Genomic DNA, 71,584 nt, shown 5'->3' on the forward strand with positions numbered 1-71,584 from the left:
GGCTAACGCGTTTAGCAATAAAGTAAAGTAATTTACATGGCGTTCTTCAATGACACGCAGGTCATACAAAAAATAAAGACAACTCCTATGGCTCCTGCCGGTTGTCATACTCATCGACATGCAAGTCGTGATTCCTATTACAAGAACATGATCTCATACATCACAATATATCATTCATCATTCATCACAACTTCTGGCCATATCACATCACATGACAATTGCTGCAAAAACAAGTTAGACGTCCTCTAATTGTTGTTGCATCTTTTACGTGGCTGCAATTGGGTTCTAGCAAGAACGTTTTCTTACCTACGAATAACCACAACATGATTTTGTCAACTTCTATTTACCCTTCATAAGGACCCTTTTCATCGAATCCGCTCCAACTAAAGTAGGAGAGACAGACACCCGCTAGCCACCTTATGCAACTAGTGCATGTCAGTCGGTGGAACCAGTCTCACGTAAGCGTACGTGTAAGGTCGGTCCGGGCCGCTTCATCCCAACAATACCGCTGAAGCAAGAAAAGACTAGTAGTGGCAAGCAAGTTGACAAGATCCACGCCCACAACAGATTTGTGTTCTACTCGTGCAATAGAGAACTACGCATAGACCTAGCTCATGATGCCACTGTTGGGGAACGTTGCAGAAAATAAAAAATTTCCTACGGTTTCACCAAGATCCATCTATGAGTTCATCTAAGCAACGAGTGAAAGGAGAGATGCATCTACATACCACTTTGTAGATCGTAAGCGGAAGCGTTCAAAAGAACGGGGTTGAGGTAGTCGTTCTCGTCGTGATCCTATCACCGGAGATCCTAGCGCCGAACGGACGGCACCTCCGCATTCAACACACGTACGGTCAGTGTGACGTCTCCTCCGTCTTGATCCAGCAAGGGGGAAGGAGAGGTTGATGATGATCCAGCAGCACGACGGCGTGGTGGTGGATGCAGCAGAACTCCGGCAGGGCTTCGCCAAGCAACTGTGGGAGGAGGAAGAGGTGTAGCAGGGGGAGGAAGGCGCCAAGACTCAGGGTACGGCTGCCCTCCCTCTCCCCCTCCTTTATATAGGCCCCCAGGGGGGCACCAGCCCTGGAGATCCAATCTCCCAAGGGGGGCGGCGGCCAGGGGGGTTGGAGTGCCCCCCAAGGCAAGTGGTGCGCCTCCCCCCTAGGGTTTTCAACCCTAGGCGCAAGGCAGGCCCAAGGGGGGCGCACCAGCCCACTAGGGGCTGGTTCCCCTCCCACTTCAGCCCACAGGGCCCTCCGGGATAGGTGGCCCCACCCGGTGGACCCCCGGGACCCTTCCGGTGGTCCCGGTACAATACCGGGTGACCCCGAAACTTTCCCGATGGCCGAAACAGCACTTCCTATATATAATTCTTTACCTCCGGACCATTCCGGAACTCCTCGTGACGTCCGGGATCTCATCCGGGACCCCGAACAACATTCGGTTTGCTGCACACTCATATTCATACAACCCTAGCGTCACCGAACCTTAAGTGTGTAGACCCTACGGGTTCGGGAGACATGCAGACATGACCGAGACGGCTCTCCGGTCAATAACCAACAGGGGGATCTGGATACCCATGTTGGCTCCCACATACTCCTCGATGATCTCATTGGATGAACCACGATGTCGAGGATTCAATCAACCCCGTATACAATTCCCTTTGTTAGACGGTATGTTACTTGCCCGAGATTCGATCGTCGGTATCCCAATACCTCGTTCAATCTCGTTGCCGGCAAGTCACTTTACTCGTACCGTAATGCATGATCCCGTGACCAGACACTTGGTCACATTGAGCTCATTATGATGATGCACTACCGAGTGGGCCCAATGATACCTCTCTTTAATACGGAGTGACAAATCCCAGTCTCGATCCGTGTCAACCCAACAGACACTTTCGGAGATACCTGTAGTGCACCTTTATAGTCACCCAGTTACGTTGTGACGTTTGGTACACCCAAAGCACTCTTGCGGTATCCGGGAGTTACACGATCTCATGGTCTAAGGAAAAGATACTTGACATTTGAAAAACTCTAGCGAAACGAACTACACGATCTTGTGCTATGCTTAGGATTGGGTCTTGTCCATCACATCATTCTCCTAATGATGTGATCCCGTTATCAACGACATCTAATGTCCATAGTCAGGAAACCATGACTATCTGTTGATCAACGAGCTAGTCAACTAGAGGCTTACTAGGGACATATTATGGTCTATGTATTCACACGTGTATTACGATTTCCGGATAATACAATTATAGCATGAATAAAGACAATTATCATGAACAAGGAAATATAATAATAATCCTTTTATTATTGCCTCTAGGGCATATTTCCAACAGTATTTGTATTGTTGCTACTAAGGGTAAAACCATGGGGTTTAATCACATTGCTTGGTTTTATTCTGTCTATATTATGCCATCTTGCTTAAAGTGTTACTCCGTTTGTCGTGAACTTAGTACCATAGATGCATGTTGGATAACGGTCGATTGATGGAGTGATAGTAGTAGATGCAGGCAGAAGTCGGTCTACTTGTCACGGACATAATGCTTATATACATGATCATTGCCATGAATAACGTCATAATTATGTGTTTTTCTATCAATTGCCCAACAGTAATTTATCTACCCACCGTATGCTATTTTTATGAGAGAGAAGTCTCTAGTGAAAACTATGGCCCCCGGGTCTATTTTAATCATATTATAAAAAAGCAAAAATACCATGCTGTGATTTTATTTTTTATTTTACTTTGCAATTTATCTATCACCAATTACCAGATTTGATCCTTGCAGTTAACGAGTACAAGGGGATTGACAACCCTCTTGCCCGCGTTGGGTGCAAGTTTTGCTCTTGTGTGTGTAGGTATTGTTGACGGGTGTTTGCATGGTTCTCCTTTTGGTTCAATAATCTGGATTCTCTACTCAGGGAAATACTATCCGCTACTATATTGCTTCGCCCTTCCTTTTCGGGGGAAATCCAACGCAGCTCACAAAAAACACGGAGGCAGAAATAAATCAAAATTTATGAAGGAGAAAAACATGTATGTATAATGCAATCAGGTAATAATAACTCACTAGAAGAGTAGATATATATTACTTTGTGTTTAACAAGTACAAAAGAAATCCAAACTAATTGATTATTTTCACTAATACATCTCATTTCGGCCAACCACAACAGAATTTGCTTCAAAACTTGTTCAATTTCAATTCTAGACTAACTCTCCTTATTTACTTGCTCTCCTTCTTCTGCGTCATTTTGTGACAAGTCACCCTTGCGTCGTCACTTGGCCCAATTGAGTGTTTGCCAGCCGCCGCTCTCTACTCATCATTGGATGCTGCCGTTCGTGCCTTGCCAGATGTCGCCTTCGTGCATAATCGGAATTCACATGGATTTCCCCTAAAAAGAAAAAGGAATTCATCGTGACATACTTCTTGGCCTGGAATCCGTCAAGAAAGTGAATTTTCTAGGTGTCGTCTGCCTATCACGGGGAGTAGGAGAGTCTATTTGGTCACAAAATCCAGGAGAGTAATACTTCATCTACCCCTAGGGATACATGGGACTCGGTTTGGAGATTGCAATGCCTTGATAAGATTAAAATATTTATTTGGAGAGCTCTTCATAGTGCTATAACATGTTGTGCTATCTTGGGAGCGAAACATATGCAAGTTATACCCCATTGTCTGGCATGCATTCAAGGTCCCGATAATAACATGCATATGATATTCCAATGCACGAAGGTAGTGGAAGTTTGGAGACTACTGGGAATCTATGATGTTTTGGAGAAAGCATGCCAAGTTGACCGCTCAAGAGAAGTGGTTCCGAAGCATCTTCTTTGCCTTTGAGATCCGGATGTGCATATCCTTGGCCTACAAAATCTTAGAGAAACTATTGCTACTACTGCGTGGTACTTATGGTTTCAGCGAAGAAAGCTTACCCATGGAGATCAGACCCAAAATGATGCCTAAATTCAGTTAGCTATGAGGGGTCTTGCAGCAAACTTTGCGTTCACTTGTAAACCTAAGGCAAAGGTGCGATCTGCAACCTGGACAAGACCAAGAGCAGGCTACATGAAGCTTAACATGCATGTCGGCTTTGATTATGATCTCTTGGAAGGAATGGTTAGTGTTGTCCTCCGTGATCACAAGGGGAAATTTGTTGCGGCAGCAAATGAATAGTTAAACTTTTGTTATGATCCATTTTCAACTGAAGCAATTGTAGTCAGGTTTGGGTTGAATCTAACTAAGAGGAGTGCAGCAAAATAGAAGTGATGTCAGATAATGTGGAAGTGATTTCATCCTTGAAAGATTGTCCTCTAGCTCAGTTGTTGGTGCCATTTTTTATGACTATTATTATATGTCATTAGATTTTAATCACATTGTGTATGATCATTGTAATAGGGAGAGCAATCGGGTCGCTCATAAACTAGCTAAGGTAGCTAAGTACTCTTCCCCTAGTATCTGGGTGGATTCTCCTCCGGATGAGGTGGTTCCCTTCGTTGTAAATGATACTACTCTGCTAATTGAATAAAGGAGGACCTAGTTTTTCAAAAAAAGGAATTCGTCATGGATTTCCACATTGCAGGATTTTGTAACCGGCAAACGAATGAGATAGTCAACTAGATCGTAGATTCGTGTTTTGATTCAATATGTGGTGTGTAACGACTCACAAGCCCACTCGCTGATGCATCTGTTCACCAGCAAGTCAGCAATCACTCAGGCCCAACATACAGACTCATACTGATTCTAATTAGGATGTACACATACTAATACTAGTTAAACCTCTTACAAAATATGTACACTAGTTAACAAAAACTAGTAGGTCTATTTATTTTTAGGTATGGCAGCCGCCAAGGCTTGCTAGATAGCTAGCACCGCCCCTGGGCACATTCTTCTAGGAGCCGCTACCAACTATTGAGTTGGGTCGTGTCCATATGTATGTGAACCTATAGGTTCACTCACTTAAGGGGTAGGAACCAACCTGGATTGGATCTGAGTGGAAACAGGCATGGGGTCCTAATGGTCCTCAAGTGTTTAGCTCATCTAGGACGTGTATGTAAGTGGAGGGGCGAGACCCCGGAAAGGGTTTGATCAATTCCATGACCTAGCCGCATGCAAATGAATGTTAGATAGACTTAAAATAGAGTTATTCTCCCCTGGATCCAAACAATGGGCTTGATAAATCACAAGTTTAGGGGATCGCAATAGTTTTCGAAGGAAGTATTACAACCCAAATTATTGATTGGACACAAGAGGAGCGAACGAATATCTATAAGCTTTAGCAACTGAATTGTCAATTCAACCACACCTGAAACAAATGCTTGCTTTCAAGAATTATTAGTAACAATAGTAAAATGGTGAATGGAGTGGTGTATGTGGCAAAGTACTATCACAACAGCAAAAATACCCACAGTTGCTAAGTACAAGTGACTTTAAAGAGAGCGACAATAGTATTAAACATAGGTATAGGGATGGATATTAGGATGTTACGTGGGTGATTTCTAAACATAATAGACAATTCACATGGGTCACACTAGCTCATGTCTAGAATTATTGTAGGCGTGTATTCCATATATTGAGAGATGTGTTTAGAAAGAACTTGCATCTCATCTACAGTCCAACCCCCTTGCTTCAGAATCCATGAGAAAACTAAGGGTTTCTAAGGTGACCTTGTGGGTTAACCTGAACAATGCATTAGCACTCTATGAATACATGTTATCCTCAAATTACAATCATTCCCTTTGATACCCCAGTCTGTCACCCTCGGGGTCTTCGGATCAAAACTATATAACATGTGCATATGACTTGCATGTGCAATCATGAATAAATAGACATAAAATACATAATAGTTCAGATCTTAAATCATACTAATCGGGCCCTAGTAATAAGCATTGGGCATAGCAAAGTCATAAGAACATCAATTCTCGAACAATCATTACACTAGGGATCATTCCCCCGCCAATCCGAAGTCTATTACTACATAATAAATCCCATCCAATTCTCATCCATCCCATGTGCCTATAGTGGATTTCTCATACATGGTTGAGGAGAGCATGATGACAACGTTGAGGAAGGAGTTGACGGTGTCCATGGTGAAGAATCCAAAATCATTCTTCATGGATCTTGATGGAGATTTAAACCATCAAGGTTGATGTATGGGGATATTGAACAATTGGTCCCTAACCCAAAATCATCGCCATCGTAGTAGCAAAGACCACTAATAACAGCTAAATACTAGGGTGGCTCAATCAGATGGTGAAATTCTACAGAGCAGGAGCGAGCACATGAAGGAACAATTCAGAAAAATACATAAGGCACAAAGGGTACTCTCTAGTGGCCTGGGAAGCCATGTGGCCCTTAGATGCTAGGTGGACTTGCTTTTTCCAGTCTAAAGCTAATGAATTTGGCCCTACCTCACGCTATTGTCTGCTTCAAGGGGGTTGAACCGTGGAGGCCTTGGGATGAATTCAAGATCCATGTGCCACATTAATCCAGGGCAAATTTTGATGTTGTGTCTACATCAGCATTCCATGACGAAGAATCTACTCTATTCTAGTTGGGTTATGCAATGTTGTTCTAAGCAATATTTGCATGGCCGCCAGTCCAAGATTGATATTGGATGGTTGATGATCGGCTTAAATGACGATGGATTCAGCTATGCTGCCAAGGACCAAATACCATCTCCCATCTACTACTCGACGGCATGGCGAAACGTGTATGGAGTAAACTCTTGGAATAGGCAGGAATGGATTCCTCATCAAAATATAGAGATCAATTTTGGTGCCTTGATGTTGGTGGCCTTCTTTTCACGCCCCTGTCAACCAAAGGCGCGACCTAGTGATAGCGATAAACCTATCATTTGCACATAGTGCCATAGGAATGATGTGGTGTTCAACAACAAGCCTCCAGGTGTAAACACCATTTGTAATATGATTCATTCTGAAGGGAAACACTGCATAAGAGGAAGGATATGTATGGTTAGCCTAAACTTTCCCTAACAAATACTCCCTCCGTTCCTTTATGTAAGGTGTATTATTTTTGGCACGGTAACCAAGGCACATATTATAGACAAGTTAGGACGAAATTACCCTTGACAAATTTGTTCGTTAGTGGCAAGTAAATTGGTTAGTCCTGAAAAGTAAGAGATACATGCAATCAACACAAAGATAATGTCCTTCTTCTCCTACAAGAAAAGATACAGACAATCAGGAGGATATACTTTCCTTTTTTCTGTAGGGCTAACAAGGGAATTATGAGGAATTAGAAGAAATGCACGTTAAATTCTGAAATTTTATTAAAAAACAAATACACCTTATGTAATGGAACGGAGGGACAAATTGCTAGTCAAAATTGACTAACTATTTTCTTGCCCATTAGTTGGTCAGCATTGATAAAAAAACATAAACAATAATGACCATTCAGCCATTGGCATGCCAAAAAAATAGCAACCAACCAAAGATAGACCAATTTCGAGCATAATTGGTTTGGTGACAAAAATTGGCAATGCCAATGTTTGGCATTGTGCCAAATATTGGCTACTAATTGGTTGGTTACCTGGTTATCTTGCCTATCTCACATAAAGTTCTCAATATTTGGCAAGTATTGGTATTGCTAAAATTTGGCAATGCCAACATTTGGCTAGCTAAATATTGGTGGTAAACCAATCATGCTAGGTCACAAAGTTGGGAGGGTAAGTTTTGGCTAAATGCACCCCAAACATGTTTAGAGGCAGTTAGTCTTGGATTTTATCAGGTCGAATGGTTGCATGGATGAACACCAGCTAACTAAACTTGTAATAATCGAACTGCTAGGCTAGCGAGGGCGTTGTAGCTGATGTGCGGTCTTCTTCTTTTTATGTGATAATACATCAACCATGAGGTGTTCAACAAAAAACTATTAAAGACCAGATTAGTGTTGTTTATTGTTCAACAAATTAGGGTGTCTTCAGTGTGTGAAACATATAGGTCTTAAGCAATGAAATAACCTTAAGACCCTGTTGCAAATATTTCAGAGGAAGGTCTTAAACTTCAAAAAAATGGGTAATAGCACTAAAACCAAGCTACAAGGAATAGAAAATATTTTTCTTCTCCTCTCTCTCCATCCCCTAGAAAAGAAATAGAGTGTGAATATGAGTAAGTAACATGCACATGCGTCCGTCTAAAGACCCCAAACCGATCTTACACACTGTGAGATTTTAAGCTAGCTATAGCAAATGTGATAGTGCAACAATGTTCAGTTACATGAGGTTTCAGGGGTGCAGCACAAGCTGTGCTAGCTGATTTTAACCTTTTCTTTCTTTCTTCTAGGTAACAAAATCTAGTTCTTCTTCGCAAAAAAAAAAAAAAAAACTAGTTCTTTCATAACGGGAGAGAACTTAAGCCATGGAGCTTGAAAATTGATATGGTCTCTTGTTTTCGATGAGTAAAAGACGTGATTAATCTTTCTGATCAGACACAATTTTGAGAGAGAGACAGTGATTTTGGCCTACTAAATGCATCTCCAACACGGCTCATCAAATCTTCCCTATATGTAGGGACCAAATAGTCCGGACACTTTTAGGTCTCCAACGCTATTACTTAATTGTCCGAACTTCCGGAATCCCCCTAGATTATCCACAAATCAAGCACAGTGCACAGCTCTAGAGGGGTCTGGACTGTCCACGGACAGCGGTAACGCAGCCTCAAACCCTACTAGAAATCCTTTTTTTTTTGCCTCTATCTCTTCTCTCTTCATTGGATAAGGGGCGAATAAATATGAAATTTTGGATACAAAGTTGGACGGCCGGTGTCCGCTGTCCATGGACACATCCGGACATTTGAGCATGGCCGTTTGGTGAATACTGTTGGAGTACCTGTTACCTGTTCTTGGTTCAGCCCTGGCTGCAGGCTCGCACACAAGGAGCCAAAGAGATCGGGGTGTCGCTCTCGGTGCTCTCTCGGGGAAACCGCCCATCAGAAAGCTCCACCACGCGACCAAAATGCCCCCAGCTTTCGGTTCTCTGGAATCATCGCATGCCGAGTTTAAACATACATTTCCATTCCAACAAGCTCCAAGTTCAAACATACGTTTCCATTCCAACAAGCGCCCGGACAGCACGAATTCCGGAGCTTCTGAACATATCCACAAAGTATGCTACACTAGTGATCTTTATGTTCGACAGGAGATACATCTAAATAGGAAAAGGAAAGGAAAGGAAAGATTTCAAGCACGTTTTTTTTAATGAAAATGATATTTTTGTAACTCAGTTAACACAAATGCAAGTAATTGGCCTTGTAAAACCAACGAAATGTGACTCTTAGTGGTTTGTGGCGAATCCTAGATGAGCTACACAGCAATATCCAACCCCATAACCATCAATTTTCTTCCTTATTACTGAAACATTGTGCCAGGTAGTTAAGTAAAACCAATTGTATCAGGACACAGGGTTCATACGAAGGACAACGACTAAAAAATGTGGCCAGCGTTTGTCACATCTAGCGGATCTCTCCATTGTCATTACCCTTCCGCCGTCTCATGCCTGCACTTTTAAGCATAATCTACTCTTGATCCTCCATCAGTTCCTTCGTTTGATTGTGACATTGTCTCCTAGATATAATATACATACACGTCACAGAATTCACGTCGACAATGACAGGCTAGTAAGTTTATACCCTCCCAGAGTAAGGTGCCTGATGCGCTTGATCCTCTCTTGTCGGTATTTATAATGTGTACAGCTTCTAACCTGTAAAAAAGTGACATGAAAGTTAATATCTTCCTAATGTTAATATGACCCTCCAGATGTTCCAGTGGTCTCAAAAACTATTAGATCAATCAACGAGATAACAATAATATAAAATAATCGAGGAAACAAAATATATATTTGGCTGTTTAATGGCAAATAATGGTGAAGCTACAGTTACCGATGTTGACAGAAAAGAAATTGACCTCTCCTATTCCATTCCCTCATGCTTAAATCAGCGCTCTCCTCTCTTCGAGTACATTCCCAACACCAGAAACTGAGCTACCAAACAATGTCTCAGACATCTGAGGAAGAGTCTCTATTCAACTTCCAGCAGCAACAGAAGCTGGCACTCTGTGAAGCAGCACTGAGCAAAAGCGACCCCATCATCCATGCAGGGAAAAAGAGACGAGGTCATCCTGGCCAACCAGGTAAGGTAACAGTTGTAGCATATATTATTTCAGTGTTTATGAGTTCAACCCATGCTTTCAACTACCACAAAGGCAAAAACATGATGGCACGAAAGATGGATCCAGGCATAATCCAAGTATAAACTTTAACTCTGCCAACATGGAGTGGTTCTCATATAAAGATGATAGAATGCTGTCATAATATCAAGTTGATTAGAAACGTACGTATAAAGACAGATTATGATATTAGTGAGTCTGAACAATCACTTGTAAACAACCTATTTTCACTGCTGAACTATTGTTTTTACAGTCCAATCCTGTCATGATTCACCCCAGGGCTAATTAATTTATTTCACGGGTAATAAATAGCTCTAAGCCATGCAGCAATTAATCAAACACATAGCATTCAAACAGTTTGTTGTTGAGTGAAATGACGGATGAAAGTAGGATGCGGACGGGAGCAACAATCTGTTAACATCACCCATCTGTTCATCTTGTTCATTGTGCAGATCCAGATGCAGAAGTAGTTGCATTCTCACCCAAGACATTATTGGCAACAAACAGATATATATGTGAAGTCTGCCATAAGGGTTTCCAGAGAGACCAAAACCTTCAACTCCACAGGAGGTGTCACAACTTACCATGGAAGCTCAAGCAGACAAGTGGCACCGACGCTAAGAAGAAGGTGTATATTTGCCCTGAAGCCACCTGCCCTCACCATGATGCAACCCGTGCTTTGGGTGATCTAACAGGGATAAAGAAGCACTACTCACGGAAGCATGGCGAGAAGAAATGGAAGTGTGAAAGATGCTCTAAGAAATATGCAGTCCAATCGGACTGGAGAGCACACACGAAGATATGTGGCACCAAGGAGTACCGCTGTGATTGCGGAACAATATTCTCAAGGTATTTTTCTCATCAATCAAGAACTATAATGCACAACAGGCTCTTAAATCCTGGAGTTGTCTGGTATTTCAACAAATAGATATTTCAGCTGGATTAATTGTTGATTATGACAGCTCCAAATGTGATATTCAATACCCCTGAGGGCCTCTTTGGTTTGCAGTATTCAAAAAGCAAGGGAATAGGAAAATCATAGGAATAGGATGTCATGGCATTTCAAATCCTACAGAAATCAAAAGCACAGGGGATTTAGTATTAGGGTTATTTGGTTTCACCATTTGGAAAACACTAATTTTCTAGAGATTTGAGTGGATACCATAGTTGTCATAGACTCAAAGGAATTTTCCATGCAATCTAACCTCTTGCTAGGAATCCTATGGAAATGTAGTGTACAAAAGCAATCCATAGGAATTTGGGAGGATTCATTCCTTTCGATCAGATGAACCTAAAGGAAAATTTCATGTGGATTAGAATCCTATGAAATTCTTTCAAAAATCCTTTGACCTAAAAGAACCGTGTGTTCACAGGCTAGAAATTCAATTACAAAAACAAAACAAGCCAGCATCAATTTCCCACACTTGGTGCAACATAGGATTGAATCATATATAGTTTATTTTCTGCCATGCATGCTACCTAGCGTGCTTAGATCCACCATCCGTTTCACCTGAATATCCTTGCCACATTTTTTTAGTTTTGTCAAAGAATATCTTTGTTTCCAAGTGTTACATGATATTTTGCCAAGTTGTTCTTGTTTCAGAGTGAATTTCAAACACAATAACCTGGAAATCCTAGTAGAAAAACATTTCCCTGCCTTCTCCAGGCAATCTACACCACATGAGTGAACAATCACAAGTGTAACCATCTGAAATGCCGATATTTACAAACTAACATTTCTTTCCGTTACGATATTGTTACAGAAAGGACAGCTTCATCACACACCGAGCCTTCTGTGATGCACTAACTGAAGATAACTCCAGAATCAACCAAAGCCTTGCTGCCATGGTGGGAAGTTTGCATGGCCAACAGCAGAGCATCTTTCCGCACACGATACCTGGTGCAGACTCTTCCCCAACTGATGCAGCCGGAAACTTCTCTGGTAATGACCAGAGTTCAGACGACCATCTGGGGTCTTTATCACCTTATACTTTCATCCGAAGGTCCACTTCATTGTTCTCCAACCAGATGATATTACCACACGATTCTGGCACTCTAGCAGATGGGAGTGAACCAAGCTCTACTTACATGTCCATGAGCTCTCCATACATGTCAGCCACAGCCCTGCTACAGAAAGCAGCAGAGATGGGAGCAAAGACCAGTGAAGATCCTACCACGCCATTGCTTCTGAAAGGTTTCCCGAACTATTTCACCACCAAAGGTCACATTGGAATATCTTCTGGCATCCTAGGGACACCGATAGCCAATAGTGATAGAAAGAAGACTGCTGAAGACAACAGCTCCTACATGAACTCGCCATGGACTGGTAGCTGCATGAGACCTCCTAATGCAGTGCCTTGGATCGGGCTACCGCCATTTTCAATGGGGGCAGAAAATAGAAGCTCTAGCATGGTTGATGAGGATCATATGCAGCAAAATGCGCATGAGACCATTTTTGGGGTTAGAGATGTGGGACTAACGCAAGACTTTCTAGGTTTAGGAGGCCATGGTAATGCCGAGATGCACGATGACACCTACAATGGGGAAATGGCATTAAGCTATTCAAATGAGCAGCAGAAATCTGAGCAAGATATCTACTCCTACCATCAGTAGTCTCATGAATCTATAGACCCATTTGGGATTCATAAGCACAATAGTTTACTTACAACAAATAGTTTCAGCTTATGTTATCGACTGAAGTTCCTTCAATAACATGTACTACAATATAAACCTTTACTATTTAAGTCAAATTATGGCTAGAAGATGATTTCATGAAATTCTGAAAACTGAGCTGAAACAAAACTGACACGGCCAGTGTGGCTTTACAGAAATCTGGTATTGCATTCAATAAGAATAAAGTTCAGTGCAAAATTATAATTGTGGATGCTGGAATAGAGAGTGCACAACATGTATTTGATTGAACAAATAATTAATAACCAGAGTCTGGAATGTTATGACTTCAATGACAAGCGACATGTGAGCAACAAAAAACAGAGTTGCCTCTCAAATGTTATCCTTCAGTCGAATACATTTTTATCTGCTTCAGTAAAATACATGCCTCAAATGACAATGCTCACAGCATACTGGATCCGGAAGCAACAAAACGCTGCCATCTTCAACAGAGAGGCTCAATGTCACTCACAAAGCTGTTGCGACACAATACAGGCAGACGACAGTTTGTGGGCCAGTACCAGGGCTTCAGGTGTCACTACTGGCAGAGCTTAGTGCTCAGGGGTGTCAGGTGTAGCATCATCTGCTGGGGTTGTGATCCCTATTCTTAGGCTTGTACAAAAAAAAACTTCTATTTCTATCAATGCATCAAGACAAGCTTTAGTGTTTCCTTGCAAAAAAAAATGCATGCGTTTACAAAATGTGGAGAGAAATGGCACCTCTTCAAACATATCTTTTCAGCACAGAAAAGAATAAAAAGGCATAATCCTCTAAAGGTTTTGGTTGATCTTCATGTACCATCACGGTGCCGCTGGGACATAAATAAGGCATCTGTTAAAGTATATACTCCCTCTGTCCAAAATAAGTGTCAACTTTGTACTAACGTTAGTACAAAGTTATACTAAACTTGAGACACTTATTTTAGGACGGAGGGAGTAGAAAATATTCTCCACAGAAAAATTCACGAAGATACAAAGCATTATTAGACTGTTAAATGTTGGAAGGCGTACAACAGACACCACACTGAAAATTCCACATATGAGGCTTACATAACTGATCACGCTTCATGCCTCCATCCATCACGTGCCCTTGAGCCATTCCCGGAAATAAGCTTGCATTTTATCTCGGTTTGCCGCATTACCAACATTAACAGTGGGAATTACCTTTTGAGGTCTCAGAAACTAACCAGAAAAATATTATCCTATAGTTAGAAAACATCGCAGCAAAGACTAACAATGTAACAACAGTTTGGGGATTTACCTTCAAAAAGTCCCTAAGCTCGCTGAAACTTGAGTGCTCGCTATAAGGTACACCTAGAAGGAGAAGAAATTACTTTAACAGAACTCATAAAGGAGCGGAAAATGTATGCCAGTTTGGAAATGCTGAACATGTACGCCTGACACGGATTGGATAAGAATGAGGTTAATCATCATATTACAGTTAAAAATCTGAATTTGAACCACATATGCTTTTTATACGGTTCAGCTTCTGGTTTAAAAGGATGGTTCATTTTAAAGTTCAACAAAACACATAATCCATGTAGGACGGCCTGACATAGGGTGCATAAGATTTGGTTTAATTTCTGAAAATGAATTTGGTGGTTACCTACCTTCACATTAATAAAGCAAACACGGACGGAAAATACATTATCAGCTCTAACAAATCCTACCATAGATTGTAACTCTGCCTCTAGAGCTAGGTTTAATTAAGTCAAGCTCCTTTCCAGCTGCCTCAGAAAAAGTCCAACCTGATAAAAGATTAGGAAAGAGAACTAGAATTATGCAATCACAAATTATGGAATACAGAATTTATCTCCTAAAGATCATTAACCTGTAGGTCGAAAAGCCAGCACAGCTAGAAATCTTTGGTCAAGAGTCTCCAAGTACTTCTTCAAGTTCTATTAAAAGCTACTTTCTGGTGAGAGATGTTACTAGATAAAGCCAGTAAGCCACAAAATTTAATTTAATCAGATATTCATTTCCAACCTCATGTTGCAGTGATGCAAGGGGCAGAACATGAAGTGGTGAACTTTGATTGCATGAACTTATCCTTTTGGACAAGTCTGGCCAGCCAAATGAATGAAGAATCCGCCTTCGTGATGCATCAGTGTATATAGGGACCTTTAAAGAATATACAAAAATGTCTTACTCCCTCAATTTTTATATACAAGGCCACAATCTCATATTACAGGTACCAGGATAAAATTTAATACATGCTTTGCAAGTTAGCTTTTCTTTTCGTTTACTAGGATCATTAATACACCACATGCATGCAAGAAAACTGAGTGGAGGAAGACCTGAGTGTCATTATGACTGCATGCATGCATGCAAGTTTTGAACAGGTTACTAGTCCGAGGAAATATCATAAATTTTTGCCTCGATTACTATTGGTGGCCTTATATAGATGCAAAATGTATATTCCATAGTGGCCTTGTATAAGTAAATGGAGGGAGTATCTGAGAACTAAAAGACGCTCATGGCCATTTCAGACAGCACAGCATTAGGAAATACTCCCTCCGTCCGAAAATACTTGTCATCAAAATGGATAAATGGAGATGTATCTAGAACTAAAATACATCTAGATACATCCCCTTTTATCCATTTTGATGACAAGTATTTCCGGACGGAAGGAGTACTACTTGGCAAGAAAGACAGCAATAAATAGTGAAATCCCAGCTATATAGTACCTCTAAAGCTTGAGAAATTGCTAGATAGACATTCTCTTTCCCGATGCTATATGCCCCAACAACAATAAGTGTTTTTGGTTGCTTCTTTAGATACCTTTGAGCTGTCCTGACAACAAAATCAATAACATCCTCCTGTGGTGGAAATCTGAAACAGCTATCAGGTTAGCAAAGTAAACATTATAGAGGAAATGCTTAATTTCAAGGTTGTGAGCTGACTTGTATTTTGGATTGCAATATGTTGTATCCAGATAAAGCAAACTTATGCAGCCAGTTTGGAGGAGTGGGTGCAATTGCATTGATTTTGATGCTCTAAAATCCCCAGTGTGGAGATAGGTCTTGCCATCACTAAGACAAAAGTGAATTAGGGCTGCACCAGGGCAATGATTGGCCTCCAAGAAGGTAACCTTCATTCCGTTGATGACATACTCAGTATCAAGCTCCAAGGGACAAACATACCTGCAAACATCAATTTGCCACTCAGTAGTTGGTACTACTGCTGCTGTTGTTGGTGGTAGAGAATAGGGGAGGTCATCATCAAACACTCCGAAAAATGAAGCCTTACGCAGAGTCAATTGACAGTAACATCTTCACCAGGCGTGCAGTGAGTGCAGTACAATAGATAGGACCATGACACCAGTTCTTGGTTAACCCACCGTAATGATCATAATGGAAATGGCTGAGAAAATAAGCAGAGCACCCCTCAACTGCTCCATACCGAAATGTGTCCACCGTGAACGGCGTACCTAGATCCAATTTAAAGATGCATGAAAAGAACAAATCAGTGACATCAAGCATGGTTAGTTTTCAATATGGTAGCAGTAAACTAATTAAATCACTACAGCAGCTCATCAATGGATCTTAGTGACGCAAATACGCGGCCATAATCCCAACCGTGAGTGCCAGAATTACCGGGAATCTCCTTGTAGAAGGGGCAAGCGACGGGCTTCCTGGACGCCCCGTTCTCGTCCGAGCCTCCCCAGCGCCGCTTCCTACCGGGCCAAGCACCAGAAGGAGAAGGAGAGGAGGAGGAGGCCCGAGCCCCAACAGGGGGCCCCTGCGCCGCCTCTTCCCGCGGCGGCTTCTGGATTCCCCACGCCTGGAAGAGGTTCTTCTGAACCGGCGGGCCGCAAACTTTCTGCGCCATTCCAGCGGCTGGCTTCTCGATCCCCCACGCCTGGAAGAGATTCTTCTGAACCAACGGTCCGCAAACTGTCTCTGTTGTTCCAGCGGCTGGCCTCCTCCGATGAGAAGGAGGGGCTTGCAGGGAGGACCAGTCGATGCCGCTGCGGTAGAAGTCGTCGGCGAAGCTGCTGCTGGTGGCTGCGGTGGGGGGTGACGCGGGGAAACCGTTGTCATCGAGGTCACCCGAGACGGCCAGGGTCAGGTCGGTTTCGGCGTCGCCGGCGATAGCGGCGGCCATCGCGGCTGGGGTCGCGAGGAGGGTTTGAAACGAGCGGCGGGAGTGGGGAAGGAAGAAGAGGAACGGGGAGGAGTGGTGTGGCGTGGGAAACGAATAGGGTGTGGTGTGAACGCGCTGCGGCGACTGCCGATCGTCCGATCAGTTTTTGATCGACGATCCAGCGTCGCGTCCTTGGTTCGGTCCGTGGTATTTCGTAAAAAAAAAGGTATCCATCGCATCCTCGACCAAATGCGGATGCGAGCATTAAACGTCAATTTGGGCGCGGCGCCTTCTCTGTTCTCATTTTATTTTGCGTGCTTATGTCAGTGTTATTTTTATTTCTTTTTAGAAACAAACAACACGCACACCATATCCATATGAACACCTTCAAGAAACTGACACAGATCTTTATATTGCAAAGTCGCCTTGTACACGTCATATTTGAGGGGCACACCATACTGTTGAAAGAATAGTGATGGAAAGCGTGCAATAAATTCAAGAAAATATGATCATCTGCGCAAGTGTAGGACTTGAATCCGTGTGGGCAGATTCAATTACAAGCAAGTTGGTGTTTTGTATGAAACGCATCAGAAAGTTAATAAAGTTTGTCATCTGCGTGGTATGCTAGGTTTAGGAGGTTTAGAGGAGCAAAATGTTAATGAGTTATCCCAAAAGGGAGCCTAACTTTCTCAAATATACTTGACCGACACCACTTTTTAGGATAATTTTTGGCTGCTCCCCGTCCCGCCCGAGGCGCCATCTCTTCTCGCCACCACCGCCAAACCATGTCGTCACCACCGCCGTTGCCTTCTATGCCAGGCGGAATGAAAACGGAAGCTGACTTTGCGACCCCGCTGGCTCAGCGTCACCGGAATCAACCCTTCCACCACCACGCGTGCCAAGGAAGAGGTTGGGACAAAAAAACCTTACTCCAGACCGCGCCAGCATCAAAGGCCGGCGGCAAGGCCTCAACGGCTGCGGCGATGCCCTAGCACCCTCCCGCTGCTCCGATCGACGGCAAGCGAGCGAGGTAGCTGATGGAGGTGACCACTGAGGCAGCGCGAAGAAGAAGAAGTTTCACCGATGCCAGTGGCGGAGCCAGAAAATACGTATTATGGGGGCCAAGTACTACTAAAACAGGTTGAGGAGGGCCAAAGTGTTGGAAAGCAGTTTTTTAGCAGCAAATTAGTACTAATTTTGCCGCTGTTCATAGCAAATTACATGTAAAATCCTGGTGTTAGGGGGGGGCTGCTGGTCCCCCCTGTCTCCGCCACTCCGACGCCCGCACCACCTTCTTCTCATTCGGTGGATCCTAGCCTCACTCCGGTCACCCCTACACCTCCTCCGGCCCGATTGGCCACCGCGCCCGCAACCAAGTGCTCAACGAAATGCCATAGGTAAATAAATTTCTTTTCTTTTTCGGACGAAACATTGATGGTGGTTTGTGGCCGTGGGGTTTGAGCTTGTTGTTGTTCATTGTAGTGTGGAGGGAGGGGGTGCAAGTTTCATGTCTCAATTGCATTCGTCACATCCAAGGCCTCAACGATCTCAATCATGATAGTGCTAGGTATGCTCAAGGAGAACAATGATCCGGATGTGGAGGAGGTCGAGGATCCCATGGATACTCAAACAATAATTTGAAATGTATGTGGATTAAGGATTCGACTAGGTCCAGACACCGTTTAACTCCTCAAATTATGAATTATATAAGGAGTTAAGATATAAGGATCGGCTAGAGATGCCCTATAAGGGTTTTGCAATTATCTACGTGTGGTCAACCAGCGCAGTATTATATCAAAGATGCAGGTTTTATTTTAATTTCAAAGGCGAAAAATTATTTCATTTGCAGATTACCTTACAGCAGGATTACAAAGGTATTCATGCAGAAAAAAAAAAGAATAACAGATTGAAGATTGATGAATTACTCAACTAGGCAAGGCACATCATGCACAGTAAAGTTAAGTAAAACATTTCGTTCCAGTGTTTCTTTACATCAGAAATAGTTGTCTTCCAGGCTCTGTCGATAAGTGTACAAATGATAATTATCAATACAACAATAAATGACAAGACATGTACACCACACAATATAAGCTAAATTGAATCATCTACAATCCTTTAATAAGAAATAATCCTGGTGATTCAGGCGGCTGTTCATGTGATTTATGCCTGTAACTTCATATGAGAATCAATGACGATAATTTTCTCTTGTTAAGAATGATGAATTCACTGTGATATGAGAACCAGCGTCCTCAAGGAACTTTTGGAATCTGTCTGTAAACTGTCATGTTTAGATCTAATGTACTATCCTTGGACGTTCTTATCCAATGAATATCTGGTCTGTACTTTCTGTGAAAGACTGCAGAGCCAGCCTCCAATTTCAGGAATCTTTTCCCTGGCTCTGCGAAGAATCCACCTGCCCCCATAGAGTCTCTGCGTAGATCTTCTCTTCTTTCTCTTCAGGACAACAGTCAGATAGTTCAACCACATGCTCGTCATCTTCATCTGGTATATCCTCGTCAGTCTCTTCCGACAAGTCGCTCTGCGGAATACAAGCTTCGGCCATGGCTTGTCGCATAGCCAGCGGTGTCGCAGGCCTATCACTGTACTTGTAGTGTGGTGCAGGGATGACAAATGGAAGGGATATGCCATCAATCCCATGCCTCCTTCCATTGCCCTCCTTTGACATGCCTGGCGGCGGGGCAATGAGAATGATGCCCAGCTCATAGTTGCAAATGTGCAGCCTTGACCCAGAAGGAGCTCCTCTGGTGGCATCAGTAGGATTCGCTTTGGACGGAGGGCGCAACGGTTGTCCCCAGGCAGCTGGGCTGAAATTGTGAGATCCACAATAAGTCCAGCCAAATGAATGGCCACCTAACCGAGACCGGAATCGCCTCTGAGCAACCTGGTATAGAGTATGATGTCAATATTGTAACTGGGGTTCATTAGTTAGCAACATCCATATTGGGGATGATGATTAAAGTTAGCCTCTAGTTCTGCTAAGCTGACCACTCCATTGACCGGTTGAGGGTGAGAGAATTATTTTCATCATTGTGAATTCCTTTCCCCCGTTATCCATTAAATCGCATTGTTATATAGTAATATTTTTTCCTTGAATCATCATCCTCCCTAATATAGATGTCGCCTAAGACCTACATATGCTATCCACCTCAGCATTAACAAGAGAAGGCAATGAATATTTACCCTATGATATTGAGCATACCTTAACATGCATAGGATGCCCTATCCTATCATGTGGATGTGGGATTGCATCATGAAATATGCCGGTAGATCTCAATCTTTGCCACGTTTTCTGTAAAAATGGAGTATATGAGATGGGTAGAAGTAAAACCATAAAATATAACTTATGCCTCCTTTCTTCAACCACCAGACTACAATATTCTGGACAGGATACTATAATGGAAGAAAAACTATTCCCACTGCAATGTATCTGCTATACAAGGAACACCTCTAAGTCATTAATATCCTTAACACTTGCTTCTCTAACTAGAGAGATGTGTGTCACCTATTTCATTGTGCACAGCTACATAATTCATTGAACTAAAGCATCCCAGATTAATATGCAACTTCATCCTGAAGGAAGTAGCTAGGCCATAGGAACTTCAAATATGATGTGAATGTGTCATGAGCTCTTTAACCGATAAAATAAGCACATAATCAAAATTTTGGAAAGAGAAATCAACCTCAGGTAGAGAAAGCAAATATCTGGACAACTGAATTCCACAAGCCGCGCTTTTCACCCTCTCAATTGTTGGAAATAACAAACTGATTGATGGCTTCTTTAGCTCATGGCCTGCTGTCCAGCCACCCCACTAGGAAGATCGAGGAACATGGGAAATGAATGTCCATGAATAATGAGTAAAAAGCCAGGAAGTTACTGAGATGGTGTGGTTCATGGGGCAATTAAATATTACCTCTGGATCAGATTCTTCGGAGTCAACATCGTGATTGGATCGTTTACCTGTCGCTGAAGCGAAGTGTGCAATGAACTGTGGATTAATAGAAGTCCCGATGGATGAAGCACCTATAATATAATTCGTAAATAAATGTGTTTAGTTCAAATCCCATATTAAGATGATTGGCTTCCAGTAACAAAAGAAAGATGGTTTTACTCACTGTACATAAAATCAGTCTCCAGTGTTTCAGGCCACTTAAAGTGTGATAATACCTGTTGCAGAACAATGCAGATCATAGTTTAAGACAATGTGTTACTAAACATAGCAGGAGGCAAAAGATTAACTTAGACAGTCACTAAGTAACTTAGGAAACTTTAAACACAAGCTGATAAAAAGAGGCATGAAATCCCCGTGAAAAAAATACGAGAGGCAAGAAGAATAAACGCTGAATTTCCTAGTCCTATTTAAGAACTAACAGAATCATATTGCATAGAGTGCACGCGCGGAACAGTGGGGACTGGGGAGAAATGGCACTATCGCATCTATCCTATACTATTTGTAATTCTCACAGGATTTTCACGGAGTAATTTATCATATATATTGGCAAGTCATATACAAACGATAATTCAACTTATGCCAATGACACTTGAACGAAATAAAATATGTAAGGTGGTATGAAACCGAAGAATGGAAGACTGTTCCCTTTAAATGGTGGCAAAAAATTAATGTGAGCTACGTCAATCACCTGATAGTGCTATGGAGCTACGAATTTCAAGTATCCCAGAGTAAGTATTACCACTAATTTAACAAAAAATATGGAATAGTAAATTATGTTATCAAACTCTAGTTTGGTTTATTACCTCTTCTAACCGCCAAAGCCCAGGGCTTCTTTTCAGGCACGCTACTAGTGAGCACAATGAAGGAAGATGCTCATCCTGGATCAGCCCTGAAATTTGAGAAAACTCTGGACCCTGAATTTCATAGAAAGAGTTTAAGATCAGCATGGGTTTCTCAAAACTACTGCAAAGATATCAAAAGGCATCTTGAGATCTTCCTACAATACCTTTGATACATACATAAGCAACTGCACTTTTGTGTTAGTTGCTCCAAATGCAACTTCCAGGGCTTCTCTAGGGTAGATAAATCCAGAAAATTTGAAGAAGCCTGTGTCACTAAGGGGAGATACCCATTTCGCAACCTCTCTAGGCAAGAAACCAAGTTGGACAGAATCTGCTTCGGGGCATTGGACATGGTTATTGATTAAAATAACAGAAAGAGAAGCAAATATGTTGATTTGCACATGAATCATGAAACACAAAGCAAATCAGGATGCAAGTTAAGGTGCAGTAAAAGTTACATATTTTGAGGTTTGCATGTACCTTCCTCACAAAATTTATCCAGATCAGCAACAAGGACACTCACAGCATTAGCATCTGCAGGTATATTTGTATTTCTTTTCAAGATCACTTCTGTAGTTCCATGCATGTTTTCACGGCATTTTCCAAGAAATACAGACAAGGCTTTCAGTTGTGAACCGGCATCAGATGGTAAGTGAAACCGATGGGATAAACCAACTACAGATGTTTGCACAGAACCAAGGAATATTCTATGTGAAGATTTTGTATGTATAATCTGTTTTTCCTGCATAAATAATCGATAGTGTCTGGTCAGGGAATAGGTCGAAACTACTTCAATGAAGAACTAGAAGTTAGGACAAGTGTTTCTACTTGAGAATGTACGCGAATCATAGATAGCATGTTGTTTACTTGAATATAGTTTATATGTTTAGTTATTCTTCCTAAGGGCTTCAGTAAACAAGAAAATATACATCACATATTATATCAGTAATAAGAGTAGACTTACTGAAAGGCAATAATTGGACTCCAAATAACAAGGACTTGGCGTATACAACCCTGGTACTGAAGCAACAAGGTACCCACCAGCTCCTTCAAAATCATACTTTGCTATCTCATTTATCCAATATGCTTGGCTAGGGACTTCATGGATAAGGGATCCTATGAATGAAACTAACTGAGCAGCAAAATCAGATTTTGGTCCCTCGAATGCACTAAAAAGACCTGAATAATCAGGGGATGTCCTACGGGGAAAGTCTTGCCACCACACTGTGTTTGTTATGAGATGCCACTGCACAAAGTATAGTTTACTTTCAGTAAGAGCATAGCAACAGAAATCACCAGCAAAAAAATAAAGAGTTCAAGACAAGGCATTATGGCATGAACTGTAACACTGACCTGTCTAGGTACCAAGTTAGCTGAAGAAATAATAACGCGCATGCTGTCCTCTCTCTGTAACACTATGAGCTTTGGATGGTGGCATGCAACTCCTTGATTCTTCCTGTCCTTTCCAAATGCTATCACTTCTGGAAATCGGGGGTATCTTAAAGACAAAATACACATCAACAAATCAGTATTAATCCTCCAGGAAAGTTATGCTTATCTTGTTTTGATCTACCATAAAGCTCAACAAATACTGCAAATTAAGATGCTGCGTCTGACTTGCCTACACCCTATGGATTCAAAATATGAAAGCATGAGATATTATAGCTTGCAAGAGTTTTTGGGTTGCCACTTACACTAGAAGTAAATTAGGATGGTTTTCGAAAGGGGCTGCAGTTCTATTTTCACTGTTCGCACTCCAGCATCTGTCCTTGTTGTGGCATGCTATTGTTACTGGCAGGTACTGGGGAATCTTACAGTAGTCCAGGAACCTGAGAGACGTACATCAATTAGGACTTCCATGGGGAATTTAATTATGGATCTCAACATGACAAAGGGGAAAATTCAATACTGGAGAGAGCACACACCAGGAAATGTCAGAGGTGAACGTTGCGATAAACACTCGCAATAAGCTGCCAATAGGGTGGAGAAGCTGTGGAAGGGTCACTCCACTGTGTTGCTCCGCTCGCATTTCAGGTCTTATGCCGGTGAGGCGGTTCAGGAAGAATGTGCTCCCATCTGAGTAGCAGCCCTCCGTGTGATGCTGCTCTACATTCCCATTACTGCATCCTTTGAGCTCTACGTTGCTGCTTCGTTTGCTTCTTTGAGGCAACTGAACAGTCTCTTCGTTTGTAACATCAGGTTTGTGTCCCAATCTGTCTTGATCAAAATTGCATTCTTGTTGCCGCAAATTATCCTGAGGAACAGAGTTAACTGGATTTTCCTGGCACAATAAACCACCCCCTTCTCTCGCTTTTTTCACTCCAGCATGTGCACAGTGTGAATCCCTCAAGAAAGAAAGAGGGTCCTGGCTCTCCGAGATCGCTCTTAGCCGCTTCCGGAGCGACTCTGCCCTCAGCACAAGAACCTCCTCGCAGGACCCCGGTACCTTGTCACCCCTTTCGCAAGCGACAAATTTCTCCGCCACAAATCCGTACCTGGAGCCGAGGAGGAGCAGCGAGACCTCGTCGCCCACGGCCAGATCGACCGGGCCGCCGCCGCCGTGGAGGGGCAGCCCATTGACGCGCACGGCGTCGGGACTGGAGAAGCAGTGGGTGAGGCGGAGGACGCAGCCAGAAGTGCTGAGCAGAAGATCGCGGCGGCGGCAGCGCCTGCGGCGACGCGCAGGGGACGCGATGAGGCGGAGGCGGTAGCCCCGGCGGCGGGAAAAGGAGAGAGAATAGAGGCGGTCGGAGCGGAGGAGGAAGAGCGACTCGGCGGGGCCGAGGCGGAGATGGAAGTAGCCCAGGGCGCCAGAAGTAGATGGGTCGCCGTGGTGGTTGTTGGGTGGCGGCTCCACCGCCATGAGGTGGGAGGGAGGGAACTGGGAAGGGGAGAAGAGCCGCCAAGGCCAGGCGGCGGGAAGGTGAGCCATGGATTTATATTTTGTACCTGTTCCCGCCATTTACATGAAATTTTCTGTTCCGGAGTACGTACTCCATAAGATGGTTAGTACAGAATATGCCCCTCTCTCCTCCAGCATAGTAAGATCCAATGCTAGTGAAGAGAGGGAAAACGGACTTAACTGTAATGAAGATTAAGAACTAGCAGTAAATATACAGGAACTAAGGGAGTTGTGTGCAAGAATGCCGTGCGACTCCTTGGCTGGGAAGGAATCCCTCCTTCCGCTGGAAGATTGCCGACAAGTTAATTCAACATTGCCAATCTGCCATGATGCTGTGAGAGCAGAGGACCTTTGAAAATTGCCTCAACCTGTCCAGATACACTTTCTGCGAATACATAACACCGAGCAAACTGAAACATGAAACCCTTTTTCAATATATATAATCAAGCAGCTGTGTGCTTGCGTCACATTATACATGTACATTCTGTATTTTTTTTCATACATAAAGAGATAGGATGATGCCCTCTATTATTAGCTAGCCAAATAAATGCAGTGGCATGGTGCACTCATAAAATTTTATTTTACTTTTGAAGTTTAGCACTCGAACAAACTAAGGTGCCCGTAAGGTTTGTCCCAGAACTCGAACCTAGGCAGGCTGGAGAAGCGCGGCATTAGTGCCTCTTCAGGAACCAGGCTAATATCTTTTCTTCAGCAGAAATATCATTATTCGTAAATGGATAAGTGTAGGTATGCTGCGGCGATCTGGTGTGGTGCACTTCAGTTACCAGGCTAATGTATTCTCTTCAGCAGGAATATGGTACGCTGATGCCTACTTGTGCCACACAGCATATCTGTCTCCACATGCCGCCAGCTTCCACTCTGGGTCGCTTGGGCACCACGAGCCCTCTCCAATCTTCATGCACAACTTATCATCGATTATTGCGGAGTACAGATTTGAGCTTGCCTCCAAAATTTTGACAGCTGAACGACTATGTATGTCTTGGGATTTCCTAATCTCCATCTGGGTAAAAAAAATATATATTCAAAGTTTAGGGCAAACAGCTATCATGGATGTATGCTAGAATAGATTGGTATGAGCAGAATACCAGTTTTGCTATTTCATCGTGGAAAGAATCTCCCCAGTCAAAGAAATGATCGTAGAACACTGTGGGGATTCCAGGGTGCGTAAGTATATAAGCATATCCCTGAAAGACAATTAGTTTGTGCATGTGTTTAGTACATGACTAACAGTTATATCTCCGAAGAGAACAGCTGGCTTGTTCTAAAGCAAATGATGCGGAAGCGTCTGTTGATACACAATTCACTTCTATACTAGTTCCAGCTGCAGCAGCATGGTCAGTGGGTCACATCTTGAAACAGACTAACAGTATATCTAGATCAAGTCAGATACAATATGCATGAAATCTTTGTCTATTCAAATATAAACATGTGATCCTTATTGATGACATCTGTCTTGAAATTCTTAATGTGACGAACAACTTTTTGATGCCTATGATCATTATTTAACTGGCGTCAGGGTTTTATAAAATCATCATCTTTGTATATATTGATTGCGTAGAACATGCAATTCACTTCTAACGAAAACCAGGCTATGAATAAGTAGTGCAAACAACTGATGGCATACCTCCATGACATGGTCAGATGGAAATGGCCAATGGCCCTGAAATAATAGAATTTCCAATTAGATGTGCTTAATAGCACCCTATGAACAATTCCAAGCAAATATTAACTTGGAAAAGTTAGCCTTGAGCAAAGAAGGGGGGAAACATGGACCTGAGTTGACCCTGTGTCATGATTTTCAATAAACGTAACTGATCTTGAAGGCCACCACCCCATCACACCAGGCGGCTTTTCTTCAGGGTCGCGCAAACGCCACAACTCTCCTTTCACAGCCTCCTGCTCCAGCAACACCAAACTGCTCAAACTAATCACCAAAGATACTTATTTGCTCCTGCAGAACCATGAACATTGCTAACCTGAAGAATACCCTTTGTTGTGAAATCAAACGCAGCGCAAAGTCCTCCAGTGCTATCTATCCAATTGATAATTCTCTGCCTATGTTTATCTGGAAAAAAATGAAAGATGTCGCTCGTATATCTTTATTTGGTTTCATCAATATGACAAATGCGTCGAGACAATCTGATATAGTTACAAAACTGCCTTGCATTCGTAGTAGTAAATTAAACATTGCATGTCAAGAACAGTTCAGAGAGATGGGCAGACAAATGAAGAGGAAACCAAGACAGTGGTAACAATTTAACATTGATAAATTTCAATAACATGGGCATAATATGTATATTACCATAATATTCATGGTAGTCAGCCAAGGGATTGGTCTTAAGAGTGCTTTGGCCAGAAATTACATCATTGTGGCATAGTAATCAGTACAGATGCCATTACATATCTCTTACCCTGATTGTAGCTCAGACTGTTGTCAGGGGGGGCATATTCACAGCTGTCCCAGTATTCCCCCACTGCAAAAAGGGGCTTTGATTCCTCAATGTATTCTTTCACAAACTTTGAAGCATAACTGCACTAAACAGAAAATGTGGCGAATCAGCACATTAACAATATGGCAACAGTAGTCAATTTGTTTGTTTCATAATAGTATGTTTCTAGCCAATTGACTATTTACCCTTTTGTGAAATCAAAGCGGAAATCTTGAAAACCAATGGTTTCCCGAAGCCAGATCAGCCATTCAATAATATCCTTCCTTACAAATGGCTGGGTATGATCTATGTTGGGAACCCCATCAAAGTTATCACCAGTACTTTTGTTCCCCTGATAAAGAAGTTGCACCAAAGTTGAGTAATGCTTAATAATAGTGCTTAGCCATCAACATATGGTGATAAGTAAAAGGCTGAACAAAATAGGAATATCTTGCACAAACCAAGTCATACTTATCCATCACTATAAGTCTAAGTAGAACTCCAGGTCGCTAGTACCCTGGTCATTGTGTTTATACGGGGGTTTCTTTTTGTTCTTTGTTTTCTTTATTCTTAGTCTTTGTAAAATGGCTACCTTCCCACCAGAACAAGATGTAACAGCATGTTCGTCCCATGATATTGGGATACCATCATAACGATTATACATCCCATTTGATCCTTTAGTAGTCCCAACTCGATGGTTAATAACTACATCAGCCATAGCCCTTATATTGTGGTCATTCATGTTCTGAATCAACAAATTTAGCTGCTGAAGAGAACCATAACAAGAGTCAAGGTTGTACAGGTTCTGTGGCAGATAGCCTGTGGAGAAACGCGTCAGTCAGACTTTCTGCAACTATTCTTTCGATAAGAAAGAGTAATGCTGAACTCATGACTAGCTTACCTTCTGGAGATAACGATTGTGTCGGTGGAGGCAACCATACTGATGTAAACCCAGATTTAGCAATGTCGGCAACTCTGCCCTCTAAATTACTCCACCAATTGTGTTTATGGGATTCCCAATTAAAAGCCTGACACACAATTGATATAAAGAGATATGTGAGAGAACTCGTACTTGTTCATTAAATGAGCTTTTCTGTATTCATGAAAGGCACTACTCCTGTTGCCATTGTCATACAGGAAATATTCATAGCTTATCTTGAATTGGTGAGTGAGCCATGTCAAGCTAAATGCAAATTACGACGATGCACAAATGCACGCTCACCAAGACATGGGCAACCTTAAGACCACAAGATCAACTACTATAAGCAATAGCTTCTTTCCCATTTGTACTTTGCACAAGGAGCAAAATAACTCAAACTGAACAGAAACTAGATGCTAGATTACCCTGATACGTCGTTGAGTTTCCACGCCGATGCCGGTCAGATACATCTCCATAATTATCGGTGAAAAAATGAAATTATATCTGGTTTATAGTAATTGAAAGAATAAAGTATGTGCTAGCAGATTACAGAACACTCTTATTGGCGGTGGTTCCACAGCAAGTGAGCACATATCCTGATGTCTATCGATTGGAATGAACAGTCTCTAAGTCCAGTCGCATTTCTAAGATCCATGTCTCTGGATTTGATACACAGCATGACACTATTGAATTCATGCTCCAGCCAACTCATCCGAAAGTCCGAACTGATGGAGAGAGGCGGGCAATATATTTCAAGTACATGCTTAGACATATATTCTCACCTGCAATAGGATTTCTCTCCCGTTCTTAATGATCCCGCCTGGCAAAGAAAATGCAACAAAGCAACCGCATACCAATCAGGTGCTCAACCAAATAACCAAAACAACATGCTGCAAAAATATGTAAGTTTACGTCGTGATTACCATTGCGAGCTGCCTGTTCTTGGACAACACCATCGGAAACCTGCACAATTTCGCCATTTCAGGGGCATCGGAACAGGCTCGGTCGTCAGACAAGACGAGCACCCAGCCTTAATAAAATGTTAAAGCATAACAGTGGCTCACTCACCATCTGGCCCATTAGAAGTCTCAGCCTCACCAATGCGCAAAGTAAGCAGCGAAGGACTGTACGACGCCGTCACAATATCATAAACGTAGCGGAGCTCGGCAGGGGGGCGGATCTAACGTAGGGTTTGGGGTTCTGTTGAACCTGTTGAACCCCCCAAATTACTTGAAAAACAACTGCAGTTAGAACTCCACCGTGACCATGCTGCAAACGAGAACGCGGCGAAAGGAATGGGTCGATATCAGTCCCGGAAAGAGATATGTGGATTGGACTGCTCACAGCAAAAAAATAGAACAATCCAAGCAGGTTAGGGGTTCGTCACCAACAGAAGAAATCGACCAGACCAGATGGATCTCCTCTCCTCGGCAGTTCGGTAGAGCGGGTTATGTGGATGGCGACGACTATGAGAGAGAAATCCTTCGAGTTGGCGTGCTTCGCCCGCTGGACGGAGCCCTGGAGGCTTGTTCTTTTTTTCTTTTTCTTTTGTGAGTGGACCCTGGAGGCTTGTTCGTGCGGAGTGAGGTTGGGGGAAGAAGAGGAAAAGCGCTCCGTGCCGTCCCTCCCCAATGGCGATTGGTGAGAGGTCAATCGATACTTTTTCTAATTCTCAGAAAACAAAATCAGTACTTTTACCCCCCCAAAAAATGTGTATGGCTTCACAAAAAACGTGCATTCAAACTTTGGTAACTTTACAATCGATATGTACAAAATGTTAAGATATGTAACTGAAAACTGTATCACTTTCTCATGACAAAAATAAATCATATTTTTTCAAACTTATACGCACACAAACAAAAAAAAAGTTGAATTTAAATGATGAAATTGTATCAATATTTAAAATGACATATATAATTGTGAATTGAGGGGGATTTTGGTGCTATGATCTTTATGTTGCCTTGGAAATTTAGGACCCATGTGGCAATATTCTAAAATGATGATATAAAAAATGACTGAAATGGTATGATTTCTTAAATCTCACACAAAACCATGTACGGATTTGCAGGCAATGCTTCGCAAAAATATAGATTCTTTTTAAGATAAATAAGATTCATCTTCCAAGGAGCAAACGATTTTTTAGTGGTAAATTCATTTCTTTGGTCCAAAAGTTCTCAACTCTCATAATAAGAAGACAAAAATGGGATAAAAATTCTACATGGTCCTTCAAAAGTACATACTTTAACCCAGGCGGGCCATTAAACATTTCTAATTGTTGCATACTATAAGTAATTGTCAAGATTTTAACAGTTGCTCTTATGTATACATACATGCATGGGAACAGACGGCACGGGTGATTGCCGATCTAACTCCTCTGCTTCCTGGCCGCTAGCTCGCTCCCTCCCCGCTGCCGGATAACGTCGTCGGGCAAAGCCCCTGCGGCTGACGGTGGCGGCGGGGGTCCAGGCGGTTATATACTCGGTGGTGGCGGCGACATATGACAACAGATTTGAAGCAATGTACATGCAACGGCAACAACACATGGTGCAACAGCCACGATCTACACCGGCGGTAAGGCATTGTAGCAGCAGGACGGCGATCCAGGCGTGGTGATGACCTCCTGCTCTTTGTTCTGCAGCGAGCCAAGCATCCATGGTGGTGTGTGTGGGCTGGACATGGAGTTGGTCGCCTGTCAACAATTCCCGTGGATTCGACGGCTTGGTGCGAGCACGATGGCGGTTATGTGTGTGGCAGCCGATTGCATCACTCGCGTTGTTGCATCCTATAGAATTGTTAAGCAGCGATGGCACAAGCGCTGGATCCGGCCGGCCATGTGGACTAGTTCATCGGTGAATCACCCCGGTGACAGCTGCTCATGAGGGGTGGATCTACTGATCTGAACATGGCGGCACAGACCTGCCCTCAGGAGTGGACACCGAAAACTCTCCAGATCTGGTGGTTATTGCCTGTGGCTTGTACTCGCTATGTTGCGAGATGCTGACGGAAGGCTCTTTTGTGAGTTTTGGCAGCTTCCACTTCGGCATGTTTGCTTTCAATAGCGAGATGCAACCTATGAACAACGGTTTGACATGGAGGAATGGTTGTGCAGCGGTGGCAATGGGATTATTGACACAACACATGTAGCTCTTGGGATTGCGGGAAGTGGTGGTGACAACACAGGATTGACTTCGATTTGTTGGTGCTTCTTGAGTACCCAATCTGGAGCTCCGAGGTGAAAACCCAAGGTATGAACCGAGTTTGTTTTACCTGGTAATTACGATGTTTTTGTGTTGTGACCTTGCTGAAGGGATTGCTCGGGTATGCTCAGACTTGTTCTTTAGGGTGGAAACTTAGAATCTGACCTTTGGTGGTTGGATTTGGTAATGGTAGTGCTTGAGCATCTCTCCCTCCCTGAAGGTATTATTGTCGAAGATTCTTGTTGTCCTTTTGGTGTCAGGAAATGATCGATGCGGATTTAGTCATTTTTTGTAGGTGTTGATCGCTGCATTGGTTGCTTCTGTCTTTTCTTTTTCCTCACTTAGGCAAAACCTTGGTCTAATATGACTTTGTTATTTGACAGCGTGTTTATTTGTGTGCGTTGGTGTTGGCTGTGTGCATCCTAACTATGCAGAGGTCGGGTGTGTACTCATTGTATTTGTTGTTGGAAATACACCCTAGAGGCAATAATAAATTGGTTGTCATCATATTTCCTTGTTCATGGTAAATGTTTATTATTCATGCTAGAATTATATTGATTGAAAACTTAAATACATGTGTGAATACATAAACTACATTGTATCCCTAGTAAGCCTCTACTAGACTAGCTCGTTGATCAAAGATGGTTAAGGTTTCCTAACCATAAATATGAGTTGTTATTTGATAACGGGATCACATCATTAGGAGAATGATGTGATGGATAGACCCAACCGTAAGCATAGCATCAGATCATATCACTTGGTTATTTGCTACAACTTTCTTGATGTCAAGTATTTGTTCCTTGGACCATGAGATCATGTCACTCCCGGACATCGGAGGAATACCTTGTGTGCTATCAAGCGTCACTTCATAACTGGGTGATCATAAAGGTGCTCTACAGGTATCTCCGAAGGTTTTTGTTGGGTTGCATGGACCGAGATTGGGATTTGTCACTCCATGTGACGAAGAGATATATCTGGGCCCTCTGTAACACACCCAGTGTCATGCTACAGTGACTCACACTAATGGTGTCATGTCATCAAGTTTTAACTAAGTCAAATTGCCACTAGATAAAAGTCATAGCCAATTTCAAATTAAAATTAAGTCAAATAAAGTATTTCTTCAAGTAGTATAACAAAATTGTTCATAATATTGCAAACATTTCCAAAGCTATTATAAAAACAAAACCAGCATTAATTGAGACTCCAAAAATGCCCCTAGCTACTTTTGAATGACCCAACATCACCCTTCCATCACTTTTAAATCCAAACCAAGAATCAAATGATTTCAAATGAGATTCAACCTTTTTGTGGCAGTGCCAATTGATGCAATTTAAATTATGTGGCAAGTTGCATATTTTACAAAAGTCATTTGGTGGTCAAAACAAATTGCAAACAAAAGCTAAGAAAAAACTGAAAAGAAATGGAAAAGGCAAAAAGCCCCCTACCCCTGGGCCTTAGGCCATAGGGATAGGCCCTGTCGGCCCGGCCCAGCAACCCCTGTTGTCGTATTCCTCTCCTCCCCCTCCTCCACTGTTCGTCCGACCAGGCGCCTGTGGGCGCCACACAACCACCTCGTCGGCCTCGCCAGGAGGGGATAAGGGTGCCAGCTCCGCGGCCTCCTCGTCCCCCCTCTCCCACTCGCCCCCATTCCCTCTCTCCCTCTCTGTCTCTCCTTCCCGAGCGCCACCATGGATGAGTCGTCGGCGTAGCCATAGTGTTGTAGGGTGAAACCCTAGAGGGGATCTTTTCACACTTGGAGGGGGGAAGAGCAATAACACACAATAACACAAGGAGGAAAATCACTCTAACAAACCACAATCACACATCCACTAGAGTAGCATACAAGAGATCCACAAGAATACATGAACAATTCGAGGAAAATAGCACTAGGGTAAAAGTCCTTCCCACTAGGTGAGGTCTTGCATCCACAAGATGGATCTTCCCCAAGAGGAGGGCTTGATCTCCAAGAGGAGGTCTAGATCTCCAAGAGGAGGGGATACAAGGAGCAAAGCTCTCTGGTGTCTATCAAAATCTTTGCTAACCCCTCAAATGAGCTAGGAGATGGGTACTTAAAGGCCTAGGGACGAAATAGAAGGGAGAGGGGAATACAAGGGTCAAAACCCCAATTGCACACAGGCACTCTCGGAGGGGTCCGGGCACCCAGGGTAAAGTGGCCCGGGCACCCGGACCGGACAGGGCGCCGACTGATGGAGGAACGGGCACCCGGGATGGCCGCTGGTGGCTGGGGAGGCCGAGGCCGGGCACCCGGGTGGGGCTGGTGGCTGGTGAGGGGCAGGCCAGGCACCCGGGGTTGAGGGCCGTGGCACCCAGGGATGAGCTGGGCACGGTCCAGGTGGGGGCCGGGCGCTTAGGGTGGGCTGGGGGGATGCCCAGGCTGCGGCTGGGCACTCGGGGTGTCCAGGAGGTTTGGTCCTCCTCATGGCTTCGAGTCCGGGCACCCAGGGTCCTTCTGTCTAGGTACACCGGTGTCCAGGAGCTCCTTTCCTTCGTTCTTCTCATCCTCTTCTTCCTTCTCTTGCTCTGTGGATGCTCGAGTCTCCATCTTCTCCTTCTCACGGTTACCTCCTTGGTATCTAAGGATGCATAACATGTCCTTATGAGGTAGAACCCAGTTCTCATGCAAATCCAAACGGAACTCAAATAGGAAAGAATTCACCTCGTTCTCGACGGCGCATGCGCGTGCTCTTGTCATTGGTCCTCTCGGTGCTTGTGGTGGTGATGGAGTGTCCATGTGGATGGGCGAGGGATGCTCCGCATCATCTCCCCCCCTTGGGAGAGATCCGTCCATGGATCGTGATCATCATCACCATGGTACTTGGCTAAGCCTTTGACATTGAAGATGTCACTTATATTGTACTTGTCACGTGGAATGTCGATCTTGTAAGCATTGTCGTTGTAGCGAGAGAGCACCTTGAAGGGTCCATCAGCCCTCAGAAGTAGCTTGGACTTGTGCTCCTTGGGGCAGCGGCCCTTGAGGAGATGTAGCCATACTACATCGCCCGGTTGGAACACCATTGGTGACTTGTTGATGTTGAGCTTGGTGGTGAGGAGGTGTACTTGACGCTCGATCGTGGACCTTGTTTCTTCATGCATCTTCTTGAGGTCGGTGGCTCTTGTGCTAGCATCAATGTTCGCTCGTTCTTGTAGCGGTAGAGGAAAGATGTCCAATGGCGACAAAGGGTTGAAGCCGTAGACAACCTCGAAAGGGGACTTGCCGATGGTAGAGTGTCTTGCGCGGTTGTAGGCATACTCGGCGATGGGTAAGCACTCCTCCCACTCCTTGATGTTCTTCTTGCTCAACACGCGTAGGAGAGTGGCGAGCGTCCGGTTGCTGACTTCCGTTTGGCCATCGGTTTGAGGATGATATGCCGTGGAGAAGAGTAGCTTGATTCTGAGCTTGGCGCATGACGTCTTCCAAAAGTAGCTTAAGAACTTTATGTCTCGGTCCAACACAATTGTCTTTGGCACTCCATGTAACCTCAATATCTCCCTACAAAAAATATTTGCAACATGTGAAGCATCGTCTATTTTATTGCATGGGATAAAATGAGCCATTTTAGAGAATCTGTCCGCAACAACAAATACAAAGTCCTTGCCATTTTGAGTCCTAGGTAATCCAAGCACAAAATCCACGCTAATGTCTTCCCAAGGTTGATGTGGGATAGGTAGCGGCATATGTAAAACATGGGATTGAGATTATGACTTAGCTCTGCGACATGTAGAGCACCGGTTGGTGAAGCGTGAGACATCGCGGAACATCTTGGGCCAGAAGTAGTTCTTGGAGAGTGTGGCAAAAGTCTTGCCGTGTCCAAAGTGTCCCATGAGTCCACCTCCATGAGCCTCTTGCAAAAGTAACAAACAAAGAGAAGACTCGGGAATGCATAGTTTGTTAGCTCTCATTAGATAACCATCTTTGATATAATATCGTTCCCAAGATGTATGTGTCACACACTTAGCAAAAGGAGTAGCAAAAGTCACATCGTGCTCATACAAATCCTTGATATGTTAGAATCCAACAAAATTCAATTCAAGTTGAGTAATTAACATGCATTTGCGGGAAAGAGCATCCGCCACAACATTCTCCTTGCCCTTAATGTACTTGATCACATAGGGGAAAGATTCAATAAATTCACTCCATTTAGCATGTCGTTTATTCAACTTGGTTTGGCCTTTAAGGTACTTAAGTGTCTCATGATCGGTATGTATGACAAACTCATGTCGTCTAAGGTAATGCTCCCAAACATGCAACACACACGCTAAAGCATACAATTCTTTGTCATAGATGGAATAATTAAGTTGAGCACCGGAGAGTTTTTCACTAAAATATGCAATGGCTCTCTTTTCTTGCATCAAAACTCCACCAATTCCGTTACCACTAGCGTCACAATGAACCTCAAAAGTTTTGTCAAAATTGGGCAAAGCAAGAATCAGAGCATGTGTAAGCAAAGATTTGAGCTCATCAAATGCGGTAGATTGCAAGGGTCCCCAAACAAAGGGTGCATTTTTCTTACTCAAGGCATGCAACGGTGCGGCAATAGTGCTAAAATGTTTCACAAAGCGAGGATAAAAACCCGCAAGGCCAAGATGTTGTAGGATGAAACCCTAGAGGGGATCTTTTCACACTTGGAGGGGGGAAAGAGAAAGAACGCACAAGAACACAAGGAGGAAAATCACTTTAACAAACCACAATCACACATCCACTAGAGTAGCATACAAGAGATCCACAAGAATACATGAACAATTCAAGGAAAATAGCACTAGGGTATAAGTTCTTCTCACTAGGTGAGGTCTTGCATCCACAAGATGGATCTTCTCCAAGAGGAGGGCTTGATCTCCAAGAGGAGCTTCTCCAAGAGGAGTTATAGATCTCCAAGAGGAGGGGATACAAGGAGCAAAGCTCTCTAGTGTCTATCAAAATCTTTGCTAACCCCTCAAATGAGCTAGGAGATGAGTACTTAAAGGCCTAGGGACGAAATAGAAGGGAGAGGGGGATACAAGGGTCAAAACCCCAATTGCACACAGGCACTCTCGGAGGGGTCCGGGCACCCGGGGTAAAGTGGCCCGGGCACCCGGACCGGACAGGGCGCCGACTGATGGAGGAACGGGCACCCGGGGGTCCTTGGCCCAGGCCCCCAGGGTGGCCGCTGGTGGCTGGGGAGGCCGAGGCCGGGCACTCGGGGGTCCAAGGCCTGGGCACCTGGGTGGGGCTGGCAGCTAGTGCGGGGCAGGCCGGGCACCCGGGGTTGAGGGACCGGGCACCCGGGGGCGAGCTGGGCGCGGTCCAGGTGGGGGCTGGGCACCCGGGGTGGGCTGGGGTGATGCCCAGGCTGTGGCCAGGCACCCGGGGCCAAGATGGCCGGGCACCCGGGGCGTCCAGGAGGTTTGGTCTCTCCTTGTGGCTTCGAGTCCGGGCACCTAGGGTCCTTCTGTCCAGGTACTCGGGGTGTCCAGGAGCTCCTTTCGTTCGTTCTTCTCGTCCTCTTCTTCCTTCTCTTTCTTCGTGGATGCTCGAGTCTCCCACTTCTCCTTCTCATGATTATCTCCTTGGTATCTAAGGATGCATACCATGTCCTTATGAGGTAGAACCCAATTCTCATGTGAATCTGACCGAAACTCGAAGAGGAAAATATTCACCTCATTCCCGATGACGCGTGCACGTGCTTTTGTCATTGGTCCTCTAGATGCTTGTGGTGGTGATGAAGTGTCCGTATGGATGGGTGAGGGATGATCCGCATCGCATACCACCGTCCTCCTCTCAGCGTTCCAAGCGGTCCAGCAGCCTCCCCAAGACGATGCACCCAACCCCGCCTTCCCCTTCGGTCATTGGAGATCGCTGCCACCGCACCATCCTCTTCAGGCCACCCCGAGCCCGCTGCCATCCCCTACAGCCCCGCTGTGAGCACCACATCCACCCCCTATTTCCATGCTCTCCTTTTGTAGCCATAGCTCGCCACCGTCGCGTTCGTGCTCTGTCCACCGCCATGGCCATGCATCTCTACGCTCACCGTCATGCTCAGCGTGAACAAGCCGCTTTGGCATGTTCTCGGTGAACCACTGTTGTCACCTAGCTAGCTAGTTTTCCCGCTCGCGTTGCGTTTCACCAATTCCCAAAATTCGGCGCCGTCTGTCGTTGTTGTGCGCCCGTTTCCGGCCGCCTCCCCCCTGCCACTGACCACGCCCGACGCGCCACGTCGTGAGCATCCCGTAGAGCTTAACCGCGGGTCAAGAGGCCCTCTATAGGCAAATCCCAGCCCCCTCCCATCTGTACCACCGTGAAATATGGTCACCGGAGTTGCCCCGGTGACGTCGCTGAGGTGGTCGGGCACATGCCCCCCTTTGGGCCACTGGCAAAGGGCCCCATGGTCCCAATTGACCAAAGTCAATGGCTGATTGGGCAGCGCCACTCACTGCCAGTGGATCCAGTTGACTGGGTTTACCCAGTCAACCCCACTGACTGGGCAGCCTAGGTCACTGACATGTAGCCCCCATGCTGATTAAATATTTTTATAAATAATTAATCCGAAAATTATTTTTGTTAATTAAAATTGTGATTTAAACAGTCACTAACAGCAGGGTACCGCCTAGCTAATTAACCTAGTTAATTAAATTAATGGACTGTTTAGCCCACTCAGTATGACATGTAAACCTTTGAAAAATCATATAAAATAATCTATAACTCGGATGAAAATAATTTATACATGAAAGTTGCTCAGAAAAATATAACAAATCCAAATATGCTACCCGTTAATCTGTCACAAGCCTCTAGCATGATGAACATGGATCCTTCCCCTCTGATTCATCTGCCAGAAAAATGCCAAATGCGGGGAAAACACTCCCAGATATTTTCCCGCTTCATGTGTAACATGTAGTGATGTCTACTACATAACCTTTTTCTTGTTGACGTTGTTGGGCCTCCAAGTGCAGAGGTTTGTAGGACAGTAGCAAATTTCCCTCAAGTGGATAACCTAAGGTTTATCAATCCGTGGGAGGAGTAGGATGAAGATGGTCTCTCTCAAACAACCCTGCAACCAAATAACAAAGAGTCTCTTGTGTCCCGAACACACCCAATGTCGGTGGAAAACGACACCTATGGGATCACTGGAATCCCTACTACGGTCGGCACGCGCGAGGTTGTGGAAAGAGCGGGTTTAGGAGTCAGCACAAATATCGTTTACCCAGGTTCAGGCCGCGAGGATGCATAATACCCTAGTCCTGCTTTGATGTATATTTGAGTGTTCTTGAGTTCTTGAACTAGCTACGACATGTGACTAGTCCAAAAGATCTGAATCCCTCTCTAGTATGCCTCGGGCCTCCTTTTATAGTCAAAGGGGGCGCCACAGTGGCACACAGGAGGTGGAAAGGTGTACAGTGTACAAGCTTATCGCCTGTCATTATGGGACAAGAACGCATCCAATGTGCTCCTTAGGTGTCCTCTTGCTTTATTGGGGGACAGTAACGAGGCCCGTCCCGTCCGTCGCTGCTCCATCTTGCTTCGACATGCGTCTAGGCCAACATGCGTGCAGTGCCATGTAGGCTGGCAAGCTGCTGAGTTGGTGTGGTGGTAGGGTCTTCATGAAGATCTGCATGCCACCACGCAGGTGCTTGCTGAGTTGGCCTAGAGGCTGCACGTCGCCATGCAGGTGCTCGCCTAGTTGGTGGGATGGCAGATGTATGGGAATGGTGGTGGAGTCTTGGCAGATGTGGGCCTGGCTGCGTCCCCGCGGATGTCCCCGGCAAGGGTCTTGCTGTGGCATAGCGGTCGTCCCTGGCAAGGATCTTGCCGGTGGTCTCGTGGGCATCCTCGGCAAGGATCTTGCTGAGGATCGTCATCTTCTGATTCTCATCTGATCTTGCATGCTTCTGGTCTTCACAAAGATCTGCATGCCACCATGGAGGTGCCTCCCGAGCCTTGGTTCCAACATGGTTGATGGTGTTTGGAACTCTTGGGCTCTAGGGTGGCAGCTCTGGTGGTGTTAGGAAAGTTGCCCCGGCAAGGCTCTTGCCAGGACTGCGGAGGCTGCCCGGCAAGGGTCTTGCCGAGGGAGTCTACCTTGCCCTCTTGCTTTTCGTGTCTTTGGTCTTGGCATTGCTTTGATTGTCTTATGCCTTCGACTTCCCTCCTCTGCCCTACTAAGTGTGGTCGTGGGCGTGGCTCTGACTGCCCATGCACAAGTAAAGGGGTACAAAAGAGAGCCCCTACTTTTGTACACCGATAGAAGCTCCCGGGCCTGGGCCACACATAAGTGCGACGCGTTGTTGGGCTAGGCCCAGAACGATGCGCGGGCAGGCGAGGCGGATTTTTACTGCGGTAACTTCTACTGCCCGCTGCGCTTCCCCACGACCCGCGTTGAATGCGCGACATGGAGGGTCGTGCGTGACGTGAGGGTCATGCGTGGGGTGCTTGCTGTACGCATGTGTCATATCACAGTAAATGGTAAAGAGGCGCCCCGCACCTTTCCCATAAAAAGGAATAACTGCAGGAGCGTTGCTCATTTACCCTCTGCGCCTCTCGCAATCTCAGGACCGCCGTTCCTCTCTTCTTCCTCGGGCAAAAGATTTGAAGCTCTTACCTCTGCTTGTTGCTGCTATGCCCCTATTGCTCTTGATCCTCCGCCTCCTTCGAGCCGCCATGGCGCCCAAAACCAGCAGGGGCAAGGGAGCGGCTAAGGATGCCAGGGAGAGGGAGGTGCCGGAGAGCGAGGCGGCGGTGCGGTGGACGCAGCTCGCCTACTTCCCGTTGACGATCGATGCGGTCCACCTCAAGAAATTCTTCTTGCCCATGTGGGGGAGGAAGACGACGGGGCACCCTGCCACGCGTGTCATCCCCGCCGATTCCGCCGAGGCTGGCCCAAATCGGTACCCCTTTTTCGTCGGTTTCTTCTCTTGCATGCTCTGCCCCCCTTTCTCTGACTTCTTCAACAACGTCATGCACACATACGGCTTCCATCTTTTGGATCTCACGCCGAACACCGCGGCGTGCATGGCTCTCTTTGCCCACCTCTGCGAGGGCTTTGCTGGGGTGCTCCCCAGCATGGTGCTCTTCCGTCACTACTTCTCCCCTTGCATCCAACCAGGGGGCACCATCTCTGGGAGCATCTCCTAGATCCCGAGGGCCCAGGAGAAAGGCACGTATCCGGAGGGTGCCCAAAAGGAGAGGTGGGAGGAGTGGCGGGGCCGATGGTGCTGGATCGAGGAGAAGAACCCGCAGGAGTTCTGCCAGGTTCGTCAGGGCCCGCCGACCCGCCGTGGGGACTGGAGCAACCTCGACGCCAATGACGAGAAGCTTTCGATCGCCACCACCGGGATCCATCGCCTCACCACGGCCGAGCTCACTCTTGAGATGATTGGGGCGGACTTCATCCGTTACCGAAACGCCTCGATGCACAACAAGGGGAGGCCGACCTGGGACTTCAGGAATGCGGCCGACGTCATGAGGCTCCGCCCTGGCCTGAAGCATAACTTCACGATGATGGGGCACGCCTATTTCTGTCAAAGGCTCTTTCAGCTTGACATGTACATCGACGGTAGGGCGGAGAGGACCGGCAGGGCCGCGAAGGCCGGCAAGGCCATCAAGGGCCCCTGTTTGGGTTGCCGACGGGAGTGATCCCGCTGAGCAACAACTCTCGTCGGTCCGACATTGTTGCCATGATGCCGGACTTCAACGTGCATGGCCTCGACCTGGCCTGGGCTGAGCCCCCGGCACACGAAGTGCAGGAGTTCTTCGACAACTTGGCGGAGGGCTATGCCCACGATGATCCGCTGCTCATCCAGGACACCACCAAGGTGGAGCTGGACTACATCGCCGCCAGGGCGGCGGAGGCGGAGCTAGCCAGAGAGGCCAGTAGCGCTGGCAGCATGGAGGACGAGGCCGACGCGGCGGCGGAGGCGAGGGAGCTCGCTTAGTGGGTGGGGCCTGCCGGGGAGGCCAGCGGCGTCAACACCGAGCCCCCCCCCCTTGTTGAGGATGTGGTCGAGGAGTCGACCGAGGAAGAGGCCGAGGCTGAAAACCCTCCGACCACGGGAAAAGGTGTGTCCTACGATGGGCCAGCTCTAGTGAGCCGGTCCAGCCCGGCAGGACCGAGCAGCGGCAAGAGGTCCAGGGGGACTCCGCGTGCCTGCCGAGGGTCGCGGCAGCGAAGAAGGCGGTGAAGGCCGCGGTAGCGAAGAGGAAGACAACCGCCCCTTCTTTGTCCAAGAGTTGTCGGACTCCATTCCCTTCCCCTCCTCCCACAGATGTCGACACGGAGGTCGTCTTCGATTTTGGGTCTCTTAGCCCAAGGAGGAAGAGGAAGGCAGCGGAAGAGGAGGTGGAGGACGAGTAAGTATCTTGCCTTTCGTCATCTCCGTCCTTTCAGACCGTGCCACTTTTCTTGACTTGTTTTCATCTTCGCATGGATGGGGAGACACTGGCCCAGAGGGTGGCGAAGAGGGCCAGGGCCTCGATGGGAGACAAGCCCGCGACGGGCACTTCACGCACGCAGGTGGTGGAGATCATTCCGGATAACAGCCCCCGACGCAGCCCCCGTCTCAGCCCCCAGCGTCCGTTCACCACTCACTCCTCATCAACATGTGTTGGGGTACGATCCCTTGGCACTAACCTTGCCGTGGCTGCAGGAGGAGAACGACAGCAGGAGGAGCCACTGAGGGCCACCCCCAACACGCCGCCCCATCAACCACGCTGCCCCGAGGGGCGTCCCCGGCAAGGGCGCCAAGCACCGAGCCCATGTGCACGGAGGAGGAGGAGGCAAACTTGGGCGCTGGTGGCTCCGTCTCGGCGACGGATGCTGGCGGGGAGGGGGCCACTTCTTCCGATCCCAGCACGGGTAAGTTATTCTCTTTCTGTCCCCGTTCTTTCTTCTTCTTCTTTTTGAGTTTTGATCTTGGCTCCGTCTCAATCTCCTCCTTGGTATCCAGATCCTTCCTCGGTGGACCGGGAGTATATTGACACCGTCATCGAGGAGGTCGCCAAGGACGCTATGGAAGAGGCCAGCAAGATTGCCACCGAGGAGGCCGCCAAGAATGCTGCTTATACGTCTCCAACGTATCTATAATTTATGAAGTATTCATGCTATTATATTATCTATTTTAGATGTTTAATGGGCTTTACTATGCACTTTTATATTATTTTTGGGACTATCCTATTAACCTAGAGCCCAGTGCGAGTTTCTGTTTTTTCCTTGTTTTTGAGTTTTGCAGAAAAGGAATACCAAACGGAGTCCAATTGACGTGCCAATTTTTGACGAATTTTTATGGACCAAAGAAGCCCCTGGAGTGCAAGAGTTGGGCCAGAAGAGTCCAGGGCTGCCCACGAGGGTGGGGGCCACACCCACCCCCCTAGGGCACACCCCCTGCCTTGTGGACAGCCCGGAGACCCCCCTGGCGTGACACCTATGCCAAAAAATCCTATAAATACTGAAACCTCCGAGGAACAGAATAGATCGGGAGTTCTGCCGCCGCAAGCCTCTGTAGCCACCAAAAACCAATTGAGACCCTGTTCCGGCACCCTGCCAGAGGGGGGATCCCTCACCGGTGGCCATCTTCATCATCCCGGCGCTCTCCATGACGAGGAGGGAGTAGTTCACCCTCGGGGCCGAGGGTATGTACAAGTAGCTATGTGTTTTATCTCTCTCTCTCTCGTGTTCTCGATTTGGGACGATCTTGATGTATCACGAGCTTTGCTACTATAGATGGGTCTTATGATGTTTCTCCCCCTCTACTCTCTTGTAATGGATTGAGTTTTCCCTTTGAAGTTATCTTATCGGATTGAGTCTTTAAGGATTTGAGAACACTTGATGTATGTCTTGTCGTGCTTATCTGTTGTGATAATGGGATATTCACGTGATTCACTTGATGTATGTTTTGGTGATCAACTTGCGGGTTCAGTGACCTTGTGAACTTATGCATAGGGGTTGGCACACGTTTTCGTCTTGACTCTCCGGTAGAAACTTTGGGGCACTCTTTGAAGTACTTTGTATTGGTTGAATAGATGAATCTGAGATTGTGTGATGCATATCATATAATCATGCCCACGAATACTTGAGGTGACAATGGAGTATCTAGGTGACATTAGAGTTTTGGTTGATTGTGTCTTAAGGTGTTATTCTAGTATGAACTCTATGATAGATCAAACGGAAAGAATAGCTTCATGTTATTTTACTACGGACTCTTGAATAGATAGATCAGAAAGGATAACTTTGAGGTGGTTTCGTACCCTACCATAATCTCTTCCTTTGTTCTCCGCTATTAGTGGCTTTGGAGTGACTCTTTGTTGCATGTTGAGGGATAGTTATATGATCTCATTATGTTATTATTGTTAAGAGAACTTGCACTAGTGAAAGTATGAACCTTAGGCCTTGTTTCCTAACATTGCAATACCGTTTATGCTCACTTTTATCGCTCGCTACCTTGCTGTTTTTATAATTTCAGATTGCAAATACCTTTATCTACCATCCATATTGCACTTGTATCACCATCTCTTCGCTGAACTAGTGCACCTATACAATTTACCATTGTATTGGGTGTGTTGGGGACACAAGAGACTCTTTGCTATTTGGTTGCAGGGTTGTTTGAGAGAGACCATCTTCATCATACGCCTCCCACGGATTGATAAACCTTAGGTCATCCACTTGAGGGAAATTTGCTACTCTCCTACAAACCTCTGCACTTGGAGGCCCAACAACGTCTATAAGAAGAAGGTTGTGTAGTAGACATCAAGCTTTTTTTCTGGCGTAGTTGCCGGGGAGGTGAGTGCTTGAAGGTATATCTTTAGATCTTGCAATCGAATCTTTTTGTTTCTCGTTTTATCACTAGTTTAGTCTATAAAATAAAACCGCAAAAAATGGTATTGAGTTTGTCTCATACGCTTCATCTTTTTAATATCTTTCGTGAGAAGGATGGTAAGGAAAATTGTGCTTAAGTGCTAGAAGAAGAAATCTATAAAATGTTTGGCACTAAATCTTTGAATGATGAGCATGATTGCAATGTTATTAGTATGAATTCTTTGAATACCCATGATTCTAATGATATGCAAAGCCACAAGCTTGGGGATGCTATGTTTGATGAATATGATATTTTTTGTCCCCCAAGTTTTGATGAGCAAATTTATTATGATGAAAGCATGCCTCCTATTTATGATGATTATTGTGATGATACGTATGCTATAAAGAATAATGATAACCATGAAACTTGTCATCATGATTTTATTTTGGATTATGCTTCACATGATAGTTATTTTGTTGAGTTTGCTCCCACTACTATTGATGAGAATAAACTTGCTTATGTGGAGAGTAATAAAATTTATATGCAAGTAGATCATGAAAAGAATGCTTTATGTGCTGGTTATATTGTTGAATTCATTCATGATGCTACTGAAAGTTATTATGAGGGAGGAATATATTCTTGTAGGAATTGCAATAATATCAAGTTTCCTCTCCATGTGCTTAAAGTTTTGAACTTATGCTTTTTTTGCCTTCCTATGCTAGTTGATTATTTTTCACATAAGTTGTTTGATCACAAAATCCCTATGTATAGGAAGTGGGTTAGACTTAAATGTGCTAGTCATATTCTTCATGAAGCTTGGGGATTCCCAAGGCACCCCAAGGTAATATTTAAGGACAACCAAGAGTCTAAGCTTGGGGATGCCCCGGAAGGCATCCCCTCTTTCGTCTTCGTTCATCGGTAACTTTACTTGGAGCTATATGTGTTTTGCTTGGAGCGTCATTTTCTTTTGGTAGTATTTGCTTGCTGTTATTTATAATAATGTTTTTCATCTATATTTTCAATAAAAATGTCAAGAATAGCCTTTACCATGCTTATTTTGCATGTATACATGTTGCTGTTTCAAAACAGAAAGTTTACCGCTGTTGCAAAAATTGCCTAGAAAAGTCAGAGAGTGATATAATGTTGAATCTTTTTGCATGTTGAGATCTGATAAATCTTCTACAGTGTAATATTTTTCTTATAATTTTTTGGACTTAGGTAAGTACGATGAATCTTGCATTCTTTACAGACTATGCTATTTTGGCAGATTGCTGTTATGTTTGCATTGTTTGCATATGTTTGCTTGTTTAATGATTCTATTTGAGGATATGAGTATTAAATATGCAGAGACATTTAGTATTAAATGTTGAATAATAATTTTATTAATTTGTTACAATAGAAAATGATAAGGTTTTTGCATTGTTTTATACTAACCTATCTCACGAGTTCTTGTTGAGTTTTGTGTGGATGAAGTTTTTGAGATTTAGGGAAATCGTGATATAAAAGGAATTAAGGAGACACAAAAGCTCAAGCTTGGGGATGCCCAAGGCACCCAAAGATAATATTTCAAGAAGTCTCAAGCATCTAAGCTTGGGGATGCCCCGGTAGGCATCCCACCTTTCTTCTTCAACAATTATTGGTTAGTATCTGTTGACCCTAAGTTCTTGCTTCTTCACATGATGTGTGATATCCTTGAAATGTCATTTTGTTTTTCTTTGCTTGCTGTTTGAATAAATTACCAAGATCTAAAATACTTAAATAAGAGAGAGTCTTCACATAGCTACATAATTATTTAACTACTCATTGATCTTCACTTATATCTTTTTGGAGTAGTTTGTCATTTACTCGTGTGCTTCACTTATATCCTATGAGTAATTGGTTGAATGATTTGAATGTCATAAATCTGAAATTATATATGTTTCATATGCTTATCCCATGGGGAATAATGACTTCACATATAATAAGTAGAGGTGGTAAATTTATTGAATGTTAGCAAACATTGTATTGGTCACTTAAACAATTCATGAAATAATATTGAAGGAAGAGAGATTTCACATATAAATATACTATCTTAGACATCTTCTATGATTGTGAGCCCCATTAATTATTTTCAAACCTAAGCAAATTTGTTGAAATTGGACAAGGAAGACAACATAATGTGTTATGCTTGGGTATATTTGTATAAGTTATATTGTTACATATCCTCCAACATGTGGTGCTTGCTATTTAGAATCCTTTGCTAGACTAAATATATGTACTAAGCGGGAATACTGCTTGTGCATCCAAATCCCTTGAACCAAGTTTCTTCCATGAGTGTCCACCATATCTACCTATTTGCGGTATTTACCTGCCATTCCAAGTAAATTTGCATGTGCCAAACTCTAAACCTTCAAATAATAATATGTTAATTATGCCCGAATCGCTCATGTAGCGACTAGGGGCTGTCAATATCTTCCATGCTAGGTGGATTATTCTCACGATGAGTGGACTCCGCTCATCATTCACGAGAAAAATGGGTGGTAACTGGGATGCCTAGTCCCATGATCAAAAGATCAAAATCAAATCAAAATAATTGCAAAGAAAAACTCCCCCAGGATTGATGTTAGTTGGAGGCACCCGTTGTTTCGGGCAAGCCATGGATTGATGATTGTTGGTGGAGGGGGAGTAAAAACTTTACCATTCTGTTTGGGAACCGCCTATAATGTATGTAGTATGGAAGATATTGGGAACTCTTGGTTGTTATGTTGGCAATGAAAGCATACCTCTCAAAATTATTTATCTCTATTTCAAAATCGAGCTCTGGCACCTCTGCAAATCCCTGCTTCCCTCTACGAAGGGCCTATCTTTTACTTTTATGCAAGAGTCAGTAGTATTCCTTCTCATTCCAACCTATTCTTTAGTTGGCAAGCATCATGTGATGGGGAAAGATCTAAGCATATAGGGCCATTCAAATATATTTGATCATGAATTATTATTGTTGACAATTATCTACTCCCTCCGTTCCTCAATATAAGGTGTATTATTTTTCCAAAAAGTCAAACCTCTCTAAGTTTGACCAAGTTTATAGATAAAAACATCAATATCTAGAATACCAAATCATTATCACTAGATTCATCATGAACTATATTTTTACATTTTATATATTTAGTATTATAAATCTTTATATATTTTGGTGTAAAGTTGGTCAAACATAGACAACAGTTGACTTTTTGAAAAACTAATACACCTTATATTTAGGAACAGAGGGAGTATATGATAAGTAAGTTGGGAGGCGAAACATTAAGCCCCTATCTTTCTCTGTGTTCGATGGATGCTATTTGTTCTAAAAATATGCTTTGAGTGGTAGCAATCATGGAAGACTATATGATAGTTGAGTATGTGGGATTTGCTAAATCAAAGCTCTGACATAGACCCTTCCTGAAAATAAGATGAATTGCAATTGTTTGATGACTGAGAATGAAGTTTATGGTCTATGCTTGAACATGTGAATAGCTTGTTACTTGATCATGAAAAGTTTTATGAGATGAGCTATTATTATGACATATAATTATGCTAGAAAAGGTTATTGAAATTATCATTGATCAAACTTGTGCACCTGATAGCATTCACACTTCATAATATCTTTCTTTTATCATTTACCTACTCGAGGACGAGTAGGAATTAAGCTTGGGGATGCTGATACGTCTCTAACGTATCTATAATTTATGAAGTATTCATGCTATTATATTACATGTTTTAGATGTTTAATGGGCTTTACTATGCACTTTTATATTATTTTTGGGACTAACCTATTAACCTAGAGCCCAGTGCCAGTTTCTGTTTTTCCTTGTTTTTGAGTTTCGCAGAAAAGGAATACCAAATGGAGTGCAATTGACGGGCCAATTTTTGACGAATTTTCATGGACCAAAAGAAGCCCCGGGAGAGCAAGAGTTGGGCCAGAAGAGTCCCGGGATGCCCACGAGGGTGGGGGCCATGCCCACCCCCCTAGGGCGCGCCCCCTGCCTCGTGGACAGCCCGGAGACCCCCCCTGGCGTGAAACCTATGCCAAAAAATCCAATAAATATTGAAACCTCCAAGGAACAGAACAGATCGGGAGTTCCGCCGCCGCAAGCCTCTATAGCCACAAAAAACCAATCGGGACCCTGTTCCAGCACCCTGCCGGAGGGGGGATCCCTCACCGATGGCCATCTTCATCATCTCGATGCTCTCCATGACGAGGAGGGAGAAGTTCACCCTCGGGGCTGAGGGTATGTACCAGTAGCTATGTGTTTGATCTCTCTCTCTCTCTCTCGTGTTCTCAATTTGGCACAATCTTTATGTATCGCGAGCTTTGGTAATATAGTTGGATCTTATGATGTTTCTCCCCCTCTACTCTCTTGTAATGGGTTGAATTTTCCCTTTGAAGTTATTTTATCCGATTGAGTCTTTAAGGATTTGAGAACACTTGATGTATGTCTTGTTGTGCTTATCTGTGGTGACAATGGGATATTCATGTGATTCACTTGATGTATGTTTTGGTGATCAACTTGCGGGTTCAGTGACCTTGTGAACTTATGCATAGGGGTTGGCACACATTTTTGTCTTGACTCTGGTAGAAACTTTGGGGCACTCTTTGAAGTACTTTGTGTTGGTTGAATAGATGAATCTGAGATTGTGTGATGCATATCGTATAATCATGCCCACGGATACTTGAGGTGACAATGGAGTATCTAGGTGACATTAGGGTTTTGGTTGATTTGTGTCTTAAGGTGTTATTCTAGTATGAACTCTATGATAGATCGAACGGAAAGAATAGCTTCATGTTATTTTACTAAGGACTCTTGAATAGATAGATCAGAAAGGATAACTTTGAGGTGGTTTCGTACCCTACCATAATCTCTTCATTTTTTCTCCGCTATTAGTGGCTTTGGAGTGACTCTTTGTTGCATGTTGAGGGATAGTTATATGATCTAATTATATTATTTTTGCTGAGAGAACTTGCACTAGTGAAAGTATGAACCTTAGGCCTTGTTTCCTAACATTGCAATACCGTTTGTGCTCACTTTTATAATTAGCTACCTTGTTGTTTTTATAATTTCCGATTACAAATACTCTTATCTACCATCCATATTGCACTTGTATCACCATCTCTTCGCCGAACTAATGCACCTATACAATTTACCATTGTATTGAGTGTGTTGGGGACACAAGAGATTTTTTGTTATTTGGTTGCAGGGTTGTTTGAGAGAGACCATCTTCATCCTACGCCTCCCACAGATTGATAAACCTTAGGTCATCCACTCGAGGGAAATTTGCTACTGTCCTACAAACCTCTGCACTTGGAGGCCCAACAACGTCTATAAGAAGAAGGTTGTGTAGTAGACATCAGCTACTGAGGATGCCGCCAAGGGGCCTGCCGAGAAGGCCAGCAAGGCTGCTGCCGAGGAGGCCGGCAAGGGGCCTGCCAAAGAGGCCGACAAGGCCACTGCCGGGGAGGGGGTGTTTGACGATCAACCTTCCTCCTCGGCTGCCTCTGGCTCGGGAAAATACCTGAAGGTTGCCAACAACCTGTTCGTCCACCTCCCAGGACCGGCGAGCACCAGGGCACCAACCGAGGGGGAGGTGTTTAACGACGAGGCGCTCGCCACCGCCGGGCTCGAGGTTGTCGACGAACCGAGCACCAGTGGCGGCGGTTCCCAAGAGGAGCAGCTGCTTCGGGCCATGAGCGCCAACTTCCAGAAGCTCCAGGCGCTTCATCGTGCCCGCCTGGACAAGGCAAAATCTAGGATGGCGGTGGTGGACAAGGCGGAGGCGGACCTCGAGGAGCACGTCGCTAAGGCACAGGCCTGGTTCCGCCAGGCCCACGAAGAGCTGAAGGCTTCCCAAGATCTGCTGGCCGAGCGCAAGCAAGAGCTCATCTTGAAGCAGGCCGACATTGAGAAGGCCCAGGAGGCAGTGAGGGAACAAGCCACCAAGGACGCGGCCGCCCGAGCCCAGCACCAGGCCGAGCTGAACTCCCAGGAGGAGGACCTCGCCACTCGTGAGGAGTCACTTGCCGCCACACTCCGCGGCAAGGATGAGGAGGTCGAGAGACTCGTCGCACAGCGGACCCAGGGGCTGGAGCAGAGGCATAGGGAGGCACTCGATGCTCAAGCCCTGGTCCATGACGATAAGGTGAAGGAGCTGGAGGTGGAGCGGGATGGCCTGAAGAACAAGGCCCTGGAGCTGGCGAAGGAGAAGGACATGATCAGTAGCGCCTTGGCGGAGGCGCAGGCCGCAGTCCTCGTCAAGGCCGAGCTACTCTCCCAAGCCAATGACTCCATCAAAGACCTGAAGCTGAAGCTGGAAGGTCTTGAGGGGACGCTTTCGGAGGTCAGGGCCCGGGAGGAGACCCTGACCAAGAATCTGGAGGAGGAGAGGCAGCTATGGAGGAATGACGCCGCCAACCACAAGGATTATGTGAAGGGCGAAACCTTTGGATCAGCCGCCTCGTCGACGTCGCCGGCACGATCACCATGAAGCTGGCTACCATGGGGATGCCGAACGTGAGGTACGCCCGGAGCCGAATGTGACTCCCAACGCCAAGCTGACCCTATTCTTCGAGGGTGTTCTTGGAGCCTTGGAGCAGTTTTGCTCTAACAGAGCGAGCTCTCTGGCTAATGAGGCCCGGCAGCTTTGCCGGTGTGCCCTAACCAAGGTCTCACCAAGGTAGCGTACTAGAACCCCAACCTCGACTTCGACGCTGCGCTGGAGAGCTTGCCGGAGGATGTGGACCCTGCGACCCTCGAGGAGTGCATCAAGCCCATCATCAGCCGCGTCGACGGAATTCAGAAGATAGAAGGCCAGCGCCGGGAGTAGGCACCCCGTTTCTCATTGCCACTGCAGGTTCACGACCAAGACAATTTTTATCTTTAGTTAGAACCGCATCAACAATTGATGTAATATAACTCTGCAGTACTTTGAAATGATGCATGTTATTTTCCAGTTTGATCTCTCTTTGCATGTCCACCCTACGTTAATTGGGTAGGCTTGCCGGCGTGTAAACCCAAGCCGCGGCGCCTTGAGGACGGATCCCAAATAGCCTGCCAGGTGTGCTTGCTGCCAGGCAAACCACCTTACCGTTCTCAGCGTGGCCGCTCGACTGTTGAGCGGACTCGAAACAGAACGAGAGCGTTGCCAATAGCGGAAGGCCACCCCGCCATTCTCGACGCAGCCGCTCGAACTGTTGAGCAGACTCGAAATAGAACAAGGGCATTGCCAATAGTGGAAGGGCCCCATTGCATGCAGGTTTCTCATATAGAGGGAAAGATCTCCGAGGAGAATAATCTTATATAAAAAGAATTGCTCAAAGTTTTGTGTGACTTAGCTTTTCTATTGCTGCGCGAGCGTTCACTGCATCCGCAAATGATACCGCTCGTTCGGTCGCCTTCTTCCTTCGAAGCCATGGTGATGAAGAACTGCTAAACTAACCGCTAAGCCGAATTTTCACAACTGCGCCCCTGCCTGGTGCACCAAAGATGTCGGTGGAAAACGACACCTATGGGATCACTGGAATCCCTACTACGGTCGGCGGGCGCGAGGTTATGGAAAGAGCGGGTTTAGGAGTCAGCACAAAGATCATTTACCGAGGTTCGGGCCGCGAGGATGCGTAATACCCTAGTCCTGCTTTGGTGTATATTTGAGTGTTCTTGAGTTCTTGAACTAGCTATAGCATGTGACTAGTCCAAAAGATCCGAATCCCTCTCGAGTATGCCTCGAGCCTCCTTTTATAGTCAAAGGGGTCGCCACAGTGGCACACAGGAGGTGGAAAGGTGTACAGTGTACAAGCTTATCGCATGTCATTACAAGACAAGAATGCATTCAATGCGCTCCTTAGGTGTCCCCTTGCTTTATTGGGGGACGGTAACGAGGCCCGTCCCGTCCGTCTCCACTCTGTCTTGCTTTGACACGCGTCTAGGCCAACGAGGCGTGCAGTGCCATGTAGGCTAGCAGGCTGCTGAGTTGGCGTGGTGGTAGGGTCTTCATGAAGATCTGCATGCCACCACGCAGGTACTTGCTGAGTTGGCCTAGAGGCCGCACGTTGCCACACAGGTGCTCGCCTAGTTGGTGGGCTGGCAGCTGTATGGGAACGGTGGTGGAGTCTCGGCAGATGTGGGCCTGGCTGCGGCCCCGCGGATGTCCACGGCAAGAGTCTTGCCAGGGCCCCGGCAATGGTCTTGCCGTGGCATAGCGGTCGTCCCCGGCAAGTATCTTGCCGGGGGTCTCGTGGGTATCCTCGGCAAGGATCTTGCCGAGGATTGTCATCTTCTAATTCTCAACTGATCTTGCATGCTTCTGGTCTTCACAAAGATCTGCATGCCACCATGGAGGTGCCTCCCGAGCCTTGGTTCCAACGTGGTTGATGGTGTTTGGAACTCTTGGGCTCTAGGGTGGCAGCTCTGGTGGTGTTGGGCAAGTTGCCCTGGCAAGGCTCTTGTCGGGGCTGCGGAGGCTGTCCGGCAAGGGTCTTGCCGGGGGAGTCTACCTTGCCCTCTTGCTTTTCGTTTCTCTGTTCTTGGCGTTGCTTTGATTGTCTTGTGCCTTTGGCTTCCCTCCTCTGCCCTGCTAATGTGGCCGCGGGTGCGGCTTTGACTGCCCATGCACAAGTAAAGGGGTACAAAAGAGAGCCCCTACTTTTGTACACCGACACCCAATACAATGGTAAATTGTATAGGTGCACTAGTTCGGCGAAGAGATGGTGATACAAGTGCAATATGGATAGTAGATATGGATTTTTGTAGTCTGAAAATATAAAACAAGGTAACTAGTAGGAAAAGTGAGAGAAAACGGTATTGCAATGCTTGGAAACAAGGCCTAGGGTTCATACTTTCACTAGTGCAAGTTCTCTCAACAATGATAACATAATTAGATCATATAACAATCCCTCAACATGCAACAAAGAGTCACTCCAAAGTCAGTAATAGCGGAGAACAAACAAAGAGATTATTGTAGGGGACGAAACCACCTCAAAGTTATTATTTCTGATCAATCCATTGGGCTATTCCTATAAGTGTCACAAAGATCCCGAGAGTTCGTAGTAAAATAACACCTTAAGACACACATCAACCAAAACCCTAATGTCACCTAGATACTCCAATGTCACCTCAATTATCCGCGGGTATGATTATACGATATGCATCACACAATCTCATATTCATGTATTCAAACCAACACAAAGTACTTCATAGAGTGCCCCAAAGTTTCTACCGGGGAGTCAAGACGAAAACGTGTGCCAACCCCTATGCATAAGTTCACAAGGTCACAGAACCCGCAAGTTGATCACCAAAACATACATCAAGTGGATCGCGTGAATATCCCATTGTCACCACAGATAAGCACATGCAAGACATACATCAAGTGATCTCAAATCCTTAAAGACTCAATCCGATAAGATAACTTCAAAGGGAAAACTCAAACCGTTACAAGAAGTTAGAGGGGGAGAAACATCATAAGATCCAACTATAGTAACAAAGCTCGCGATACATCAAGATCGTGCCATATCAAGAACACGAGAGAGAGAGAGAGAGAGAGAGAGAGAGAGAGAGAGAGAGAGAAAGAGAGAGAGATAGAGAGAGAGAGAGAGAGAGATCAAACACATAGCTACTGGTACATACCCTCAGCCCCGAGGGTGAACTACTCCCTCCTCGTCATGGAGAGCAGCGGGATGATGAAGATGGCCACCGGTGATGGACACCCCCCTCCGGCAGGGTGCCAGAAAAGGGTCCCGATTGTTTTTTGGTGGCTATAGAGGCTTGCGGTGGCGGAACTCCCGATCTAGGTTTATTTTTGGGGGTTTCTGTAATTATAGGAATTTTTGGCGCCGGTTTCACGTCGGGGGGGGGGGGGGGTCCCCGAGTCAGCCACAAGGTAGGGGGCGCGCCCTCCACCCTCGTGGTTGGCTCGGGACTCTTCTGGACCAACTCTTTTGCTTCGGGGGCTTCTTCTGGTCCATAAAAAATCACCATAAATTTTCAGCTCGTTTGGACTCCGTTTGATATACCTTTTCTGCAAAACTCAAAAACAAGGAAAAAACAGAAAACTGGCACTGGGCTCTAGGTTAATAGGTTAGTCCCAAAAATCATATAAAATAGCATATAAAACATCCAAGATGTATAATATAATAGCATGGAACAATCAAAAATTACAGATACGTTGGAGACATATCAAGCATCCCCAAGATTAATTCCTGCTCGTCCTCGAGTAGGTAAATGATAAAAACAATTTTTTTGATGTGGATTGCTACCTAACATATTTATCCATGTAATTTTCTTTATTATGGCAAGAATATTCAGATCCATAAGATTCAAAACAAAAGTTTAATATTGACATAAAAACGATAATACTTCAAGCATACTAACAAGGCAATTATGTGTTCTCAAAATAACATGGCCAAAGAAAGCTTATCGCTACAAAATCATATAGTCTGGCTATGCTCCATCTTCATCACACAAAATATTCAAATCATGCACAACCCCGGTTTCAACCAAGCAATTGTTTCATACTTTAGTATTCTCAAACCTTTTCAACTTTCACGCAATACATGAGCGTGAGCCATGGACATAGCACTATAGGTGGAATAGAATATGGTGGTTGTGGAGAAGACAAAAAGAAGGAGACAGTCTCACATCAACTAGGTGTATCAATGGGCTATGGAGATGCCCATCAATAGATATCAATGTGAGTGAGTAGGGATTGCTATGCAACAGATGCACTAGAGCTATAAGTTTATGAAAGCTCAAAAAGAAACTAAGTGGGTGTGAATCCAACTTGCTTGCTCATGAAGACCTAGGTTAATTTGAGGAAGCCCATCGTTGGAATATACAAGCCAAGTTCTATAATGAAAATTTCCCACTAGTATACGAAAGTAACAAAATAAGAGACTCTCTATCATGAAGATCATGGTGCTACTTTGAAGCACAAGTGTGGAAAAAGGATAGTAACACTGCCCCTTCTTTCTTTTTCTCTCATTTTTTATTTTTGTCTTATTGTCTTTTTTTCTTTCCTTTTTTCTTTTTATCTTTTTTCCCGGCTTCTTTGGCCTCCGTTTTCTTTTCTTTTTTTCCTCACATGGGACAATGCTCTAATAATGATGATCATCACATTTCTATTTACTTACAACTCGAAAAATTACAACTCAATGCTTAGAACAAAATATGACTCTATGTGAATGCCTCCGGCGGTGTACCGGGATGTGCAGTGAATCACGAGGGACATTTATGAAAGAATTATGAAAGGTGGCTTTGCCACAAATACGATGTCAACTACATGATCATGCAAAGCAATATGACAATGATGAAGCGCGTCATAATAAACGGAACGGTGGAAAGTTGCATGGCAATATATCTCAGAATGGCTATGGAAATGCCATAAGATGTAGGTATGGTGGCTGTTTTGAGGCAGGTATATGGTCGGTGTATGGTACCGGCAAAAGTTGCACAGTACAAGAGAGACTAGCAACGGTGGAAGGGTGAAAGTGCGTATAATCCATTGACTCAACATTAGTCATAAAGAACTCACATACTTATTGCAAAAATCTAATTGTCATCAAAACAGAGTACTATGTGCATGCTCCTAGGGGAAGGGTTGGTAGGAGTTAACCATCGTGCGATCTCGACCTCCACACAAAGGATGACAATCAAAAAATACCTCATGCTCCAACTTCGTTACATAACTGTTCACCATATGTGCATGCTACGGGAATCACAAACATCAACACAAGTATATCTCAAATTCACAATTAATCCACTAGCATGACTCTAATATCATCATCTTCATATCTCAAAACAATCATGAGGAATCAAACTTCTCATTGTATTCAATGCACTTTATATGGAAGTTTTTATTATATCCCTCTTGGGTGCCCATAATATTAGGACTAAATTCATAACCAAAGCAAATTACCATGTTGTTTAAGACTCTCAAAATAATATAATTGAAGCATAAGAGTTCATCTATCTCTTCAAAATAAAACCACCTTCGTGCTCTAAAAAGATGTAAGTGAAGCACTGGAGAAAATGACAAACTACTCCAAAAGATATAAGTGAAGATCAATGAGTAGTCGAATAATTGTCTAACTATGTGAAGACTCTCTAACATTTAAGAATTTAAGATCTTGGGATATTATTCAAACAGCAAGCAAAACAAAATAAAATGACATTGCAAGGATAGCACATATCATGTGAAGAAGTAAAAACTTAGGCTCAATCAAAACTGACCGATAGTTGTTGAAGAAGAAAGGTGGGATACCAACCGGGGCATCCCCAAGCTTAGATGCTTGAGAATTCTTGAAATATTAATTAGGGATGCCTTGGGCATCCCCAAGCTTGAGCTTTTGTGTCTCCTTAATTCCTTTATATCACGGTTTCCCTAAATCTCAAAAACTTCATACACACAAAACTCAACAAGAACTCGTGAGATAAGTTAGTATAAATCAACGCAATAACCTTAAAATTTTCTACTGTAGCAAATCACTACAATTATTATTTGATATTGCCTACTAAATTCCTCTGCATACTTAACACTACTATCCTCAAACATAATCATTAAATAAGCAAACCTATGCAAACAATGCAAACATAACAGCAATATGTCTAAACAGAATAGTCTGTAAGGAATGCAAGAGGAATCATAATTTCCTAACTCCAAAAATTCTAAAAGATTACCTCACCGTAGAAAAATTGTTGTTACTCATTGTGTCAAAATTTCAAGATTTTATCATGTTCTAACTATTCACCAATATTCAAAACATAATAGCAAACTTTCTGATTTCAAAACAACAACGTATAGACTTGTAAAATAAGCATGGTAAATGCTATACTTGACTTATTATTGAACTAAAAGATATAAAACATTACTATAAATATAGTAATCAAATATAAACAAAAGAAAGTGGCGATCCAAGAAAAACACATATCATGTGGTGAATAAAAATATAGCTCCAAGTAAAGTTACTGATGAACAAAGACGAAAGAGGCGATGCCATCCGGGGCATCCCCAAGCTTAGGCTCTTGGTTGTCCTTAAATATTACCTTGGGGTGCCTTGGGAATCCCCAAGCTTAGGCTCTTGCCACTCATTATTCCATAGTCCATCGAATCTTTACCCAAAACTTGGAAACTTCACAACATAAAACTCAACAGGAAATCTTATGAGCCCCATTAGTATAAGAAAATAAATTACCAGTTAGGTACTGTTGTGAACTCATTCTAAATTCATATTGGTGTCATATCTACTGTATTCCAACTTCTCCATGGTTCATACCCTCCGACACTACTCATAGATTCATCAAAATAAGCAAACAACACATAGAAAATAGAATCTGTCAAAAACAGAACAGTCTGTAGCAATCTGTAACTCTCGAATACTTCTGTAACTCCAAAAGTTCTAAAAAATTAGGACAATCTAGGAAATTGCTATATCAATCTTGTGTAAAAAATTCAGATCAAAAGCACATTCTGGTGAATTTTCAAATTTCCTGGACTGAGCGCAAAAGTTTCTATTTTTGCACAGAAACAAGTCAACTATCATCCGCTCTATCCTAAAGGCTTTGCTTGGCACTTTATTGAAATAAAAGCTATAAAACATGATTACTATAGTAGATTAATAATGTGAACACACAAAAACAGTAGGGGTAAATATTGGCTTGTCTTCCAACAAGTGCTTTTCTTTAATACCTTTCTAGCTAGGCATGATGATTTTAATGATGCTCACATAAAAGATAAGAATTGAAACACAAAGAGAGCATCATGAAGCATATGACTAACACTTTTAAGTCTAACCCACTTCCTATGCATAGGGATTTTGTGAGCAAACAACTTATGGGAGCAAGAATCAACTAGCATACACTACAAAAAAAGACACATCCATGACATTTTGGGCCGAACGAATTTTTTTCCTGTCATACTTATGAAACTTCTGTGACAATAATTGTGACAAAACCCGGTATCTGATGTCTACTACACAACCTTTTTCTTGTAGACGTTGTTGGGCCCGCAAGTGCACAGGTTTGTAGGACAGTAGCAAATTTCCCTCAAGTGGATGACCTAAGGTTTATCAATCCGTAGGAGGCGTAGGATGAAGATGGCCTCTCTCAAACAACCCTGCAACCAAATAGCAAAGAGTCTCTTGTGTCCCCAACACACCCAATACAATGGTAATTTGTATAGGTGCACTAGTTCGGCGAAGAGATAGTGATACAAGTGCAATATGGATGGTAGATAAAGGTATTGTAATCTGAAATTATAAAAACAGCAAGGTAGCAAGCGATAAAAGTGAGCGTAAACGATATTGCAATGGTAGGAAACAAGGCCTAAGGTTCATACTTTCACTAGTGCAAGTTCTCTCAACAATAATAACATAGATAGATCATATAACAATCCCTCAACATACAACAAAGAGTCACTCCAAAGCCACTAATAGCGGAGAACAAACGAAGAGATTATGGTAGGGTATGAAACCACCTCAAAGCTATTCTTTCGGATCAATCTATTCAAGAGTTCATACTAGAATAACACCTTAAGACACAAATCAACCAAAACCCTAATGTCACCTAGATACTCCATTGTCACCTCAAGTATCCGTGGGCATGATTATACGATATGCATCACACAATCTTAGATTCATCTATTCAACCAACACAAAGTACTTCAAAGAGTGCCCCAAAGTTTCTACTGAAGAGTCAAGAACGTGTACCAACCCCTATGCATAGGTTCATGGGCGGAACCCGCAAGTTGGTCACCAAAACATACATCAAGTGGCACATGATATCCCATTGCCACCACAGATAAGCACGGCAAGACATACATCAAGTGTTCTCATAAAAGACTCAATCCGATAAGATAACTTCAAAGGGAAAACTCAATTCATCACAAGAGAGTAGAGGGGGAGAAACATCATAAGATCCAACTATAATAGCAAAGCTCGGGATACATCAAGATCGTGCCATAGAGGGAACACGAGAGAGAACACGAGAGAGAGATCAAACACATAGCTACTGGTACATACCCTCAGCCTCGAGGGTGAACTACTCCCTCCTCGTCATGGAGAGCGTCGGGATGATGAAGATGGCCATCGGTGAAGGATCCCCCCTCCGACAGGGTGCCGGGAAGGGCTCCCGAGATGTTTCTGGTGGCTACAGAGGCTTGCGGTGGTGGAACTCCCGATCTATCTTGATATTCAATGGTTTTAGGGTACGTAGGCTTATATAGGCGAAATAAGTCTGTCGGGGGGGGGTGCTCGAGGGGTCCATGAGACAGGGGGGCACGCCCAGTAGGGGAGGGCACCCTCCTATCTCGTGGCCTCCTCGAGCCTCTTCTGACATGAACTCCAAGTCTCCTGGGTGATATTCTTCCAAAAAATCACGCTGCCGAAGGTTTCATTCTGTTTGGACTCCATTCGATATTCCTTTTCTTCAAAATACTGAAACAGGCAATAAAACAACAATATGGGATGGGCCTCCGGTTAGTAGGTTAGTCCCAAAAATAATATAAAAGTGTATAATAAAGCCCATAATCATTCAAAATAGATAATATAATAGCATGGAACAATAAAAAATTATAGATACGTTGGAGACGTATCAGTATCACCATAGATGTGGCGGGCTCCTACTTCCATGACAAAAAATCATGACAGAAAATGGGCTTTTCGTCCTGGGCGGGCCGGAGACGCAGCTGCAAGACATTCTTTGGGCCGTCCATGACAGAAAAAACCATGGTAGAAGCGAGGGCGAGGAAAATATCAGGGTGTTCCCGATTACGGTGGGTGGTCGGGGCCGAGCGATGCACGGATGTTTGCGTGTTTCTCTCGTACACGCATGCGCATGGGTGCGAGGCGTTGGTCTCTAACTGAACCCGAGTGAGGCGTTTGCCTACTAAATTCGAGCGATTGCACTGTAGGCTACGTGTTATTGAACCCGAGCGATCAATCGATGGTTGTTAACTGAACCCGATCGAGTGATTCCTTCGCTATTGCTGCTAACTGAAGCCGATCAAACTCTGGTGCCTCCTTCCCTTTATGAACAGTGAGTGTTGTTGGGGGGTTTGGATGAACGGTTCCCGGTGGGGGTGGATGAACATGACCCTGTGGTGTTGCCTCTGGATGAACATGACCCCGATCGAGTCGGTTGGGGCTGGATGAACAGGACCCTGTGGAGGGATGGATGAACAGGACGACCCCGTGGAGGGCTGGTTGAACAGTAGCCGGTGGAGGGCTGGATGAACAGTAGCCCGTGGAGGGGTGGTTGAACAGGACCCTGTGGAGAGGGCTGGTTGAACACTAGCCGGCGGAGTAGCGCGTGTTGGAGGCTGGATGAACAGGAGCACGTGGATGAACAGTCGCATGTGGAGGCTGTAGGAGGTCGATGGTGGATGAACAGTAGCCCGTGGAGGCTGGAGGAAGTCGATGGTGGAGATGAACAGTATCATGTGGAGTCCCATTTTGCGGTACGCCACACCCCTCCCAATGAACGGGACCCCCGTTTTGACCGTAGCGCTCCAACACAAGTGTGTTTCCTCCGTTTTGCGGTACGCCACACCCCTCCCGATCAACAGGACCCCATTTCGACCGTAGGAGGTCCAACAGAAGTCCATTTCCTCTGTTTTGTGGTACACCAGACCCCTCCCGATGAACAGGATCCCATTTCGAACGTGGCCGGTCGAACACAAGGCCGTTTCGTCCGTTCTGCGGTACGCCAGGCCTCGTTTCCATCGGCTATTCTGTCCGAGCCCTCTCGATGAACACGACCACACATTCCGTTCCGACCCAGCCGGTTGGATCCCCATGAACACGACGATGACGCTGTTTCTCCGTTCTGATCCAGCCATGTACATGAGCCCTAGTTGTACGTATGCATGACTAGGCGTTCGAGACCCCACCTGTATGTATGTACGTGGCCGTATTTTCTTTCTGCACACTGACCGTTGTACGTACGTGTACATGCTACATGTGCGCCTCTACTACGACACGTGCACGCCTCTACATCGACCAGTATGTACGTACACATTCGCGACCAGAATGACAACGCTACGTACGCTTCGACCAGGTGGGTCCCGACTGTCAGGCACTTCCTTGCGTGCGAAAATGTAGCTGGTGGGTCCCATCAGTCAGGGGGCGAATCGTTTTTTGACCTGGACGCACTTCCTTGCATGAGAAGATGTAGCTGGTGGGTCCCAGCAGTCAGGGGGGAAACGTTTTCTTCGCGAAATACGGTTGCCCGTCCGGTGGGTCCCTAATGTCAGGTGGAGGAATCATTATTTTCCGCGTAATAAGGAGGCACTTCCTTGTTGTGGCCGTGGACGCAGCTGTCAGCCTCTCCACGTACAGTACTCTTCTGATGGAAGTCGTTCCTTGACCACGTTGACCATGCCACATTCCATGGCATGCATGTGTCCATGGGCGTGGTGCGTCCCCACTATCAGCCTCTCACGTACATTCATCCTCCGACGACTCTCGGTTGTTGACCATGTTGACCACACCGTGCCGAGCACACCAAGGCCGGTGGACAACAGCGAGGCCCCAGACTGGAATGACCCGGAGATGAGAAAGACGCAGCAGTGGAGTCAGAGATGGAGAGGAGTGGGAAGCTTGACTGGTTCGGGTGCACGGCAGCACAGCTGCGGTGCCGCCCACGGGAGAGAGGAGCACGAACAGAGGTTGAAGAAGGAGCACGGCTGTTGGATTAACATCCAATGGTCCAGCTGCTAGAATAATTTGTTGATTAAGTTGACAAAAGCCCTGCGTACACGTCCGCTTAGTAGGCCCACAAGTCAGCCACCAAATTTGACGGGTCCCAGCTGTCAATGGGAGGAATATTTTTTTTCGCATAACAATGAGGCACTTCCTTCCGTGCGTAGATGCAGCCGGTGGGTCCCAGCTGTCAGGGGGAGGAAACATATTTTTCAGCTTTATAAGGAGGAACTTTCCTTGCGTGCGACCATGGACCTCGTGGGTCCCAGCCGTCAGGCTCTCCACGTACAGTCCTCTTCCAATGAGTCTTGTTTGTTGACCACGCCATATCGAGCGCAGCGAGGCGGTGGACGACGGCGAGGCCCCATACGGGAACGACTCGGAGATGGGAAGACGTGGCAGTGTAGTCGCAGATTGAGAGCAGGAGAAGGGTTATAACTGGTTCTGGTGCGGCGTGGGGCTGCATTCGGTGGAGAATAACAAGAGGTGTGGAGGGGTGGAGGGATAGCCTGGCTGGCAGTGGGGTAGCGCTTCATAGCGATGTGTGCTAAGCAGAGCCGCTAGCGGCCGGAGGCCAGACCAGGCAGTCCCGGCGACGCTGGAGGAAGAAGATGAGAGATTGAAGGTGCATGCCGACCATTGGATATAAATCCAATGGCTGTGGATGTCATGATCATTTGTTGACCAAGTTGACAACGCCCTGCGTAGGCTTCGACCTATTGGCCCACATGTCAGCCTGCAAAAATGTGGCATATATTTAACGAATGTTTTTTGAGACAAACTCGCAAAGCCTTTATTAACCCGTTGCAATGTTTACAGGGACGAAAGATAAATTCCTAGGATGACCTAACCAAACATGGCGGCCAACCTGGAGAGAAAGTGCGTGCTTTGAAAGTTTGTGAGCTTCAAGATTTGAGCTCCTAAACTCATGAACTATATTACAAAAGAGAAAATCTGAAGACCTATCTATAATTTCCTTAATGACTGAACCATAAGCTGCCGATGTGCCATTCCTCACATCATCTACTACCACCTTGCAATCTGATGCCACATGGATGTTTTGGACGTATAGATCTGCTGATAGGGATAAAGCTTCCCTAATTGCCATTGCCTCAAGTGTTGCTGGATCACTTATATGTTTAACAACAATGGTCGATGCTCCAAGAAACATCCCTTGCTGATCCCTGCAAACTGCACCCACCGCTGCATGCCTCCTTCCTACTAAAAGCACTGCATCTGCATTTAGTTTTGCACATCCCTGGGTTGGGGGCAGCCAGTTTGAATGTACAGTCCATTTGCTGGGTTGGGTGAACAAATAATTTCGCGTCAATGCGACCCATTTATATTATCTAAGAAATCCGAGCCCATTTGCACTTCCTTGAAATACACGAATTAGCTGGGCTCATTCTATATATAATGTTATGTTAGAAGGAGCAACTAATATCAAAAAATAAACCGGAGAGGCACATTTTTTATATATAAAATTAACAAATTAGCGAGTTATCGATCAAAATAAAAATGAGCGCGTTATTGTTACATTGGTCCTTAAAATCTTCACAAGCTTTTGTACGCAATCACCAGGATTATCCTTGCCTATGAGTCAAAAGCAACCAGGATTTTCCTTGCCAACTTCTGTTAAACATTTACTTTTATAAGTTAATAACACGTGGGATGTTTTTTAATGTATATATAAGTCTCTATAAAATATACGACAATGGTAATAATATAAATATATATAATATGGTTAGAAGAGAAAACATAAATTGGACACATCATTATTATTCTTATATATAGATAAATAGAACAGAGACGTACGTTTTATTAAAAAAATACATTGGGGTGCCGATCTTTAAGAAAAAGCCCATAGGCCAGTATGGACCTTAAAAAATAAGTTGAAACAACTGTCTCCGTATGTCGTGGGCTACACATGTTAAAATACAAAACCTAGGCCTAGCTGATACTTGTTCGCCCTCTGAAAAAAAATGATACCAGCTAGATCCCCGAGCGAACTGGATTAAAGAGGGGCAGCGGCACGACTGAAGAAGCACATCAGGAGCAATTTTTTTTCTTCAGTGGATGGCTCTCGATGGCGTTTTTTACTTACCTCTGCACCATACAACTTGTAATTTTAGCCTCCCAGTCCGTGATGGACCAACAACCCATTTGCTGGGCGGGCCAACCTACAGAAACCGGCACTCGATTTTTATCAAGCCCCCAAAACAACGCAGTACTATGTTTGTTTTGAGTCTGAAAACATTACGACATGGGTTGAGCGGGGGAGGGGGGAAGACAGAGAAAAAAGATTAAAAAGAGCTGATGCGCCGTTGCTACCCTAACAAAGCAGGTGCAATTCTTGTCGAGAAGAAGGTGTGTCGTTGACACCCACACGTCACATATCCCACAGTAGGCATAATAACAAGTTCACACACAAGTACAACAGAAAAGGTAAACATTCGTATCAAACTCAGGTTCACATGACACATTCATATTCATAGCCAACATTCACAATCAACAACTCAAAAGATTCATATATACACAAGTCTAGCATGTCTATGCATCCAAATGATTGATAGACCACACGAAAATATTCATAGATAATTCACAAAAAGATTCAGATATACACATGTTCAGTATGTTTATGCATCCAAATGATTGAGATCACAACCAATATGATCCATGGACGAACTTTAATTACCTAGGGTACAGACTGGTAAATGGTGTTCAGTCGGAGGTACTTCTTGCTAAAATTAATGCTTGTACGAGTAAACTTTCGAGTACATAAGAGGCAGCATAGACAATTTAAACTTTGCTTGTAGGTTTATCCTCAAATAGTGGCCTCATGACGAGGGAGGTTTGAGCAACTTGGCCACCACTTTCATCCAACTAGTTCACTGGTTCATCCTGGTCCTGTAGCTCACCAAAATTCTACATTGCAGACAAGAAAGGAGGCGGTTGAGAAAATAAACCACCCAAAATTTTTGTGCAGTTCAACTGAAATGAAGCATCCCTGGCGTACAGACTGATTAAGTGCCAGATGAATATACGTCAACCAACTTGTCTAGAATCTTTAGACTCCATGCCATACAGTTCGCTACCATATCTGCCGATAACCAAAAGGCACAAGTTGGGACCAAAGACTGCACTATGTTTTTCTGGGCTATGCGCCAAGCAATATTTTTGGCATTCACTCTCCTAATACTTGGAGTTTGACAACTGGTTGACGCCGGTTGATACCCGAATGAATATAGGCACTTCTTGTCAACATCGATGCTTGTTTGAGTGAACTTTGGAGTACATAGCAGCAGCATAAGTATCTGTCCATCTGATATTTTTGTGCAGTTCTACTGAAATCACCCAATGCAATGATTTGCGTGCGAGTTTAGGCTCCAAGTTACTCCTTTATAAAATCAGCAAACAGTAGCACAATACCAAATTACCAATACATGACAAGCACAATAATCAGGATAAAGACCAGTACCAACCTGTGTGAGGTAGCATATCAATTACTATTTCCTTTGACTGGAAGCCGAGATAAGCAAAGTGACTGACACCAAAGGAAGAAAGCAGGCCCAGATTAGCGACTGGCAGGAAAGGACAGAAGCTGTCGAGGCAATGAAGCACCCAAAGTTTTTGTGCAGTTCCACCAAAATCGAGCATCCCTGTTGGTACATATATTGAGAGAGTGAGATTACTGTAATAGTAGGACCAGTTGATGAAACATACGCTAACAAATAGAAGCACCCTCATTATCTTAATGGGTAAAGTTAGCAACATAGTAGTCTTGCTTAAAGAGAGGCATTAGTTTATTTAATCAGTGCCAATTAGCTCAACACTCAAAGCATTGCCATGTATCATAGGTTGCAAAACTTTAACGTGCAAAGATAAAGGAGTTTCTCATGATAGTAGCATGATACAAATAAAGATGAACGCAAACTAATATGGATGAAGGCCTTAGGCCCGTACCAACCCGAGGAAAAAAACTTATTCATGTAGCCCCATAAGAGATGATAAAGCACTCACTGCAATCACTAAATAGTATATATTTTTGTGCACTTCAAATGTATGGTTGAAATCTCTCTTGTTTACCAGTGCTGAGATTATATCAAAATATTATCAAGAACTTCCAGCAGAGTTAAAGCACTGCCTAGGATACAGTTCATTGTATTGTCTTGTGTAGTTCCACTAAAATGTATGATTGGCACAACATGATCCCTGTTTGCACTAGTAGGAACAAGGTGGAACCTTCATTAGCTTAGTGAGAAAGGATAGAAAGACATTAGCATATTATTCTAACAGTAGCATCAAATTCATGATGGACAATACGCAAAACATTGCCTCATTGAACCAATGGCAATAAATTGACATGCAAAACAATAACACTATTATGTCATGACACTAATAATATTCCCTCCCCGCTCCACCACATGATTCACCTCCATAGACAAACATACACACGTACATGATTCAGCATAGGGTGCTACTTAACTCCGACAGGAAAATTAGGCAACAATAAATTAGTGGTACTTAAGTACTCCTAATTAATTAAGTGAGACAACAGAAGTGGAAGGGCTCCCTGGAGGATCGTCTCACATGTAAGGTAGTCGTTGCCGGAGCCCTTGAATGGCCTCGACCGAGGCCTCTGGCTTCAGCAAGATCACCTTGGCACTGTTTATTCTTCCTCTTCTTTCTCTTCATGCTCTGTTTCTCTTTCTCCTCACCAGTTGGTGAAACCAAGTACATGATTGACCTTCTATTTCAGAATTGGTTTTGTCAGCAAGGGAGTACAAGTGTACTAGTAAAAATAGCATTATTTTCTCATGGCAGTCGCAAAATAGAGATGAACACATGCATTAAATATCATTCTTACCTAAAGGAAGGTTATGGTGCCAATACAGATGATGAGGATTGGAATACAGATCTCCCTTTGTGCAGTTCCACCGAAATGAACCAACTGTTCCATTCGACATTCCAGTTAAACAACACAAAAGTCACTTCTTTTAAGAAGTGTTTTTGTGCAGTGCACCAAAAGGTCACAACAGCAACCAGGTGAAATGGATATCCCTGTTTGCACAAAAAGCTACAGAGGAAACAGTCAGAGTCTCAAACAATTAGAGGCAAAAACATTTGGCTAAACCTGTCATGGCTTATAACAGTGCCATGGCTTCATTTTACCAGGGGCATTAGATTAAGAACAACTAAATATTACGTATAAGGGCATGGGACAGTGGGTGCACCAGCAGTCCAGCACCATGTACCTAAACATGGGCATAAAGTGGTGATTCATAGTTTGTTGCCCCGAGAAACAAACATCCAAGAAACATATCTGGGTTGGTCCCATTTTTGTTCACTCTAGCCACCAACTCCTATGTGTGGATAGCAAATCTAGTCCTGGTCATACCACTATGTACAATGTTACCCCTATATTTCCCTTTTCGACCAAGAGACTGGTTGGATGACCAGTCTGTACTACTTTCACCCGCTTTCCTTCCTGTTTGTACCAAGTCCGATGTACATATTAAATTCCCCCACCCCCACTTTATTTCTTGTTTGAACCAAGTACAAGATTCGACTCCATGAAGTAGCTTTACCTCTAACAATAGAAAAAAGGTGAAGTTGGACCATCCGATCGAGAGGGGCAGAGAGGTAGAAAATGATGCACATGCAACGACGTAGCAAGCTGGGGAAGTAGAGCTAAGGCAATTTCGAAGGAAGATATACCTGAAGTCGTCGGGATGTGGATAGGTGGGCGACGGGAGGCTAGGGCAACGATGAAGGGATCGGAGGACCTCCCGCGCCGACGCTCGGCCAGAGATAACGGTGCGTCCAGCAGTGGATCTCCTCCCTCGCTATCGACGACGGCCTAAACGCTGCCCCTCCTCCCCTTCACCGGTGGAGGGGGATACGTATGGATTTGTAACCAGCGGTGAGGATAGAAAGACAATGTTTTTTGAAGGGAGAAAGACAGTGTTACCACTGCTATCTTGTTTAGATCTGGAGAGGATGAGAGTGTGTGAATAGAGCAACCGTAGCAAGCAAGCATGGATGCTCCGACATATATATACGTAGTGGGGTAGGTTTCCTTTTTCACTCCATCAAAACAATTGTTTAAAATTGTGTATGTGCCAGGTCGCCGTTTTTTTAGTTGTTGATTGTTTTTTGAGATAGCTACACGCTTATTCCAAGTGGTGTTACGGTGTGTCAGGTCGCACTTTGTATCGTTCAAGTCTTGTACAAGTCCCTTCATTAAATGAACAACCACCCCCTCGTAAAAGTTGTGAACAAGTCCACGACTAAAATTATAGGAAATGTGGGTTGCCCCATTATGCATTATTATTTATATTTTCTACTCCCCCCGTTCCTAAATATAAGTCTTTTTTATTAGCCACACCTAAGACAAGATTTTTATATTAGCAGTGAACCCCACATGTCATAGACACAAAATGTGTGGCAAGATTCCCTTAGGCAAGCCAAAGTGTGTCTAACAATTTGAGCAACTCAAGTTAGGCAAGTGTGGCAAAAATAATGTGGCAACATAAGACAAACATAGTCACAATCCAAACAGCCCCGTAATTTTTTGTGACATGCATGAACATTTGGTTAGTTAAATTTATGGTCAAAATTTGGCAAGGTGCATCAAATGAACATATGCAAGTATCAAAAGGAAAGTCACGGCATGCATGCATGCGTTGCACTCCCTCCGTTTCCAAATATAAGTCTTTTTAGAGATTGCAACAAGTGACTACATACAAAGCAAAATGAGTGAATCTACACCCTAAAATATGTCTACATACATCCGTATGTTGTAGTCCATTTGAAATGTCTAAATAGACTTATATCGAGTGCAGTGCTTTGATGTGTTGCGTAATTAATGCATCGGTAAAAACAAATTATTGAAATATATCGAGTGTAGTGATTTGATGTGTCGCGTCAACTCGTACAAGACCAAGAAGTTTGATTACTACAATGCCCTCTCCCTCGCGGACTGAGCTCTAGTGCCTTAACTACACTTGCCTTTGGCTGCATGACAGGTGGGTAACCCACCTGTTGGGCCCGCCTGTCATAGACGCAAAGGCAGGAGCAGTAAGTCAATGAAGTTGCGTCCCTCCCTAGCGCATGAGCATGGTGGCTGGCAGGACTAGTAGAAGCTTTCGCTACACGCTATCCCTCCTGCACGAGGTGGACAGACATGTAGCAATGGATTATATACTATAGAAGTAGTAGTAACATCATTGTTCGTCTTCTCGAAGAGGCGAAGATCCAAGCGCAACCCGAATGTGGCAGTTGCGAATGCTTGCATGGCAGTCTTTGTGTAGGGGTGGGGCGTTGTGCAGTGCCTTGGAGCACGCATATAGCCAAGCTCTTACATGAGACAAAATTGCTATTTGAGCCCACTATTGTAGTACTAGTACTTGCTAGTATAGCCCTGTAAACTGGAAAGGAGTATTTGCCTTTCTAGAGATTTCAACAAGTGACTAGACTACACCGCATGCAGTACTCCCTCCCTTCCTGTTTATAGGGCTCAAATATCAAATCTCATCAACCAAGGCATTTTGTGTTGGAGGAATGTATCTCTTACTTTATAAAACTACCCTAATTAAACTCATGCATTAATTACGTAGTTCTCTCGTTTTCCTCTCCGCCTTGGTCGTGGTGCACAATATTGAGCACTCCTATATGACTAGCCGCTCTATCTACATGCGGGACATCAAAGCATCTGGGCCCGCGTGCCATCCACCAAATCACAACGAGGTGCTACAGTCGAGACTCACCGGTCACCCTGGTGTGGCCGTCATGACCCGTCATATCACAAAACCCACACTTTGCCAACAATGGTAAAGTGGCCTCGAAGTTGGACTGGACGAAGCAACCATCATTTCACTGGAATGCTCGTTGAAGCCCTTTCTTCCCTTTCTTGAAGAAAACCTTACTCCAGGTGAAAGCACAAGTGCTCCCTGGGTGGTTTTGGTAATTAATGTCAACATATCTCTTGTTGGACTAACTCTTTTATCTAGTATGTTTCAGACAAGTTCAACAATGGAGTGGCATGGACTAAAGGATGTGGAACCCCTTCAAGATGCTAAGGAAAAAGGATTGGCTCAAGCTTCAAGCTCAAGACTCTACATTTTATATTTTAGTGATCCAAGATCACATTGAGTCTATAGGAAAAGCCAATACTATCAAGGAGGGATGAGATGTTGTTTAATGAGTTTGTTGCTCCACAGTGCTTAGTGATATGCACCAAAGCCCTCAACTACTTTCCCATATCCACACCTGACCTAAACCTAAAGTCAAACTTGGCCCCACCGATTCTTTCTATCCGGCGCCACCGAGTTCAGATGTCATAGCCACTGCCACAAACCCTAGGCAAATCGGTCTCACCGATAGGGATCTCGGTCTCATCGAGACGGGATTGTAATCTCTCCATGTATGTCCGTTATCAAAATCGGTCTTACCAAGATTGAGTAATCGGTATTACCGAGATTACAAAGTAAACTCTCTGGTTAACTAATTACCAAAATTGGTCCCACCGAGTTTGAGTAATCGGTCCCACTGAGTTTGCCTGACCAACTCTCTGGTTAGCTTATTACCAAAATCGGCCTCACCGAGTTTGTGTAATCGGTCTCACCGGGATTACGTTATGCCCTAACCCTAACCATATTGGTCCTACCGAGTTGCATGTCGGTCCCACCGAAAACCCTAACGGTCACTAGGTTTACTAAATCGGTCTGACGAGTTTGTTGATTCGGTCCCACCGAGATTGGTAAATTGTGTGTAACGGTTAGATTTTGTGTGGAGGCTATATATACCCCTCCACCCCCTCTTCATTCATGGAGAGAGCCGTCATAACAAACCTACACTTCCAACTTACCATTTCTGAGAGATAACCACCTACTCATGTGTTGAGGCCAAGATATTCCATTCCTACCATATGAATCTTGATCTCTAGCCTTCCCCAAGTTGCTTTCCACTCAAATCTTTTTCCACCAGATCCAAATCCTGTGAGAGAGAGAGTTGAGTGTTGGGGAGACTATCATTTGAAGCACAAGAGCAAGGAGTTCATCATCAACACACCATTTGTTACTTCTTGGAGAGTGGTGTCTCCTAGATTGGCTAGGTGTCACTTGGGAGACTCCGACAAGATTGTGGAGTTGAACCAAGGAGTTTGTAAGGGCAAGGAGATCGCCTACTTCGTGAAGATCTATCGCTAGTGAGGCAAGTCCTTCGTGGGCGACGACCATGGTGGGATAGACAAGGTTGCTTCTTCATGGACCCTTCATGGGTGGAGCCCTCCGTGGACTCGCGCAACTGTTACCCTTCGTGGGTTGAAGTCTCCATCAACGTGGATGTACGATAGCACCACCTATCGGAACCACGGCTCAAAAATCATCGTGTCTCCAAATTGCGTTTGAAATCTCCAAACCCTTCCCTTTACATTCTTACAAGTTGCATGCTTTACTTTCCGCTGCTCATATACTCTTTGCATGCTTGCTTGAATTGTGTGAAGATTGCTTGACTTGTGCTAAGATAGCTAAAATCTGCCAAAGACTAAAATTGGGAAAATGTTAAGTTTTTAATTGGTCAAGTAGTCTAATCACCCCCTCTCTAGACATACTTCTCAGATCCTACAAGTGGTATCAGAGCTTTGGTCTCCATTGCTTTGGTTTAATCACCATTGGAGGAAGATGGATGAGTCTACTTTGGGGAGTCTTAGACATAGAGTGCCTACACTTAATGGAGAGTATTTTCATGAGTGGAAAAATGAGATGCTTGTAATTTTCAATCAATATCATTTGAACAAGTACATTACTAGTCCTTGTGCACCTCATGTTGATCCTATGCATCCTACCCTTGATGAGTCGATTGACATGATTAGGAATGTTAGAACTGTT

At 44.5% G+C, this 71,584-nt stretch overlaps 4 protein-coding genes across 5 annotated transcripts; 1 reads left to right on the forward strand and 3 right to left on the reverse strand.

The window, feature by feature from the left end:
* The first annotated feature begins 9,939 nt into the window (after positions 1-9,939).
* LOC123045359 (zinc finger protein GAI-ASSOCIATED FACTOR 1) lies at positions 9,940-12,793 on the forward strand. Its single transcript, XM_044468388.1, has 3 exons — positions 9,940-10,144; positions 10,633-11,029; positions 11,944-12,793. The coding sequence occupies exons 1-3, from the start codon at positions 9,940-9,942 to the stop codon at positions 12,791-12,793; spliced, it is 1,452 nt and encodes a 483-aa protein (XP_044324323.1).
* A 1,017-nt stretch (positions 12,794-13,810) lies between these two features.
* Positions 13,811-17,032, reverse strand: LOC123045357 (DNA cross-link repair protein SNM1). The gene is made up of 9 exons (XM_044468386.1): positions 16,446-17,032; positions 16,099-16,279; positions 15,753-15,992; positions 15,537-15,681; positions 14,836-14,970; positions 14,681-14,747; positions 14,520-14,597; positions 14,111-14,163; positions 13,811-14,031 (listed from the first exon to the last, which is right to left on the reverse strand). Exons 1-9 carry the CDS (start codon positions 16,954-16,956, stop codon positions 13,930-13,932), a joined length of 1,512 nt encoding a protein of 503 aa, XP_044324321.1. The 5' UTR covers positions 16,957-17,032; the 3' UTR covers positions 13,811-13,929.
* Positions 17,033-18,888: 1,856 nt separating this feature from the next.
* Positions 18,889-24,917, reverse strand: LOC123045356 (uncharacterized). Of its 2 annotated transcripts, none has more exons than XM_044468385.1 (12): positions 23,674-24,917; positions 23,443-23,577; positions 23,102-23,246; positions 22,713-22,994; positions 22,229-22,490; positions 21,913-22,079; positions 21,710-21,820; positions 21,070-21,121; positions 20,868-20,977; positions 20,637-20,765; positions 20,156-20,245; positions 18,889-19,837 (listed from the first exon to the last, which is right to left on the reverse strand). In XM_044468385.1, exons 1-12 carry the CDS (start codon positions 24,708-24,710, stop codon positions 19,313-19,315), a joined length of 3,045 nt encoding a protein of 1,014 aa, XP_044324320.1. In that variant the 5' UTR covers positions 24,711-24,917; the 3' UTR covers positions 18,889-19,312. The 2 variants fall into 2 exon arrangements, with proteins under 2 accessions (XP_044324320.1, XP_044324319.1); XM_044468384.1 differs by having other exon boundaries at positions 21,913-22,082.
* A 144-nt stretch (positions 24,918-25,061) lies between these two features.
* On the reverse strand, positions 25,062-29,657 carry LOC123045358 (probable alpha-amylase 2). The gene is made up of 13 exons (XM_044468387.1): positions 29,411-29,657; positions 29,088-29,288; positions 28,943-28,982; positions 28,802-28,839; positions 28,002-28,128; positions 27,693-27,919; positions 27,307-27,452; positions 27,083-27,201; positions 26,648-26,736; positions 26,445-26,567; positions 26,296-26,331; positions 25,757-25,855; positions 25,062-25,671 (listed from the first exon to the last, which is right to left on the reverse strand). The coding sequence occupies exons 2-13, from the start codon at positions 29,097-29,099 to the stop codon at positions 25,480-25,482; spliced, it is 1,248 nt and encodes a 415-aa protein (XP_044324322.1). The 5' UTR covers positions 29,100-29,288; positions 29,411-29,657; the 3' UTR covers positions 25,062-25,479.
* Positions 29,658-71,584: the final 41,927 nt, after the last annotated feature.

The sequence above is a fragment of the Triticum aestivum genome, chromosome 2B, assembly GCF_018294505.1.
Source record: "Triticum aestivum cultivar Chinese Spring chromosome 2B, IWGSC CS RefSeq v2.1, whole genome shotgun sequence".
NCBI classification, from domain to species: Eukaryota; Viridiplantae; Streptophyta; class Magnoliopsida; order Poales; family Poaceae; genus Triticum; species Triticum aestivum.

Coding starts and splice junctions, on each gene's coding strand:
- LOC123045359 (XM_044468388.1), top strand. CDS start 9,940: ATGCTTAAATCAGCGCTCTCCTCTCTTCGAGTACATTCCCAACACCAG. Junction 10,145..10,632: donor AGGTCATCCTGGCCAACCAG/GTAAGGTAACAG, acceptor TTCATTGTGCAG/ATCCAGATGCAGAAGTAGTT. Junction 11,030..11,943: donor TGCGGAACAATATTCTCAAG/GTATTTTTCTCA, acceptor ATATTGTTACAG/AAAGGACAGCTTCATCACAC.
- LOC123045357 (XM_044468386.1), bottom strand. CDS start 16,956: ATGGCCGCCGCTATCGCCGGCGACGCCGAAACCGACCTGACCCTGGCC. Junction 16,280..16,445: donor CTTCTACAAGGAGATTCCCG/GTAATTCTGGCA, acceptor AATTGGATCTAG/GTACGCCGTTCACGGTGGAC. Junction 14,598..14,680: donor GCTGGCTTTTCGACCTACAG/GTTAATGATCTT, acceptor ATCTTTTATCAG/GTTGGACTTTTTCTGAGGCA.
- LOC123045356 (XM_044468384.1), bottom strand. CDS start 24,710: ATGGCGGGAACAGGTACAAAATATAAATCCATGGCTCACCTTCCCGCC. Junction 21,122..21,709: donor GGCTTTGGCGGTTAGAAGAG/GTAATAAACCAA, acceptor GTTCTGCAACAG/GTATTATCACACTTTAAGTG. Junction 20,978..21,069: donor GGAGACTGATTTTATGTACA/GTGAGTAAAACC, acceptor ATTATATTATAG/GTGCTTCATCCATCGGGACT.
- LOC123045358 (XM_044468387.1), bottom strand. Junction 27,453..27,692: donor CATCTTGTTCTGGTGGGAAG/GTAGCCATTTTA, acceptor CTTCTTTATCAG/GGGAACAAAAGTACTGGTGA. Junction 26,332..26,444: donor ATGACACAGGGTCAACTCAG/GTCCATGTTTCC, acceptor CTATTATTTCAG/GGCCATTGGCCATTTCCATC.